We start from the raw sequence: 59,860 nt of genomic DNA, 5'->3' as shown, positions 1-59,860 counted from the left end.
AAATCAGCCTTACATCTTTTAAAATTAATGTACATAAAGTGAATCTTAGGGCGCACTCACACTAGGCAATCCAAACCTGTCCTAAGAACTCTTCAGCCAGTCTATAGGACAAACAGAGTTTGAACATTTTCTGTCAGTATTCTTACATATATTTTTTGTGAGTGTGACTTCTGTTTTGTTTTTTGTTTGTTTCATTTGTTTTGTTTTGAAATAAATTCTTGGAACAAATTTTTGTTCTGATATGTTTTGTTTTTTTATAACCAAACTAGTAGTGTCTTAAATAATATGATTTATAACAAGGGTAGGTGTAATAAGATAAAGCTTCAGCCTACACCTTCTCGGTCACAATGTTTTTTTAGTAGTAGAAATAAATTACTACTTCTCCTACTATATATTTCCCTATACTGACTTCTGAACCCTAAACACTAAATATTCTGAAATTTATGAACAAAAACAAGGGATAAATGGGATAAATGTTGTACTTTTAACCTTGAATTGTGAAAAAAGAAAGACAGATTTGAGCCATAGCACGTTGTTAAAAGTATTACTTTGTTTCACAATATACAAAAAAAAAACAAGCGTAATAATATTGACAAAACCCCATACAGTAAGTAGTACATCAGTACAGTGTAGTGCAACATGTTTCACAGTCAGCAGGTACATTAATCAGCCACAAGGGGGAAGCAACAGCTCGGATGATTCTATACAGTCCAAAATTCATCGACATCCACTGAATGTATTTACAGATTAACAGAGAGAGAGAGAGAGAGAGAGAGAGAGAGAGAAACACTCAGAGCTTTTAGAAGTGTGTCAGTTCATTCAGTTGGATTTCAATAATGTTGATGTGAAATGTGTGTGTGTGTGTGTGTGTGTGTGCTTGAAGTGGTTTACTGCATATTAGTGACTCAAACATGTTTAACTGTTTATGAAGAGTTTACTTCTGATTTCTTGTTTAAGAATTGTACTCATTTCCAGTCAACTCCAGAAAAGCTTTAATTATGTTTTTTTCAGTTTATCAGTTTATCTTTCTTGAATTAAAGGTCACATATACTCCTCCTCTTCTTCAGTGTAAAGAAGTGTCAGAGCTCCCCAAAACATGTGTGTCAAGTTTCTTGTTCTAAATCCACTCTGATCCTGTATTTGATCATGTCTATAAACCCCTCTATTTCAGCCCTGCTCAGAACAGGCTGTTTCTGTGTCTGTACCTTTAAATATGTAAATGAGCTGTGTCTGACCACACCCCCTCTCTGGAAGGGCTTGGGTGTACTCGGTGCTTTCTCGCTCTGTCCTATTTTTTACGGTGAGAAGGCGGACTCAGAGGGCAGAACAAACACCTAGCTGTGGGAGTGTCACCCACCTGGGGGAGGGGCTACTGCCCTTTGTGATGTCACGACGGGAAAATCTCCAAACGGCCTGTTTGAGCACATATTTTCTGAAAAGTGGAGCGGGCAGAAGACAGAGAGGATGGACTTTTCTCATCATTGGGGGGGTTTGTAGACGGACTAGAGACACATGTTAGAGTTAGAGGAACATGGTGAAGTGGATTTTGAATCATATGTGACCTTTAAAGAAAAAAGATTTCATATTTTTTTTAAATGCCCAGTGAGAAGCTGCTAGATGCTGACATTTACAAAACTTTAAAAAAAAACAACAACAAAGAAAATGATGCCACTTTCCCCAAACTAATGCCCATCTAGTTTGATTAATAAATATCCTCAAATAATCACATTTCCCCCTTCAGATAATTCATATTAATGTCTGATGTAAGCATGTATTATGATAGACTGAAGAAAAGCCTGTCTGTGTGAATAAAACATTAACAGCAGTTACTTTGATTTCATCCTCCATTAAATCATCACATTAAAACAACAAAGCCCCAAAACACACACGTGGCTCTTTGTTTAAACGGTATAATATTTTCATTTTGACTACATGAGGTCTTTGAGATGTTTTGACTTCTTTGTGGTTACATTTTGATCACAGACTGATCCAATGAATCATTTTATAAATCCATCAAATCAGATTTTTATTTTCAGATTCACCCGTTAAAGGAACAGTTCAACATTTCTGTCTTCATCTCAAATCTCCTTCCTTTTTATATTTATCTTCTCTCTGCAAACATTCAACCTACCGTCCTCAGTTTGTAAAAGTGAAGAAGAAGAAATCATAGAATCGAGTTCTCTTTGACGCCGGGAAGCTCATAAAAAATGGTTAATCCAATATGGCGTTAACGTGGAGATTTATTTTTTGCATCTTCTGTTTTATTCTCTCTTTACTCAAATTGGTTTTGTTCCCTCTCTTACCATTTTTCATGAATTTATGATGATTTTTTTGTTCTGTTCTTCTCCACAATGACGCCGTGTTGGCCTTTTCTTTTCATTACCCCAACACTCTCACCTTCCTTTCCTTCCTTCCTTCCTTCATCCACACTTGTCTTTCTCCCTCACTCTGTCTCTTATGTCATGCTGGATATGGGGTCGCTGATTTTCAGACACCTCCAGTAGAGGGTTCTTGCAAAGGTGAAGAGAAGGAGCAGGATCAGAAGCACCCAGGAAACGTAGATCCCTTTGGACTGCTGCGCGTGACTCCATGTTCCAAACTGAAGGACGCAAAGAGACACACGTGTGAGATGCAGAGAAATCTGGGGGGGAGGGGTCACTTGTCTCGTGGTTCTCTATCATGACCGTCTTGTATTTCTAGCGTATATCGTTCATTACTTTGTATCACATGACCTGTCAGGTGACGTCAGGACTTAATGAGACATCAGCTGAAAGACTTCAGCAGGTAGACCCAGCTGTAAAGGTGACGCTAACTCTATGCTCAACTGACGCCGAGCACACAGCCTATCATTGTAAACACTGACATCCGCTCTGACACGAGGCGGCAGATTCAGTGAGTGTGCAGGACCGCCTGGCTTAAAAGTCAGAGCAGAAACAAGCAGGAGACCTGGATTCATGTCGTTTGTTACTTTTACTTACCCACCACAGGGGTCTGCTAGGTTGAGCATACTCACCCACCACCGCAAAAAAAATAAAAATAACCCACCCATATTTGGCTAAATTTCCCAACCCTGCTTCCCACACACTCAAAGACACTCACTATGAGTCCTGCAGTGGAGGCCGCAAGGACGATGAACAGCATGAAGCACAGCAGGCTCCTCCTCCTCGGGTACCGCCGACCAATAGAGGAGCTGGAAATGAAACCAGAAAATGTTACGGATGGCAAAAAAAAGAAAAAGAAAGACGCACAAAAACATAAAACAGCTGTTTCTGTTCTTACACTTTTCGGCAGTGTGGACACCGGGCCAAGGTTCGGTCTGAAAACTCTGTCCACTGAAAGACAGAGAGTGAAGCGTTAATGTGTGTGTGTGTCGGGTTGGAGACTGAGTGTGTGTGTGTGTGTGTGTGTGTGTGTGTGTGTGTGTGACCTACCAGGAATGTGTTGGTGCAGTGCCCACAGATGATCCTGACGCCGACGGGCTGACGCTGCGGTTCAGGACTGTCCCTGCCGATGTGGACCGGTCCCAGGTTGATGACGCGTTTACTGACACAAAAGCAGAGATGTTGTTTGTTTTAATTTTTTTAAACTGATTGTTGTTTCACTTCAATGTCACGTAGATTTCTGGTCACAAACAACCTGACCACTTCCACATCAGCTTTTTCTGATCCTAGAGAAGTGAGAGACACCACTAGCTCCTGACATGTCTTCATCTCATAAATGGATCAAATGACTGCAGTGAACATTTCTACTGACTCTACCTTTAAATATTTTGCATTTTATAAACAGAAGAAAAATAATCTAATCAATCTCAAATCTTTTGAAACCTCTGCTGAATGTTTTGGAGTCTTTGAGTTCAGACGAATCTCCTCTGCTTTCTTTTCAACAGAAATTGTAAATATTTGAGTCTTTTAAGGCCAAGATAATCAAGAACAAGAGCTCTGCTGATATTCACTGAATTAAGGACCAGAGATGATGAGACAGGGTCCAACTGAATCAGATCTCTGTGCGTACACGATTACATTTGTCACTTCAAAGCAGAGTCCCAAAATCGACACAAGATTGTTTAACTCAAAAAGTGAGCGTGGATACTAAAATAAAAATCCCTCTAGATGATTTTATTGTAGGAGAACTCTTCTCTTATGGAGCGTTTAAATTCAAAGCACCGTGATAAACATCTTTTGGCCGGCTGCAACAGGCAGATTTGAAAACAACACTTTCTCATCTGTGAATGTGAATGAGAACAGATGGAGCGATTAAGAGCCAAAAAAGCTGAGACATGAGGGGGGGGAAAATAAGCCCGCTCTGTTTCCTCCGTCTCACCAGTACGGTCTGGGACAGGCGATCCTCTGCGACGTGACTTTGCAGATCAGCAGACAGTTACACGGACAGCGGACGTACTTCTTCCCGACGGGGGCGTTCTTTATGGGCTGCAGAGACACAAAAGAAGGAAAGGATAAGAAACCCAAAAAGACTGAAGTTTTAGCTTTAGAGTTTCATCAGGAGGGGGGGATGGGAAGACTTCCTGAGACAGGAAACTGTCCGGATGGTGAAATGTGTCTTTCAGCTTAAAATAAATGCTGATTTAGCGTTTCTGACTGAGATGCACTGATGCATGTTCAACATTGTTAGCAGCACCAGTAGCAGCTGATTCAGAGAAAAGGTTTTTGATTGGGCAGATGATGATGTCACTATGGATAAAATGCAACATCATCAAACGCAGGTTGAGACATTTTTGATGTTTTTAGGGGCCCAGAGACTGATGTAGTTTCTGCCTGAACCCCCCCCCCCCCCCCCCCCCCTCTACAGTGCATGACTCACCGTGGCTTCGTTACAGATGCTGCACTTCACCACGTGTTGGTGCGTCTTGCCCTCCACAGAGATGGCGCTCTGACAGACCCGGCAGCTGATGACCGGAGCGCTGCTGCTGTCCGGGCTGCCCTGCGGCGAGTACGGGGGCGGAGGCTCGCCGGGTACTAATGCGCTGGGGAACGGCGCCAAACCTGGTGGGAAAGAGGAAACATGAAGAATGAATAAATGTGAAAAGGTTACGGTGATAATAACATGATTTCAATGAAGGTTGTATCACAATATGTGTGTTTGTTGTTCTTGGGGAGTTTTTCTATAAAGCGTGCTCACAGAGGAGAGTGTGCAGGATCAGATTACAACTTGAATGTGTAGTAGAGCAGTTTTATAGAGGCACACAGCGTACAGACAGCCAGTCGTCGAGTAGCTTTAACGCTCATACAGTGAGTGAAACTTGTTGTTCCTCCCTGTGGTTATCTGATTGCGAGACTCGTATCTGTGCTACGTTGAAATCCCCTTCACGCAAATGATCGACCTACAGTGAGTCATGTGCTGATAATCAAATACTGTGGAAAGACTTGATCAGTTACAACATGATGCTTATCTGTTAGCAACACACCAGCAGGTCTTAATCGATGAGATGAAGCAGTTAAAAAGAAACTATTTGCAACTAAAAATATATAAGATAAGATAATCCTTTATTTATCCCACAATGGGGAAATTTACAGTGTTACAGCAGCAAAGAGCAAAGATTGCAGACAAAAAGTGAACACAGTACAATTTAAATTAAAAAAAAGAAAAATTAAGAATGTACAAAAAAAAAATAGATTTAAAAAATAAAATGAGAGGAAAGAGAAAATATGAAATAGAAATGTTTTGACTAATATAAACAGGAAATGTCGATTATGAAAGTAAAGCAGAGTGTGGTTTTAAAACTACAACAACGATGCAAACCACCTACAAACCGGTGTTGCGGTATAAAGCGTGACCGTGTTAACTGGTGACCTCTAGTAAGCTCAGTGGTTTACCCAGCGAATGCCTATTTGTTTATTTACTACTATAAAGTCAGAAATAGTAACAAGATATCCACTGAATAAACAAAAAAAAACAGGCACTCTGTAGGACACTTTCCACTTTCTAAATCTGGTGTAACTACGACAACGACACCAGTTAGCACGGTCACAATTTTCATCGTAACACCACTCCCATTAATAAGTTATAATCGTTCGTTTTTGCATCGTAACTTCAGTTTCTATGCTACTGACATGACTGTAAAATGCGTGATATCACTCTGACTACATTGCGGACGCCTACACACCTTGATAACCTTAATTTAATCGTGTTTAAACTTAATTTTCACTCACACAAACGAGGCTAAATACGTTAGCTAACGGCTAGCTACGCTAAGTGACGCTTGGTGTGCGTGTGTGTGTGTGCGTGTGTGTGTGTGTGTAGGGGACAGGTGACAGGTGACAGGTGACATACTCTGCGGTTTTGACAGATATCCGTGCGAGCCGCCTCCGGGAGAGAAGCCGTTGGTCCCGTCGTGCTGCTCGGATAGCAGCGGCGACCGTTCCCCGTCCGACATCACTCCCAACGGACCCCGGGCCTGTTTCTGTGTTTTAAACCTCAGAAGGAGACTTTGCTGCGGCGGCTGGAAGAGATTCCTGTGAAGAGTCACGCAGCGGATTTTAATCCCGAAAGCTGTTCGTTTGAGTCCCACATGACACTGCGAGAACAGAAGGCGGAAGCGAAAAAACAAAAACATCGGTCACATGACGGGGATCTGAGTCACGGCTATGACGGACAGGCCCCTCGACCAATGGGCGAGCTCGGAGGGGATGGGTGGGTTCGATGACGGTAAATGAGCCGTTGGTCCGTTTGACAGTTCGGGCCGCGTTCAAATACTGATACACAGCGACCTTATCTGAGTTTGTAAATAGGCTACTTTCAAATAAGGAACCAATGTTTTGATTTATTTACTTCCTTCCTTTTTATTATGTTATTATATCATATGTTATATTGTTCCTTCCTCATTATATCCCAGTTATCTCAAAGAGGACTTTATGTATGTTCTTTAAAGTATTAAGGGAGTTTACATTTTTCTCTGGAGCATGTCATAATATCCCAGTTATCTCAAGAAAACAACAAGATTTCTCAGCTGGATAAACAACAAATCAGAATGAGCTTTATTGGCTATGTTTGTGTAAACATATAAGGGATTTGACTTTGGTTAACTTTGCTGTCTATGTACGAGCATTACAAATGAAATGTTGAACTATCAAGCTCATAAAGCATACATAGAACAATAGTTCAGTGGTGAGGAGTGAAAGTATGCTGTAATCATAGACTGTAAATATTAAAGGATGAAGCCTGAGTGACGTCAGACATCTGTTCCTGCAGGAGGCTCTGGAGGCTCATTGGCAGCAGCCGCCACGTTGGAAATGCTGTCTCAGTCTAACTTTCAGTCAAACTAACGACAGGCTGAGAGCTGGAGCTAGGGTTGCCACCCGTCCCGTAAAATACAGAATCGTCCCGTATTTTTCACTTTGATATTGCGTCCCGTTTTCAATCAGTACGGGACGCGGTTTGTCCCGTATTTCCAAGATGCCTTGAACTCAGCATCATTCAGCCGGCTAGTTCCCGCCTCCTCGGAGCGTCCGTTGGTTTGTTTGGTTCTTTTTTGGCATGAGCAATGAGAGCTCGTCAGTGATTGGGTGAGAGAAAGTCAGAAGGAAAGATGTCTGCAGCTGCCTCTCATATCCGCACTGTGCACCATTGAAATGTAAACGGATGCAGAAATACAGACGAGAGTAGAAAGTAATGACTGGCTTAACAGTGTCAGTGAAAATGAATATAATGTAAAGGAAACTATTGTAGGCCTACTTGTTTATAGATAGGTTATTCCAGTATAGTTTGGATAGTGTGAATATTTTTCGTTACGTAAAACAAAAAGATGACATTTATTTTAGCCAAATCTGTATTCACAGTTTGGCCTGGGCGAGATATCATCAATACAACATCAATATATCGACAGTAGACACTTAATTAATACAATAAGAAAATAGTTCAAAACCATATTAATAGTATCATTCATCATGAGAAAACAACAAAAACGAAAGACAGGAGGACAGAATAAATGAATAAAAATACTATTAAATTTGTACTGTTTATTTAATTAAAAACCTGTCATCTTACTGCTCCCCTCTATGTTACAGTAGTGTCAAAAGCACTTCAATAACACTCTGTTAATGAATTAATGTTAAGTTAATAACTTTATTTGAAGTTTAAGTTAAGTTGTAAATGAAATAGGCCTAACTAGCAGTAATCATCGGCTGAAGTCGTGTTAGGTGCATTTCATTGTGCATACATTACTGTATCTGCCTTTACACTGAAGTTTTGTGTTTTTGTAAATTATTTCATGTTTCATGTTCATAAAGCACTTAAAACTTTAAGTATGACTTCATTAAAACCACGTTTTAAATCATGATTCTCCACAACTGGTGCCCCACCTCACCGTTGGGCCAGTGGTGGCCAGGCCCCTACTGAGTTGCACCTCACTGCGGGGTATCCTTTATTTTTCTGCTTGGAAGGTGGCAACCCTAGCTGGAGCTGAGGCGGGTTTTAAGACTCTTGACAAACCGTTACATGGCGCCCACCTGTCAATCATGTCAGCTACGCGCCTTACTATCAATAACACACTAAACTGGTGGGTTGGGACCCTAGAATGGGACGAGTAGCTATTTTCGACGGGTCGCTAATGTGTGCTAGGACAAAAAACTTGAGTCAAAAAGTAGGCCTAAATCAAGGACATGTTTATCTTCTGCAACATGTTTTGTACCGTCTCAGGTCCAATTAACTGCACTGTTCCTCGTCAAATAATAATTTTATTTAGATTATGTTGAATTGTTGGTTTTATCAAGGCACAAAAGTCTCCTTGGTGGAAGTCCAAGATCCATTCATCACAACAGAACACCACTCAAAGCCCCACGTCATCAGCCATCGTCATGCTGTGTTACCTGTCTTCCAAAAGTGTGTCATGTTGCAAGCACAGTTTGTACAAATACAATCGTCTGAAGTCCAGGATTAGAGTCACAAATCGAACAAACAAGTCTATAGATGAGATCCATGTTGTGAATAGGACAAACTTTAATTAAGAACTTGACAGTCTGCGTCTCGGATTTGCTCTCAGACAGTGACGAGCTTACGTAGGTGTTGAGTGTTTTCAGACATCCAACATTCATTGAAGATTGTTGGTGCAAAAGTTCCAGAACAACTCATTGTATCGTAGGCTCCATTTACCATATCGATCTCATAGTGCACACGTTGTCAAAATAAAATTTCAACAACGCCCTTCCTCTCTCTTTATCCGCAGTCTTTGGAGTCAAAGAGTAACCAATTATGTTTTTTAATGTTTTTTTCTTTCTATAATAAAGAGATGCAACCAGAAGCCGTGAAAGCTTATCGCTCATCAGTTTAATCATAGAGATAACAGAGGCAGAGATCTAGGCTAGCTACAGTGAATAATTTAGCGTCAGATATTTCCCTCAGGCGTTGGTGGAAACCAAAAACAGAGCTAAAAGGGAACAAATATTGGACCTATACATCAAGTGGCAACAAAATAAATGTCAAATAACTGCTATATATGCAGTGTTTCTTATGTTAACATAATAAGCAGTATATCAATTTTAATTTTTTTAAATGTTCATTTTAAGATTTTCTTCTACTGCCCCCCAGTGGCCAAAACCTAACCTACATTAAAGAACATTGGCAAGGCCATTACACAGACTTGTAAAGGGTAAATTATATTACATTTATATAAAGTTATTTTTACTTTTTACTTTTATTTTGGCTGATTTTGACCGCACAATAAAAACTCTGTTAATTGAGAGCGAGCTTTTTGTGTAGGAGAGCGAGAAGGAAAATACATTCGCTTCTTTTTCCATTCATTTGAGAGCTGATACGTTGTTTTGAAAGCATTCAGAAAAGTATAAAAGAAGCATATCATGTTCACAAAATCCTGTCTCTTTTTCAGGGAATTGTTAGTTATCGTACAAATAAGAAATCTGATAGTTCAAAAAGACCAAACACAAGAACATGACCACAAACTGTTGGTAATAATCACTATTTTGTCAGACTAGTTCCTCATACCACACTGTTTCCTTGTTTAATGTTTGAAATGAATAGATAATTTTCTTAGTGGGAGGGAGGTAGTTAAAAGGAATCCCTGTGAAATTTGAATCACGCGTCAATGTCAGTTCACTTGTCTTTGCACGGGGAGGCTCACGCATTCACAATGCTTTGCTCTCTGCTGTTGTTACTGCTGGTCTGCAGCACCCAGGCGACTCACTTTTACGGGACTGTGATGACCTACTACCCAAAAACCCCTCACACAAACGGATCTATTGAGGTATGTGAAGATTTCTATCTGGTAGAAGTTGCAACCTTTAGAAAAGGTCTTTACATTATTGCTTCGATTAAGGTGAGAAAGTAAGTAAGAATCTCCAAGAACAGCACAAAAAGAGGACTTTATGTATGTTCTTAAAGTATTAAGGGAGTTTACATTTTTCTCTGGAGCATGTCATAATATCCCAGTTATCTCAAGAAAACAACAAGATTTCTCAGCTGGATAAACAACAAATCAGAATGAGCTTTATTGGCTATGTTTGTGTAAACATATAAGGGATTTGACTTTGGTTAACTTTGCTGTCAGCATGACGAGCATTACAAATGAAATGTTGAACTATCAAGCTCATAAAGCATACACAGAACAATAGTTCAGTGGTGAGGAGTAAAAAATGCTGTACTCATAGACTGCAAATATTAAAGGATGAAGCTTGAGTGACGTCAGACACCTGTTCCTGCAGGGGGCGCTGGAGGCTCATCTGCAGCAGCCCCCATGCTGGAAATGCTGTCTCAGTCTAACTTTCAGTCAACCTAATGACAGGCTGAGAGCTGGAGCTGAGGCGGGTTTTAAGCTTCTTGACAAACCATTACATGGCGCCCACCTGTCAATCATGTCAGCTACACGCCTAACTATGGATAACAAGTATCGTTTTCAAAATCAAAACAGAGCCGTTATTTGTACCAGGCTTTAAACATGTCAATTTATAATGCGAAAAAGTATTTTTTGCCTGTTGTGTGTATGTGACTTCCTGTGTTCCTGGTGTCAGCCTCTAGTGATGAACTGCAGGATTTTGCACTTCCGCATTGGCTTCATTTTTCAACACTGGATGTGGCTGCTTTACTGTAATAAACAACAAAAATGTAGCAGCTTTCCCCATGTACGCATTCAAATAAACGACCCATTTCTAATATCGTTGTGTAAGCTAAAACAGGTTTTCGTTGTAATTTAACACCACAGGTGGTTCTTCGCTACAAGCTGAACTTCCTCTCTTGCGATGATTCAGACTCGTGGACCTGCTTCTTAGGGGACTGTGGGACTCAGAGCGTAGAGCTACACAAGGTGGAGGAGAGCAGCGGAGAGTGGTGTCAGAGAGAGGGGGTCATGACCCGACAGGTTCCCAGCAACGCTCCTTTTTACCTGGAGTGAGTGATCAGTCAGAGTATTACACTACTTTACACTTTTATAACCTAAGATAGAGAATGTCAATAGTATAACACTCCAAAATCTCAATGAATTCACAGATTTATTCTCCAACATTTTCTGAACATTGCAAAGATTTAGTAACAGATTTCACATAAGGAGTTGAAAAGTAAAAGGTTTACACATCTTCAGTACTTATCTACACCTTCCCCATGGGTTTCCACAACAGGTTAAGTGGGGGTAACTGGATAAATGACGTCGTAAATGACATCTCGTCATGGGAAGCTCTGACTCTGGTGGAGCTGAGGAACAGGTCTGACACCAACGAGGCCAACAGATCACCCCAGACCACCATCCTGCCCGCTTTGAGGTAAGAAAACACACCCATTGTGTTTCTACTTCTAGTTCTTTTTACTTCTCAATTCGGAGCCACACTGTGGATTCAATACATTACCAGCAATTTCAGTGCCTTATAAATCTGACAGGACTGAAAACTCTGCGTATACACATGAAAAGGAGGATATCAGGTGCTTGTTTTCTGTGAAAAAAAGTCAGATTTCTGACTGTAATGTCTTTGCCTGGAGTGGACAAATCTGAATTATCTTTTTCTCAGAGTTCCTTCAAACTGTCAGAGAGATTTCAACCTGTTGGCGTTCGACCCCGATGGAGACAAGGTTAAATGCAGATATGGAAACACATCACAGTCAGAGTGTAACCCCTGCACACCACCATCTGTTCTCAAACTCTCACCTGTGAGTAGCAATGGTCCACAGAAACTTTTAATTAAGTTTAATTTAGCATTTTAGTTTCAGTGTGAACATAAAAACCAAGAGAACAAGCCAAGAAGCCAATATGAAACTATGATTGTGTCTGTCATAAACTGGATTAATGGAAAAGAAAGAGTGGGGTTGTTTTTCTAAAATACCTAATATCCAAAATTCCAATCCAAGTTATTTAACTTTCTGACAGACACCTTGTGTCTCCTTTGTAGTCCTGCACTCTGTCGTTCAGCCCCACAGACAGCAGCGATGAAGGTCCTTACGTCGTCCAGCTGGTGTTGGAGGACATTCCCCAACAGAATATCATCCTGACTCACACAAACGGCTCTAAGGAGTTGAAAACTAGCAACGACCCGATCAGTAAACTACCACTACAGTTTGTTTTAAGAGGTAAGACTTGATGTTCTGACATCACAAAGATATTAAGCTACAGTGGAGTTCAAGTTCCACTGATCTTCAGTGAGGGATTTGGTTTTTCAGGAATGTTATCGAAGCTATTCTGCAAAGTAATCAACATGACAATTAACATTTTTGTGGAATAACACTCACAACGTTTATAACATTGGAAGGCACCAAACTGGTGCCACTACTTGGTCTACTAAGGTGAGGGTTATGAATTTGAACAGGAAATATCTAATGTAAGTATATGAAAAGAAGTGTTTCACACTGAACAGACATTTGATACTAGACTCAAGTCAAAACTGGTGCCAATACTCATTGGGGCTCTGGAATAACTCAGTTGGTAGACTAACGATCCCAATATACGGAGTTGAATTCCTCACCATGTATAACCCAAGTTAGAATCAACTACATCGATTTCCCTGTTTCCCTTCAATTGCTCTATCAAGGAGATGCCAGAAAACTCATCTTCAACAAATGACTTTCATGATGTCATGAATCTTGTTGGGACCACTGGTGACAAAAACATTAAATGTGGATCTCCGCAGAGTTTACAAGTCATTGTCTTGAACCATGAATGTTTGTACCAAACTTTGGTCTAATCTAAAAAGTACATGTCAAGAGGTAAAGAGGCAAAGTGGCCAGACTGGAAAAACCGACTGGAATTGTCATATTTAGAAAACTTCAGCTTGACACCCACCATACCGCGCCCCTGTTGGTGTAGTAATGGAGAACAATACAATGAGTTGTTCTGGAATTATTGCCCAGACAATGTTCAATGAATGTCTGATGTCTGACACTTAACACCTGCGTGAACTCATCATGGTCTGAGAGGAAATCTGACAAGCAGACTTCTGATTAGCTGGCTCTGCAATTGCGAAACCCCAGACTCACTTGAGGTTACCCTCGAGGACCAAACTAAAAAAGTTTCTGATCTTTGAAGGCGATCCTTTGCACAGTGTTTTTAATGGACAGCTCCTTCAGTGAGCGAAGTCTGGTGATGCCTCTGTGGTATACTGAACGACTTAGAAGGTTCTTTGTTCCAGAAAAAGTCAGATATTTTAATTTTAAGTTGTGGCCCTGATTCATGGATGAAAAGACTGGTTGATGGTTTCAATGGTTTTTTTTATTTAATAACTTGACCAGGTGGCAAATGAGATTCTCCATTGGGGATTCAAGAAAATTTCTAATCTAATCTAAATTAGTACTTTTCATTTTGTTCCAGTGGATGGTATGGTGCCGTTCTGCACCGAGGGACTCTATCTGCCTAAATTTCTGCCTCCCACTCCAGCAAATAGAGCTCGGCTGAACACCCCCGTCAATCAAACGATTCACATCCCCATCAGTGCAGAGGCAAACACTTCCAAGTATGTCAAAAAATGAAGACATTTATAAGAGAAAATAAATCAAAATAATTGCAAAACTTTCTCTGATTGGATAAGAAAGTTTTATCCACATAAATATAAACTTAAATACTTTTCGGTTGCACAAGGAATGTTGTTTTGTGTAGCTTAAGACATGTTGCCTATGACATGTTTGACAAGACTGCAACAAGAACATAACCAACTGTATAGTGCTGTTGGCAGATTTGCACTTAAAGATGAAGTAAGATAACACTGTATTGTTAGTTCACACGGAAAACTACAATAATCATCAGAATAACTAGTACAGGAACATCCAGAACATGAACACTATCAAAAAAGTAAGTTGTAGACTACCTTTGTACCTTTAATTTCTAAAAAATATGAAAACTTCCCAAACTCCTACCTGTTCTATGTTATAACCTGTTGACAAATTGTTGCAGAAATGAAAGAGTTTTTTGAGGCTGGTACTAGTTTGACCAGTATTACCAACGACAACCAAAGGAATTATAGGCACATTTGACTCACCCATTTCCAGCTAACTCACAACAACCAAAGTTCCAGCTAACTCACAACAACCACAATCAAGGAAACAGCATTAATCAGATATCAGGTTGAAATTCCAACCATGTTCACAACAACAAAAATATTTTTGCTCCATTTTTGGACAAAACATTTTCAAATACTTATCTGACAGCTTGTCAAACCTTTCCTTTTTCTGTTGTGCTGAAGGATTTCTGAGCTGCTGTTCAGCGGGCCATACGACATTGACAATATCACAATAGAAGTGGGACAGTTCATCCTGAAATGGACACCGTCTGAGAGAGAGGATGGAGAAAGCCACCCCATCTGCTTTGTAGTGCAGGCAAATTCTGGGTGGGTCACTCTGACATACATGATTTACCGTTAGCAAAATACAAGGTAAACTGTAGATATATCTTTTACTTAGTACTGTAAATAAAATAACTTGTGAAATCATTTTCTAAACAAGCTTCCACATTCAATTCCACAGTTCAAGGAAGTATCACTCAGATCTAAGATGTGTCATTGTTACTGTTGGAAACTGTAAGTAGAAACCTGCCTTGTTCTTTTGTGTGTTTAAATTTTTGATTTCCGCCATTCCAAAGTTCAGATAAAATCTATTTTCATGTTCACTTGTGTTTACAGACCAAGCAATCGTAACTTCAACTCCAACAGTCGCTAAAACAACCACAGAGAATACAACCAACATTCCCTCAGCAACTACCACTCCAACCACAACCACAACCACACCAGCTGTAACCAACTCTACGAATGCATCAATACAAAATGCAACATCACCACTAAATCTCACCACTACTACACCAACAACCATGCAGAGTACAACTTCTTTGACTACTTCCACAGCGACAAATACAACACTCAGTCCAAATACTGTTCCTTCAACAATAACCACTCAAACTACAGCTAGCACTACACCGTCTACAACACAAGCTACAAACAATACTCCGTCCACAGCAATACAAGATACCACATCACAGCTTCATTCTACCACTGCTGCACCAACAACAACCATGCAGAATACCACTACTACAACCACAGCTACCAGTACAACATTCAGTCCAACTACTGTTCCTTCAACAATAACCACTCAAACTACAGCTAGCACTACACCGTCTACAACACAAGCTACAACCAATACTCCGTCCACAGCAATACAAGATACCACATCACAGCTTCATTCTACCACTGCTGCACCAACAACAACCATGCAGAATACCACTACTACAACCACAGCTACCAGTACAACATTCAGTCCAACTACTGTTCCTTCAACAATAACCACTCAAACTACAGCTAGCACTACACCGTCTACAACACAAGCTACAACCAATACTCCGTCCACAGCAATACAAGATACCACATCACAGCTTCATTCTACCACTGCTGCACCAACAACAACCATGCAGAATACCACTACTACAACCACAGCTACCAGTACAACATTCAGTCCAACTACTGTTCCTTCAACAATAACCACTCAAACTACAGCTAGCACTACACCGTCTACAACACAAGCTACAACCAATACTGCGTCCACAGCAATACAAGATACCACATCACAGCTTCATTCCACCACTGCTGCACTAACAACAACCATGCAGAATACCACAGCTACCAGTACAACACTCAGTCCAACTACTGTTCCTTCAACAATAACCACTCAAACTACAGCTAGCACTACACCGTCTACAACACAAGCTACAACCAATACTCCGTCCACAGCAATACAAGATACCACATCACAGCTTCATTCCACCACTGCTGCACCAACAACAACCATGCAGAATACCACTACTATTACCACAGCTACCAGTACAACACTCAGTCCAACTACTGTTCCTTCAACAATAACCACTCGAACTACAGCTAGCACTACACCGTCTACAACACAAGCTACAACCAATACTCCGTCCACAGCAATACAAGATACCACATCACAGCTTCATTCTACCACTGCTGCACCAACAACAACCATGCAGAATACCACAGCTACCAGTACAACACTCAGTCCAACTACTGTTCCTTCAACAATAACCACTCGAACTACAGCTAGCACTACACCGTCTACAACACAAGCTACAACCAATACTCCGTCCACAGCAATACAAGATACCACATCACAGCTTCATTCCACCACTGCTGCACCAACAACAACCATGCAGAATACCACAGCTACCAGTACAACACTCAGTCCAACTACTGTTCCTTCAACAATAACCACTCAAACTACAGCTAGCACTACACCATCTACAACACAAGCTACAACCAATACTCCGTCCACAGCAATACAAGATACCACATCACAGCTTCATTCCACCACTGCTGCACCAACAACAACCATGCAGAATACCACAGCTACCAGTACAACACTCAGTCCAACTACTGTTCCTTCAACAATAACCACTCAAACTACAGCTAGCACTACACCGTCTACAACACAAGCTACAACCAATACTCCGTCCACAGCAATACAAGATACCACATCACAGCTTCATTCCACCACTGCTGCACCAACAACAACCATGCAGAATACCACTACTATTACCACAGCTACCAGTACAACACTCAGTCCAACTACTGTTCCTTCAACAATAACCACTCAAACTACAGCTAGCACTACACCGTCTACAACACAAGCTACAACCAATACTCCGTCCACAGCAATACAAGATACCACATCACAGCTTCATTCTACCACTGCTGCACCAACAACAACCATGCAGAATACCACTACTATTACCACAGCTACCAGTACAACACTCAGTCCAACTACTGTTCCTTCAACAATAACCACTCAAACTACAGCTAGTACTACACCGTCTACAACACAAGCTACAACCAATACTCTGTCCACAGCAATACAAGATACCACATCACAGCTTCATTCTACCACTGCTGCAACAACCATGCAGAATACCACTACTACAACCACAGCTACCAGTACAACACTCAGTCCAACTACTGTTCCTTCAACAATAACCACTCAAACTACAGCTAGCACTACACCGTCTACAACACAAGCTACAACCAATTCTCCGTCCACAGCAATACAAGATACCACATCACAGCTTCATTCTACCACTGCTGCACCAACAACAACCATGCAGAATACCACAGCTACCAGTACAACACTCAGTCCAACTACTGTTCCTTCAATAATAACCACTCGAACTACAGCTAGCACTACACCGTCTACAACACAAGCTACAACCAATACTCCGTCCACAGCAATACAAGATACCACATCACAGCTTCATTCCACCACTGCTGCACCAACAACAACCATGCAGAATACCACTACTATTACCACAGCTACCAGTACAACACTCAGTCCAACTACTGTTCCTTCAACAATAACCACTCAAACTACAGCTAGCACTACACCGTCTACAACACAAGCTACAAACAATACTCCGTCCACAGCAATACAAGATACCACATCACAACTTCATTCCACCACTGCTGCACCAACAACAACCATGCAGAATACCACAGCTACCAGTACAACACTCAGTCCAACTACTGTTCCTTCAACAATAACCACTCGAACTACAGCTAGCACTACACCGTCTACAACACAAGCTACAACCAATACTCCGTCCACAGCAATACAAGATACCACATCACAGCTTCATTCCACCACTGCTGCACCAACAACAACCATGCAGAATACCACAGCTACCAGTACAACACTCAGTCCAACTACTGTTCCTTCAACAATAACCACTCAAACTACAGCTAGCACTACACCATCTACAACACAAGCTACAACCAATACTCCGTCCACAGCAATACAAGATACCACATCACAGCTTCATTCCACCACTGCTGCACCAACAACAACCATGCAGAATACCACTACTACTACCACAGCTACCAGTACAACACTCAGTCCAACTACTGTTCCTTCATCAACCAGTAAAATTGCAAGTCCACCACCAGATACTACAACTGAGGGAATAACAACCTTGCCGACAAGCACAACCAAAGACTCAAACCAAAGTGAGTATTATCTACGTTAAAAGTTTTCCCCAATATGATCATGTTTTTGGAAATAAACAAAGCAGTTCGGTCTCACAGAAGTACATGAAATGATCAAGACTGCGTCATACCAAATTATGGTGTTGTCATTTGTTAAAGTATGCATCAGTACTACAGAAACAACTGCAATGGTAGGTATACAAGGATCTTATGTCTTCATCAACACAGTGTTTTAGAAGTAGTAGTTAGGCTGTGCAGAGAGTAAAAATGTCAGCTTGGGTGGGTTGTTGAGGAGAATGGATAGGTCGAACACAAAAGACTTTCAGCCAGGAGACCAGGGTACAATCCCTTAGTGGACTTAAAGTCAACTTTGGCTCATATATTCCCAACATGCACTTTATAAAGTTATGTACCTCACAAATGTGTGTTACTGTCCTGATTTAAGAAGTCATTTTTACTCAAACATCAATCCTTAACTGCGTTGTAATGTTGCTTCTCTTCACCACTAGTTGTTGCAGTTTGGAGAATGAAGATTTCCTCATCATCTCCACTGTCTGATGAACACATCAGGAACACTGTCATCCAACAGGTCAGCGTCCTCTTAAGCAATATCTAATCAAATGGGTACACAATTTGTTTTTGTTGAAAAAATTATCAAAGTTTGTACTTCATTTTGCCATTATGGAATACTGCTTTGAATAATACATCCCTTAACATGCTACTTTTACAACGATTACAGATGAGTCAGAATCCCAACGCTAACAGCTGGGTTTGCACTGAGGCATAAAGAGCAGATAAATGTTGCTACTGTACATGTGCTTCGGAATAACATGTCGGAATACCACTGATTCTTTTTCATCTACAGATCAAAGATGAACTGGTGAGTCGAGGGATGCCATCAGACATCACTTTACGTCTTTTGAGCAGTGTGAGACTGGAGCCTACATCAGCGCCCCCTGCTGACATAACCTGAAAAATGTATTTTCTGCCACCTTTCAAATTGAAAACTGAAGGATAAATACTTTTTTTTTCAAACCAAGGGGAAATTTTACTTTTATCACTCATTTGTTGAGACACTTACAGGCCAAAATACACACTCATAAACAAACAGGATCATATGGACATGTATTGATGGAGATATGTCAGATTGAGGAGTTGCACACAAAAGGGTGTTCAAGGAGTTAGTGATGCCTTGCTCAGTGGTACTTTTAGCAGTGCCCAGCTAGTCAACTTGCATATCTCCAGCTACCAGCCCAATTTCCGCAATGGGTCCCAGGTCCTTTCAAACTGAGCCACTGCCGCCCTCAAGGTATCCACTGACAGGATTCTTTCACTGGCAGAAACTGTGAACGAATTTTCCAAATTGCTCCATTATTTTAAACATTTAAACACGTTTAACGTTTGAAGTCTGTGTGCACAGTATGAGTGTGGTTCTAAGGATGTGTTAAGTTAAGACTGTTTTGATGTAAAACCATGCAGGTCCATGTTTTACAAAATCAAATTAAAAGTGTTTTTGTTGTATTTGGTTTTATGGCTTATATACTGTATGTAATGGTTCTGATGGTATGTTGCACTTCCTGTCAGCACCTGTGTTGGATTGTTAAAGCTGTTCATTTGCATTTGCTGAGGCAGCTTCCTCCTCTCTAGATCATTGCTTGTGTTCTTACTTTCTGATGTTCATAGCTTTGGATCAAATCTACTTCTTAATGAATTGTCGAATTGTAGTTGAATTGTATTTGTAATATACTTTAGACACTGTGACCTTCTTTTAGCAGAGACGCATCATTCAAGAACTACAACATTTTTTATGGGGCCTGATGCCAACAAACAAGTGCAAGTGACGAGTTGACTTAAAACGCATTTCTAATAGAAATAGAAAATGACCTTCGGAGAAGACTTTGGCATAAGCAACAGTGTTATTTGGATTCAACAATTTAAAGGCGGAAAAATCAATGTGTGTGGCGATTATATTTTTATTTATTTTGTATTTAAATGCTGTATTTTAGCTAAAAAAATGTGAAGAAAGGGTAATGATGGAGTTCTTTAAATGAAATGGCACTCTGTAAATAAACTTGCCTTGCCTTTAATCATGGTGTTAACACTTGGGAACTCAGGGAAACTTGAGATACCATCAGACTCCAGTCTCTGAGTTTTGTAAGAAGAGTGTGTGACTGGAAGCTGCAACCACAGTGACCCCCTCTGGTTCAACAAGCCACTAGGTCCATTTAGAGGAACTTCTTATCTTCATCAACATATGGGGTTAGTGTGGGCAATGTGGATTTTTTTAATGTTTAAATTTCCAAAGTTTGATTTCATACCACATATGAACCTTTACTGTGGTTACTATTATCTTCAGGCTTGGAATTAGAAAGTTAGAGTTATTTCTCATTTTATTATCAGATTTCTAAATGTGAAATAAAATAATTTTTTAATGCACTTAATTTACCAAAAGTTGCATTAAGTCAACACATGTGGTACCTCGTTAAATTTTCTTGAGTGGATATTTTGTTCACTGTACAAGTCTGTAATTATGGGCCTCATTCACCAACCAGCATGAAGTAAAACCGTAAAATCCTGAGGCTGTGATGGACCGATTTTTTTGTGGAAAGACTCGAGATTGTTCAGATATTAAAGAGGAAAGATAATAATATGTTTGGGTGTTAATCAAGCACAGAACATAATCTTTGAAAAAAAGACAAAAGGAACCAGCGCAGATTAAAAGACATCTGTTTTTACTTCCAGTTGAACGAGCAGCGCAGCATGTCATTAGGAATAATACACAGGTCACGGTTTCAAGATAGTAACAATAAATTGAAACATCAGTCAGTTGTAAACTTGTTCATCATGATGCAACATGATATTGAACTCTTTATTGGTTTTGCTTTAAAGGGCGTGAAGCCAACTCTTTTTTAACCGACCAGCCAACAAATACATGGTTTTACCAGCTGAATCCATTTCTCGGGCATGGACGAGTAACTCTTTTAAATACTAACTTTTCAACAGTAAAGAGTAATAAGTTACCTCTTTGGAACATCAATACTTATTCTTTGTTTGCCCATTTTTGACGTCAATCAAATGTACAGTTTTTGGATTGCAGAACTGAATTGTTTGGCTGGTGGCTAAGTGTTAATTTCAGGCCCCCTTTTTATTCTACACACAATCCTTCCCGCTGTCAAGTAAAACAGCAAATGGGATGCACTTCCTTTGTTTCAGTCAACAAGAGTCATTTTTGTTGGATTTTACCAAATTAGTCCGACAAATCAATATGGATGAACCAAAACAAGAGCACCCAGATGTTCAACATTGATACAGAAAAAACAAAACAAAACAACAGATGAACTGCATTTTCAGCAGAGTCAAACAAGCAAGCCAGTACCCTGAATAGTTAACACAAATCTGGAAAAAATATTTACAGTTCCAAATGTTTTCAGGTGCTCAACAAGGTACAGGTGCACTTTATTTGGAGCCGATCGGAGTGATGATGGAAGTTTTTCAGATTCGACAGACGAGGCGAGAGAACCAAATCGTCTCTTTCTTTGTTGAACTTTGACCAGTCTAATTCAAGGTGACAAAGAATCTTTTGCACCATACGATTCAGAAAAAAACATTTCAAACCTTGTTTTTGTTTTTACCCAGATCTTCATAGAAAACACACAAAAAATGCTCTGAGTTTCAGTAACGTTCCCTTCATTAGAACTGCACGTAGTTGTTATAAAAGTTGAACCGTCCTATAAACAGCTAACAACATCAAACCTGGGCAAGGATTCTTTGTAAATTGTACCTGCCTGAAAAAATAGTGTCTGGATACAAATTAGCGTTGATTATGAGAACACACTGATCACGCTTTCGAGCTTCCATCCCCTTTCATAGTTTCAAACACTGAAACAGAAATAAGGCAGCTACTACTTTGGAGGATGGTTCCTTCATTGTCATGATGTTTTTTTACACACCCAAGGATTAAATGTAATCACACCATGAGCTTTACCATTTGTAAAATAACCAGATGACCCATGAGCAAGCGATTAACTATGCTGCTTGTTACCTGTCCAAACAAAATCGTCAATGCTTCCTGGGGCCCGTTTTCAGAAAGAAGGTTCAACAAACTCTCAGTGTAACACCGAGCTCTGAGTCGATTTAACCTAAGGTGGGAAACTCTGAGTTTCTGGTACCAGAACAGCTGATTTAAGTTTATTAAATCAAATCTGAGGAGGTTCACTCCAGCGTGCATCATGACTATGAAAAGCCAACATTAATGGAGCCCCGATACTAAGATTCACCTTGGCTTGAGTGACCTCTCTTTCTGAAACAGGAAACCCAGAGTTTCCCTCAATTCAGGGTTAACAGACTCAGTGTTTGCACTACACCTGCTGTGTGAAACTGCCGTTGGTCCCGTCGTGCTGCTCGGATAGCAGCGGCGACCGTTCCCCGTCCGACATCACTCCCAACGGACCCCGGGCCTTTTTCTGTATTTTAAACCTCAGAAGGAGACTTTGCTGCGGCGGCTGGAAGAGATTCCTGTGAAGAGTCACGCAGCGGATTTTAATCCCAAAAGCTGTTAGTTTGAGTCCCACATGACACTGCGAGAACAGAAGGCGGAAGCGAAAAAACAAAAACATCGGTCACATGACGGGGATCTGAGTCACGGCTATGACGGACAGGTCCCTTGACCAATGAGCGAGCTCGGAGGGGATGGGTGGGTTCGATGATGGTAAATGAGCCGTTGGTCCGTTTGACAGTTCGGGCCGCGTTCAAATACTGATACACAGCGACCTTATCTGAGTTTGTAAATAGGCTACTTTCAAATAAGGAACCAATGTTTTGATTTATTTACTTACTTCCTTTTTGATTAACATTCATATTCTTAATTTTCCCTGATCTGTTATAGGCCTATCAGTGGTTCTAAACTGGTGGGTTGGAACCCTAGAATGGGACGAGTAGCTATTTTCGACGGGTCGCTAGGTGAAAAGGACAAAAAACTTGAGTCAAAAAGTAGGCCTAAATCAAGGACATGTTTATCTTCTGCAACATGTTTTGTACCGTCTCAGGTCCAATTAACTGCACTGTTCCTCGTCAAATAATAATTTTATTTAGATTATGTTGAATTGTTGGTTTTATCAGGGCACAAAAGTCTCCTTGGTGGAAGTCCAAGATCCATTCATCACAACAGAACACCACTCAAAGCCCCACGTCATCAGCCATCGTCATGCTGCGTTACCTGTCTTCCAAAAGTGTGTCATGTTGCAAGCACAGTTTGTACAAATACAATCGTCTGAAGTCCAGGATTAGAGTCACAAATCTAACAAACAAGTCTATAGATGAGATCCATGTCGTGAATAGGACAAACTTTAATTAAGAACTCGACAGTCTGCGTCTCGGATTTCCTCTCAGACAGTGACGAGCTTACGTAGGTGTTGAGTGTTGACATCAAACATTCATTATTCATTGTTAGCGCAAAAGTTCCAGAACAACTCATTGTATCGTAGGCTCCATTTACCATATCGATCTCATAGTGCACACGTTGTCAAAATCAAATTTCAACAACGCCCTTCCTCTCTCTTTATCCGCAATCTTTGGAGTCAAAGAGTAACCAATTATGTTTTTTAATGTTTTTTTCTTTCTATAATAAAGAGATGCAACCAGAAGCTGTGAAAGCTTATCGTTCATCAGTTTAATCATAGAGATTACACAGGCAGAGATCTAGGCTAGTTACAGTGACTAATTCAGCTTCAGATATTTCCCTCATGCGTTGGTGGAAACCAAAAACAGAGCTAAAAGGGAACAAATATTGGACCTATACATCAAGTGGCAACAAAATAAATGTCAAATAACTGCTATATATGCAGTGTTTCTTATGTTAATATAATAAGCAGTATATCAATTTAAATTTTTTTAAATGTTCATTTTAAGATTTTCTTCTACTGCCCCCCAGTGGCCAAAACCTAACCTACATTAAAGAACATTGGCAAGGCCATTACACAGACTTGTAAAGGGTAAATTATATTACATTTATATGAAGTTTTTTTTTACTTTTTACTTTTATTTTGGCTGATTTTGACCGCACAATAAAAACTCTGTTAATTGAGAGCGAGCTTTTTGTGTAGGAGAGCGAGAAGGAAAATACATTCGCTTCTTTTTCCATTCATTTGAGAGCTGATACGTTGTTTTGAAAGCATTCAGAAAAGTATAAAAGAAGCATATCATGTTCACAAAATCCTGTCTCTGTTTCAGGGAATTGTTAGTTATGGTACAAATAAGAAATCTGATAGTTCAAAAAGACCAAACACAAGAACATGACCACAAACTGTCGGTAATAATCATTATTTTGTCAGACTAGTTCCTCATACCACATTGTTTCCTTGTTTAATGTTTGAAATGAATAGATGATTTTCTTAGTGGGAGGGAGGTACTTAAAAGGAGCCCCTCTGAAGTTTGAATCACGCGTCAATGTCAGTTCACTTGTCTTTGCACGGGGAGGCTCACGCATTCACAATGCTTTGCTCTCTGCTGTTGTTACTGCTGGTCTGCAGCACCCGGGCGACTCACTTTTACGGGACTGTGATGACCTACTACCCAAAAACCCCTCACACAAACGGATCTATTGAGGTATGTGAAGATTTCTATCTGGTAGAAGTTGCAACCTTTAGAAAAGGTCTTTACATTATTGCTTCGATTAAGGTGAGAAAGTAAGTAAGAATCTCCAAGAACAGCACAAAAAGAGGACTTTATGTATGTTCTTAAAGTATTAAGGGAGTTTACATTTTTCTCTGGAGCATGTCATAATATCCCAGTTATCTCAAGAAAACAACAAGATTTCTCAGCTGGATAAACAACAAATCAGAATGAGCTTTATTGGCTATGTTTGTGTAAACATATAAGGGATTTGACTTTGGTTAACTTTGCTTTCTATGTACGAGCATTACAAATGAAATGTTGAACTATCAAGCTCATAAAGCATACATAGAACAATAGTTCAGTGGTGAGGAGTGAAAATATGCTGTAATCACAGACAGTAAACATTAATGGACATGGCCTAAGTGACGTCAGACACCTGTTCCTGCAGGAGGCTCTGGAAGCTCATCGGCAGCAGCCATCATGTTGGAAATGCTGTCTCAGTCTAACTTTCAGTCAACCTAACGACAGGCTGAGAGCTGGAGCTGAGGCGGGTTTTAAGCCTCTTGACAAACTGTTACATGGCACCCACCTGTCAATCATGTCAGCTACACGCCTAACTATGGATAACAAGTATCGTTTTCAAAATCAAAACAGAGCCGTTATTTGTACCAGGCTTTAAACATGTCAATTTATGCTGTGAACATTTTTTTTTGCCTGTTGTGTGTATGTGACTTCCTGTGTTCCTGGAGTCAGCCTCTAGTGATGAACTGCAGGATTATGCACTTCCGCATTGGCTTCATTTTTCAACACTGGCTTACTGCTTCTCTGTAATAAACAACAAAAATGTGTTTAAAAGTAGCAGCTTTCCCCATGTACGCATTCAAATAAACGACCCATTTCTAATATCGTTGTGTAAGCTAAAACAGGTTTTCATTGTAATTTAACACCACAGGTGGTTCTTCGCTACAAGCTGAACTTCCTCTCTTGCGATGATTCAGACTCGTGGACCTGCTTCTTAGGGGACTGTGGGACTCAGAGCGTAGAGCTACACAAGGTGGAGGAGAGCAGCGGAGAGTGGTGTCAGAGAGAGGGGGTCATGACCCGACAGGTTCCCAGCAACGCTCCTTTTTACCTGGAGTGAGTGATCAGTCAGAGTATTACACTACTTTACACTTTTATAACCTAAGATAGAGAATGTCAATAGTATAACACTCCAAAATCTCAATGAATTCACAGATTTATTCTCCAACATTTTCTGAACATTGCAAAGATTTAGTAACAGATTTCACATAAGGAGTTGAAAAGTAAAAGGTTTACACATCTTCAGTACTTATCTACACCTTCCCCATGGGTTTCCACAACAGGTTAAGTGGGGGTAACTGGATAAATGACGTCGTAAATGACATCTCGTCATGGGAAGCTCTGACTCTGGTGGAGCTGAGGAACAGGTCTGACACCAACGAGGCCAACAGATCACCCCAGACCACCATCCTGCCCGCTTTGAGGTAAGAAAACACACCCATTGTGTTTCTACTTCTAGTTCTTTTTACTTCTCAATTCGGAGCCACACTGTGGATTCAATACATTACCAGCAATTTCAGTGCCTTATAAATCTGACAGGACTGAAAACTCTGCGTATACACATGAAAAGGAGGATATCAGGTGCTTGTTTTCTGTGAAAAAAAGTCAGATTTCTGACTGTAATGTCTTTGCCTGGAGTGGACAAATCTGAATTATCTTTTTCTCAGAGTTCCTTCAAACTGTCAGAGAGATTTCAACCTGTTGGCGTTCGACCCCGATGGAGACAAGGTTAAATGCAGATATGGAAACACATCACAGTCAGAGTGTAACCCCTGCACACCACCATCTGTTCTCAAACTCTCACCTGTGAGTAGCAATGGTCCACAGAAACTTTTAATTAAGTTTAATTTAGCATTTTAGTTTCAGTGTGAACATAAAAACCAAGAGAACAAGCCAAGAAGCCAATATGAAACTATGATTGTGTCTGTCATAAACTGAATTAATGGAAAAGAAAGAGTGGGGTTGTTTTTCTAAAATACCTAATATCCAAAATTCCAATCCAAGTTATTTAACTTTCTGACAGACACCTTGTGTCTCCTTTGTAGTCCTGCACTCTGTCGTTCAGCCCCACAGACAGCAGCGATGAAGGTCCTTACGTCGTCCAGCTGGTGTTGGAGGACATTCCCCAACAGAATATCATCCTGACTCACACAAACGGCTCTAAGGAGTTGAAAACTAGCAACGACCCGATCAGTAAACTACCACTACAGTTTGTTTTAAGAGGTAAGACTTGATGTTCTGGCATCACAAAGATATTAAGCTACAGTGGAGTTCAAGTTCCACTGATCTTCAGTGAGGGATTTGGTTTTTCAGGAATGTTATCGAAGCTATTCTGCAAAGTAATCAACATGACAATTAACATTTTTGTGGAATAACACTCACAACGTTTATAACATTGGAAGGCACCAAACTGGTGCCACTACTTGGTCTACTAAGGTGAGGGTTATGAATTTGAACAGGAAATATCTAATGTAAGTATATGAAAAGAAGTGTTTCACACTGAACAGACATTTGATACTAGACTCAAGTCAAAACTGGTGCCAATACTCATTGGGGCTCTGGAATAACTCAGTTGGTAGACTAACGATCCCAATATACGGAGTTGAATTCCTCACCATGTATAACCCAAGTTAGAATCAACTACATCAATTTCCCTGTTTCCCTTCAATTGCTCTATCAAGGAAATGCCAGAAAACTAATCTTTAACAAATGACTTTCATGATGTCATGAATAGTGTTGGGAGCACTGGTGACAAAAACACTAAATGTGGATCTCCACAGTGTTTACAAGTCATTGTCTTGAACCATGAATGTTTGTACCAAACTTTGGTCTAATCTAAGTACATGTCAAGAGGTAAAGAGGCAAAGTGGCCAGACTGGAAAAAACAACTAGAATTGTCATCTTTAGAAAACTTCAGCTTGACACCCACCATACCGCGCCCCTGTTAGTGTAGTAATGGAGAACAATACAATGAGTTGTTCTGGAATTATTGCCCAGACAATGTTCAATGAATGTCTGATGTCTGACACTTAACACCTGCGTGAACTCATCACGGTCTGAGAGGAAATCTGACAAGCAGACTTCTGATTAGCTGGCTCTGCAGTTGCGAAACCCCAGACTCACTTGAGGTTACCCTCGAGGACCAAACGAAAAAAGTTTCTGATCTTTGAAGGCGATCCTTTGCACAGTGTTTTTAATGGACAGCTCCTTCAGTGAGCGACGTCTGGTGATGCCTCTGTGGTATACTGAACGACTTAGAAGGTTCTTTGTTCCAGCAGAAGTCAGATATTTTAATTTTAAGTTGTGGTTTTAATTCATGGCTGTAAATTAAGCCTCTGATGGTTTCAGTGGTGTTTGTTATTTAATAACTTGACCAGGTGGCAAATGAGTTTCTCCACTGGGGAAGAAATGTTCTAATCTAATCTAAATTTGTGCTTTTCATCTTGTTCCAGTGGATGGTAAGGTGTTGTCCTGCACCGAGGGACTCTTTCTGCCTAAATTTCTGCCTCCCACTCCAGCAAATAGAGCTTGGCTGAACACCCCCGTCAATCAGACGATTTGCATCCCAATCAATGCAGAGGCAAAGGCTTCCAAGTATGTCAAAAAATTAAGACATTTATAAGATAAAATGAATCAAAATAGAACTTTCTCTGATTGGATAAGAAAGTTTTATCCACATAAATATGTACTTAAATGCTTTTCGGTTGCACAAGGAATGTTGTTTTGTGTCGCTCAAGACATGTTGCCTATGACATGTTTGACAAGACTGCAACAAGAACATAACCAAGTGTATAGTGCTGTTGGCAGATTTGCACATAAAGATGAAGTAAGATAACACTGTATTGTTAGTTCAAAACTACAACAATCATCAGAATAACTAGTACAATGTACAGGAACATCCAGAACATGAACACAATCAATAAGGTAGACTACCTTTGTACCTTTAATGTCTAAAAAATATGAAAACTTCCCACACTCCTACCTGTTCTATGTTATAACCTGTTGACAAATTGTTGCAGAAACTTAGAGTTTTTTGACGCTGGTACTAGTTTGACCACTAATACTAACAACAACCAAAGGATTAATAATCTGCATATTTGACTCACACATTTCCAACTTACTCACAACAACCACAATCAAGGAAACAGCATTAACAAATAGCTGAGTCAGATATCAGGTTACGGTGAAATTCCAACCATGTCTTCATAACAACAAAACATTTTTGCTTCATTTTTGAAAAAAAACATTTTCAAATACTTATCTGACAGCTTGTCAAACCTTTCCTTTTTCTGTTGTGTTGAAGGATTTCTGAGCTGCTGTTCAGCGGGCCATATGACATTGACAAGATCACAACAGAAGTGGGACAGTTCATCCTGAAATGGACGCCGTCTGAGAGAGAGGATGGAGAAAGCCACCCCATCTGCTTTGTAGTGCAGGCAAATTTTGGGTGGGCCACTTCTTAAATAAATGATTTACCATTAGCAAAGTACAGTATATGGTAAACTGTAGCTATATCTTTTACATAGTACTGTAACTGCAATAACTTGTGAAATCATTTTCTAAACAAGCTTCCACATTCAATTCCACAGTTCAAGGAAGTATCACTCAGATCTAAGATGTGTCATTGTTACTGTTGGAAACTGTAAGTAGAAACCTTCCTTGTTCTTTCATGTTTTCAAATTCCATTTTTAATTTCCTCCATTCTAAAGTTCGGAAAATATCTATTTTCATGTTCACTTGTGTTTACAGACCAAGAAATCGTAACTTCAACTCCAACAGTTGCTAAAACAACCACAGAGAATACAACCAACATTCCCTCAGCAACTACCACTCCAACCACAACCACAACCACACCAGCTATAACCAACTCTACGCATGCAACAATACAAAATGCAACATCACCACTAAATCTCACCACTACTACACCAACAACCATGCAGAGTACAACTTCTTTGACTACTTCCACAGCGACAAATACAACACTCAGTCCAACTACTGTTCCTTCAACAATAACCACTCAAACTACAGCTAGCACTACACCGTCTACAACACAAGCTACAACCAATACTCCGTCCACAGCAATACAAGATACCACATCACAGCTTCATTCCACCGCTGCTGCACCAACAACAACCATGCAGAATACCACTACTACTATCACAGCTACCAGAACAACACTCAGTCCAACTACTGTTCCTTCAACAATAACCACTCAAACTACAGCTAGCACTACACCGTCTACAACACAAGCTACAACCAATACTCCGTCCACAGCAATACAAGATACCACATCACAGCTTCATTCCACCGCTGCTGCACCAACAACAACCATGCAGAATACCACTACTACTATCACAGCTACCAGAACAACACTCAGTCCAACTACTGTTCCTTCAACAATAACCACTCAAACTACAGCTAGCACTACACCGTCTACAACACAAGCTACAAACAATACTCCATCCACAGCAATACAAGATACCACATCACAGCTTCATTCTACCACTGCTGCACCAACAACAACCATGCAGAATACCACTACTACAACCACAGCTACCAGTACAACATTCAGTCCAACTACTGTTCCTTCAACAATAACCACTCAAACTACAGCTAGCACTACACCGTCTACAACACAAGCTACAACCAATACTCTGTCCACAGCAATACAAGATACCACATCACAGCTTCATTCCACCACTGCTGCACCAACAACAACCATGCAGAATACCACTACTACAACCACAGCTACCAGTACAACATTCAGTCCAACTACTGTTCCTTCAACAATAACCACTCAAACTACAGCTAGCACTACACCGTCTACAACACAAGCTACAACCAATACTCTGTCCACAGCAATACAAGATACCACATCACAGCTTCATTCCACCACTGCTGCACCAACAACAACCATGCAGAATACCACTACTATAACCACAGCTACCAGTACAACACTCAGTCCAACTACTGTTCCTTCAACAATAACCACTCAAACTACAGCTAGCACTACACCGTCTACAACACAAGCTACAACCAATACTCCGTCCACAGCAATACAAGATACCACATCACAGCTTCATTCCACCACTGCTGCACCAACAACAACCATGCAGAATACCACAGCTACCAGTACAACATTCAGTCCAACTACTGTTCCTTCAACAATAACCACTCAAACTACAGCTAGCACTACACCGTCTACAACACAAGCTACAACCAATTCTCCGTCCACAGCAATACAAGATACCACATCACAGCTTCATTCCACCACTGCTGCACCAACAACAACCATGCAGAATACCACAGCTACCAGTACAACACTCAGTCCAACTACTGTTCCTACAACAATAACCACTCAAACTACAGCTAGCACTACACCGTCTACAACACAAGCTACAACCAATTCTCCGTCCACAGCAATACAAGATACCACATCACAGTTTCATTCTACCACTGCTGCACCAACAACAACCATGCAGAATACCACAGCTACCAGTACAACACTCAGTCCAACTACTGTTCCTTCAACAATAACCACTCAAACTACAGCTAGCACTACACCGTCTACAACACAAGCTACAAACAATACTCCGTCCACAGCAATACAAGATACCGCATCACAGCTTCATTCCACCACTGCTGCACCAACAACAACCATGCAGAATACCACTACTACTACCACAGCTACCAGTACAACACTCAGTCCAACTACTGTTCCTTCAACAATAACCACTCAAACTACAGCTAGCACTACACCGTCTACAACACAAGCTACAACCAATACTCCGTCCACAGCAATACAAGATACCACATCACAGCTTCATTCCACCACTGCTGCACCAACAACAACCATGCAGAATACCACAGCTACCAGTACAACACTCAGTCCAACTACTGTTCCTACAACAATAACCACTCAAACTACAGCTAGCACTACACCGTCTACAACACAAGCTACAACCAATACTCCGTCCACAGCAATACAAGATACCACATCACAGCTTCATTCCACCACTGCTGCACCAACAACAACCATGCAGAATACCACTACTACTACCACAGCTACCAGTACAACACTCAGTCCAACTACTGTTCCTTCAACAATAACCACTCAAACTACAGCTAGAACTACACCGTCTACAACACAAACTACAACCAATTCTCCGTCCACAGCAATACAAGATACCACATCACAGCTTCATTCTACCACTGCTGCACAAACAACAACCATGCAGAATACCACTACTACTACCACAGCTACCAGTACAACACTCAGTCCAACTACTGTTCCTTCATCAACCAGTAAAATTGCAAGTCCACCACCAGATACTACAACTGAGGGAATAACAACCTTGCCGACAAGTACAACCAAAGACTCAAACCAAAGTGAGTATTATCTAAGTTAAAGGTTTTCCCCAATATGATCATGTTTTTGGAAATAAACAAAGCAATTCGGTCTCACAGAAGTACATGAAATGATCAAGACTGCGTCTTACCAAATTATGGTGTTGTCATTTGTTAAAGTATGCATCAGTACTACAGAAACAACTGCAATGGTAGGTATACAAGGATCTTATGTCTTCATCAACACAGTGTTTTAGAAGTAGTAGTTAGGCTGTGCAGAGAGTAAAAATGTCAGCTTGGGTGGGTTGTTGAGGAGAATGGATAGGTCGAACACAAAAGACTTTCAGCCAGGAGACCAGGGTACAATCCCTTAGTGGACTTAAAGTCAACTTTGGCTCATATATTCCCAACATGCACTTTATAAAGTTATGTACCTCACAAATGTGTGTTACTGTCCTGATTTAAGAAGTCATTTTTACTCAAACATCAATCCTTAACTGCGTTGTAATGTTGCTTCTCTTCACCACTAGTTGTTGCAGTTTGGAGAATGAAGATTTCCTCATCATCCCCACTGTCTGATGAACACATCAGGAACACTGTCATCCAACAGGTCAGTGTCCTCTTAAGCAATATCTAATCAAATGGGTACACAATTTGTTTTTGTTGAAAAAATTATCAAAGTTTGTACTTCATTTTGCCATTATGGAATACTGCTTTGAATAATACATCCCTTAACATGCTACTTTTACAACGATTACAGATGAGTCAGAATCCCAACGCTAACAGCTGGGTTTGCACTGAGGCATAAAGAGCAGATAAATGTTGCTACTGTACATGTGCCCCGGAACAACATGTCAGAATACCACTGATTCTTTTTCATCTACAGATCAAAGATGAACTGGTGAGTCGAGGGATGCCATCAGACATTACTTTACGCCTTTTGAGCAGTGTGAGACTGGAGCCTACATCAGCGCCCCCTGCTGACATAACCTGAAAAATTTATTTTCTGCCACCTTTCAAATTGAAAACTGAAGGAGAAATACCTTTTTTTTCAAACCAAGGGGAAATTTTACTTTTATCACTCATTTGTTGAGATACTTACAGGCCAAAATACACACTCATAAACAAACAGGATCATATGGACATGTATTGATGGAGATATGTCAGATTGAGGAGTTGCACACAAAAGAGTGTCCAAGGAGTTAGGGGTTTGATGCCTTGCTCAGTGGTACTTTTAGCAGTGCCCAGATAGTCAATTTGCATATCTCCAGCTACCAGCCCAATTTCCGCAATGGGTCCCAGGTCCTTTCAAACTGAGCCACTGCCACCCTCAAGGTATCCACTGACAGGATTCTTTCACTGGCAGAAACTGTGAACGAATTTTCCAAATTGCTCTATTATTTTAAACATTTAAACACGTTTAACGTTTGAAGTCTGTGTGCACAGTATGAGTGTGGTTCTAAGGATGTGTTAAGTTAAGACTGTTTTGATGTAAAACCATGCAGGTCCATGTTTTACAAAATCAAATTAAAAGTGTTTTTGTTGTATTTGGTTTTATGGCTTATATACTGTATGTAATGGTTCTGATGGTATGTTGCACTTCCTGTCAGCACCTGTGTTGGATTGTTAAAGCTGTTCATTTGCATTTGCTGAGGCAGCTTCCTCCTCTCTAGATCATTGCTTGTGTTCTTACTTTCTGATGTTCATAGCTTTGGATCAAATCTACTTCTTAATGAATTGTCGAATTGTAGTTGAATTGTATTTGTAATATACTTTAGACACTGTGACCTTCTTTTAGCAGAGACGCATCATTCAAGAACTACAACATTTTTTATGGGGCCTGATGCCAACAAACAAGTGCAAGTGACGAGTTGACTTAAAACGCATTTCTAATAGAAATAGAAAATGACCTTCGGAGAAGACTTTGGCATAAGCAACAGTGTTATTTGGATTCAACAATTTAAAGGTGGAAAAATCAATGTGTGTGGCGATTATATTTTTATTTATTTTGTATTTAAATGCTGTATTTTAGCTAAAAAAATGTGAAGAAAGGGTAATGATGGAGTTCTTTATATGAATGGCACTCTGTAAATAAACTTGCCTTGCCTTTAATCATGGTGTTAACACTTGGGAACTCAGGGAAACTTGAGATACCATCAGACTCCAGTCTCTGAGTTTTGTAAGAAGCGTGTGTGACTGGAAGCTGCAAGCACAGTGACCCCCTCTGGTTCAACAAGCCACTAGGTCCATTTAGAGGAACTTCTTATCTTCATCAACATATGGGGTTAGTGTGGGCAATGTGGATTTTTTTAATGTTTAAATTTCCAAAGTTTGATTTCATACCACATATGAACCTTTACTGTGGTTACTATTATCTTCAGGCTTGGAATTAGAAAGTTTGAGTTATTTCTCATTTTATTATCAGATTTCTAAATGTGAAATAAAATATTTTTTTAATGCACTTAATTTACCAAAAGCTGCATTAAGTCAACACATGTGGTACCTTGTTAAATTTTCTTGAGTGGATATTTTGTTAACAGTACAAGTCTGTAATTACGGGCCTCATTCACCAACCAGCATGAAGTAAAACCGTAAAATCCTGAGGCTGTGATGGACCGATTTCTTTGGTGGAAAGACTCGAGATTGTTCAGATATTGAAGAGGAAAGATAATAATATGTTTGGGTGTTAATCAAGCACAGAACATAATCTTTGAAAAAAAGACAAAAGGAACCAGCGCAGATTAAAAGACATCTGTTTTTACTTCCAGTTGAACGAGCAGCGCAGCATGTCATTAGGAATAATACACAGGTCACGGTTTCAAGATAGTAACAATAAATTGAAACATCAGTCAGTTGTAAACTTGTTCATCATGATGCAACATGATATTGAACTCTTTATTGGTTTTGCTTTAAAGGGCGTGAAGCCAACTCTTTTTTAACCGACCAGCCAACAAATACATGGTTTTACCAGCTAAATCCATTTCTCGGGCACGGACGAGTAACTCTTTTAAATACTAACTTTTCAACAGTAAAGAGTAATAAGTTACCTCTTTGGAACATCAATACTTATTCTTTGTTTGCCCATTTTTGACGTCAATCAAATGTACAGTTTTTGGATTGCAGAACTGAATTGTTTGGCTGGTGGCTAAGTGTTAATTTCAGGCCCCCTTTCTTTTCTCCACACAATCCTTCCCGCTGTCAAGTAAAACAGCAAATGGGGTGCGCTTGCTTTGTTTCAGTCAACAAGAGTCATTTTTGTTGGATTTTACCAAATTAGTCCGACAAATCAATATGGATGAACCAAAACAAGAGCACCCAGATGTTCAACATTGGTACATTGAAAAAAACAAAACAAAACAACAGATCAACTGCATTTTCAACAGAGTCAAACAAGCAAGCCAGTACCCTGAATAGTTAACACAAATCTGAAAAAATATTTACAGTTTCAAATGTTTTCAGGTGCTCAACAAGGTACAGGTGCACTTTATTTGGAGCCGATCGGAGTGATGATGGAAGTTTTTCAGATTCGACAGACGAGGCGAGAGAACCAAATCGTCTCTTTCTTTGTTGAACTTTGACCAATAAAAGTCTAATTCAAGGTGACAAAGAATCTTTTGCACCATACGATTCAGAAAAAAACATTTCAAACCTTGTTTTTGTTTTTAACCAGATCTTCATAGAAAACACACAAAAAATGCTCTGAGTTTCAGTAACGTTCCCTTCATTAGAACTGCACGTAGTTGTTATAAAAGTTGAACCGTCCTATAAACAGCTAACAACATCAAACCTGGGCAAGGATTCTTTGTAAATTGTACCTGCCTGAAAAAATAGTGTCTGGATACAAATTAGCGTTGATTATGAGAACACACTGATCACGCTTTCGAGCTTCCATCCCCTTTCATAGTTTCAAACACTGAAACAGAAATAAGGCAGCTACTACTTTGGAGGATGGTTCCTTCATTGTCATGATGTTTTTTACACACCCAAGGATTAAATGTAATCACACCATGAGCTTTACCATTTGTAAAATAACCAGATGACCCATGAGCAAGCGATTAACTATGCTGCTTGTTACCTGTCCAAACAAAATCGTCAATGCTTCCTGGGGCCCGTTTTCAGAAAGAAGGTTCAACAAACTTTCAGCGTAACACCGAGCTCTGAGTCGATTTAACCTAAGGTGGGAAACTCTGAGTTTCTGGTACCAGAACAGGTGATTTAAGTTTATTAAATCAAATCTGAGGAGGTTCACTCCAGCGTGCATCATGACTATGAAAAGCCAACATTAATGGAGCCCCGATACTAAGATTCACCTTGGCTTGAGTGACCTCTCTTTCTGAAACAGGAAACCCAGAGTTTCCCTCAATTCAGGGTTAACAGACTCAGTGTTTGCACTACACCTGCTTTCTGAAACTGGCCCATGGTGTCCCTGCTTGTAAACTCAGAATTCTTTACAAATTTTAGAATTTCAGAAATCAGCATCTGAAAAATGTAATTTCGGTTGCATGTCTTACATGGCATGACCGTCACCCATTTGTAAGTGGACCACCATTTTAGGAAGCTAGAATTTTGCATTTTGGCCGTTTTCTGTTTCTTTATTTGGGGCTAAAAGTGACCATATTTGGACGAGAAGGTAAAGAGGCAATGCTAGTCCACTATCCTGATAGAGAGTTTGCGGTGGTAGCCACAGGTCAAACAGAGTAGCCACGCCTCAATGCTGTATTGAGGAAGACTTGAATCCAGCAATGGAGAACATTCTTAAAATATATGAAACGAAATATCAGCCTCAAAGCTCATAGTGTGAATACAAATTACAAACCGTTGCATGCCTTTCATGGCCACTGCCAACACACTCCAAGGTTTTCATTGTCTTTGTTAAAAGACTAGAAGATACATTTAACTTTGCTGTTCAACAGGATTTAAATAAGAATTTCATAAATAATTGTTCAGTAATGTCAGTAACTTGATTTTAATTGTAACATAGAATAAAAAGGCAAACCACTTCATGTGATTTAAGTCACTTAATTCAAGAAACAGGTCTTTCCAGAGGAAACAAGTGAAATAATCTCTCAACTGGTCGTTGTTCTCAGTTTGAAACATCAGAGGATTGCTGTTAATACTTTACTGTTAGAATCAGTTAGAATCAGTTCCCTAAATAAACTGAAGCACTTGTTAGTATGTTCCCTTCTGTATCTGAAACTCACGTGTGGCCGAGGTCAAACACGCAATTAAAATTCATAATAACTATATATACAAACATAAAAACACAAGTAAGGGTGAAGTTGCCTTAGTGTCAGTGGTTTATCTGCGACTTTTCAATTCATAGTGAGATGTCAACCATGAAGTAACAATTTAGTTCGGTGTTTCATCGCACACTTTTCCTGTTGCTGCTTGACCTGACGAACCTGTGTGACCTGATGTACCCCAATCTTGTGACTTTTTGATTGGATTTGAGCTACTTCCAGTTAAGAATGTTTTTTTTAAAAGATTTATTTTTCCTATATTGGAGGGACTGGACAGTGCAAAGAGTCGGAAACTGGGGAGAGAAAGGAGCCACAGGTCGGATTTGAACCCGGACCGTGTGCTTTCGAGGACTACAGCCTCTGTACATGAGGCATGGGAATTAACCACTAGGCTACCGGCGCCCCAGGTTAAGCTCTACCATTTTCCATGAATGCTTGTCCAACTACAGGAAAGCAAAAAAAATGTAGTGCAATCTAAGCGTCTTTAAGTTTTTGTTCTGGGAATTTGAGGTAGTAAATGGTAAGCTTACTTTGGGTGATTTAACCAAACAAGAGAAGAGGGGTTGGTATAAGTAGGTAGGTTAAGTTTAAACCTTATGTAACTTCATCTGTTAATTTCTCCACTTTATTTTTTTCCACCTACGCCAGAAGTAAATTGAAACTCAAAACAGTATGGATAGGCAGCCTCACCCCTCACATAAAAATACAGTTTTTTGGTAGAGTTAACTCTACGGAATAGTTAGAAAACGATAAATAAGTTAGGAATCGTCCCTTCACTGAGATTAAGCAGAATACTGAGATCTACTATTTCGGTGTGTGTGTGTGTGTGTGTGTGTGTGTGTGTGATTTCATGAGGAATAAATGAACATATTTATTACTTCAGAAAATAAATAAATATAAAAGAATGACAGAAAAAAAAAAATTGTGTTGTTTTTCTCCCATTGTCCCCGTGTTGTATGTACCGTGTGCATGTGTTTCTGATAAAGCCTCCTTATGGGGACACGTCAGACTGCAGCTTAACGGGGACTCTAGCTGTTACTTCAAATGAAGAAGTAATTTATTGGGTCAGTAGTAAAGGTTAGTGAAAACCAAGAAGATGGTTGATGTTTAGGATTAGAGTAAGAGACCAGGAAATTAAAGTAAGTATTTACTGTCCCCATAAACAACGTAAACGTGTATGTGTGTGTGTGTGGTAACAGTTTAAATCTAAAAGTGTAATGCCGTAAATTTAGGTAACTTGTCAAGTATTTTTGTAGTTCAAGATACACACAGGATAAAACACAAAAAAAAAGAATCTCTTTGTGGACAATCTCCATTTTTGTTTGCTTTTCAACCCCAAGGCATTTTATCAAACCTAGAAAAATTAATTTGTTCCTCTTTCATAATATTATTCTCATTTGGTTGTTTGAAATCACAGGATGCTAACTTCTAATTTTGGAAAAGATAAATTAAATTAAATGCTGTGATTTTGTGATTTGGAATATTAAAAAAAAAAGTTGAGGCTGAACTTTTCATGACCTTGGGACTAAAGCCGCACAAACAGAGCATCATTCATTCATTTATGCATTCATGTAGTAGTACACACTCACACACTCTTCATTCATCCCAGTAGTCGCCTTTATCGCCTTTACTCTTCACCTCTCAGGTCCAAAGATAAGACATCAAAGTTAGGCAGAAAATGTGCCCTCTCTCGCTCACACACACAAACACACAAAAAAAAACCTGACTCTCCAAAACAGGTCAGACATCGTAGTCCGGCAGGGCCGAGTAGATGATGCCGCCTACTGACGGAGGGCTGGAGTGGAGAGGAAGGAGCCAACAAAAGACCGACCCTGGAAAGAAAAAAACAAATTTAAACAGCTTCTTATTCTGGAACTGAAATGATGAGTGAAGATGATGAACATGAAACCCACCTCTTCCAAAAACCTCCCGCAGCAGAGCCAGCTTCGGCTTGCGGGTGTGTGGGGGATGGTGAGGCAGCTGAGAGGTGGAGGAGGAGGAGGCCAAGGAGGAAGATGAAGAGCCTCTGTCCTTGATCATCAGCCTGTTTCTCATCTGCTCTATGGGCGTCTCGTCTGTGATGATGGAGACCAACTGAAGGGAGAGAGCGAGAGAAAGTGTTGGAGGTTGACCGAGACAGTCGGTCTTTTTGATGATAAATATTTGCCATTGGCCTCGTCTACTTCTAGCTCAGCTTTGGTTCTTACTTTTCCCCGAGTGAAGTAAACTTTATATATCCCTACCCCAACATCATATATTTCCAACAAATGCTCAGATTTATGTCCAGTTTATTTGCTGCCTAAAATGAGAGCCTCGTCAAAACACACACATACCCGTTTATGTGAATTGTGGGGACTTTAACTCTTAAAAAAGACGCTTTGTGGGGACTCATCATAAATATTCAAATTTGAGGTATAAACTGTAGTTTATGGTAAAGATTAGGGTTTGAATTCGTCATCATATAAGTAAATGTATGTGTGTGAGTACCTGATCGTAGAAGATGACCATGACAAACACGCCAAACAACACCGACTCCACCAGCAGGATGATGTAGTGAGCACTAAGAAAGAAGAAGAGGAAAATGGACTGATTTGCACAGGAACTGAATCATTGATTGGACTAGACAGCTAGTTAAAAACATTCAGACTTTCTACACCGAAACGGAGGACTCACACTATCAGGTGTTTGCTGGGCGTCTCCTCTCCTTCTTTCTCCGCTTCTCCTTCTCTCTCGCTTCTTATCCTCCACACCCAGGCCGACACCACCAACACCAACGAGTACAGACTGGCCATCCCTGCAAAAAAACAAAAACAAAGAGTATCGTTCCTTTCATTCATCCAACAAAGTTTAAACTGATTACCTAACCGGTGTTGAAAAAAGCAGCCAATGCTAAAGTGCAAAAAACTGCAGTACCCCAGGTGTCCACATGAGGTCACAGACACATCCCATGTTAAAATGTCCATTTTTACAGCAGAAATAGACATGATTACAGCCTGTTAAAAAAATATACAGTAAGCCTATGACTTCATCAGCAAACACTTTATGGGTGGTGATTGTTTTTACAACAGAGGATAAGAGTTATTCATAATAAGGGGCGTGGCTTATCTGACCGATGGTCGGGCCTGTTAAAGCTGTTTTGTCAGGAGGCTTAAGGCCCACCTCAGCTCCACCTCTTTGCTTTGTACTAGGTTGACCGAGAGTTAATTTGGGAGAGCATTTCAAACATGGTGAACGCCATCGATTGGCTTCAGAAACCAACGGGTGACATCTCTGAGTATACGTCGTTGTTTTGTACTCACCGGTGTAGAAGAGAAACTGGATGAAATACTTCTGGTTCAACTCTCCGACACAGTTGTTGATCCTAAACACAAACATTCAGAAATTAATGACATTACTTCAGTCAAGTCAAGAAACGAGGACGGATGTTGTTGTTTTCTCTCACCAGGGACAGTGATGGTCCATGCGGCGTATACACCTCTGACAGACGCGGCAGTGATGCGCTCTGGGAGGTCTGTAGGTCTCGCATCGACTGCACACGGTCCAACCTTCACAGCCCTGAGAGGAGCAGTTCAAGATAAAGTCTGTTAGATATACATGACGATGGAGTAGCAGAGAGAACTCCCATGATTCCCCGCCGGCCTTGACGTAATCTTTTCGTTATTGTTTTGATTGAGAGCCCCCTGGTGGAGGAATTTACATACTGTGCGTTTAACATTGTTATACTTATCATTACTCTCCTATATATTTAGTGATACTTTTACAAACAAGCATTCATTTCCTTAAAGGGGACATGTTATGAAAACTTCTACAGTGTTTTTGAACATATATTTGGGTAACCAAATAGCGTCTACTGACCCACAACATGTGAAATAAATCCATCCAGTCCTATGTTTGTGGTCTGCATAAGTCTTACAGAACAGAGAAAAATGCTCTGTTTCAAATGTGCTCTCCTTGTGATGTCACAGTGGGATTCTGGGGAAAGAAATCCCCTCCCCTCCCCTCCCCTGATATCTCCCCCCATAGTCTCCACCCCCAGACTAGAGCAAAACTTTTGCGCAGGTCTGCCATTTTTTTTCTCACTACAGAGGAGTGATGTCTACGGGGAAAACTCAGAGGGGAGCTCATTACATTTAAAGAGACACACACCAAAACGGAGCATTCTGAGAGAACTGGTTTATACAGGGTCACAAACCTCCTCTGGTGCTTGATTCATGTTATATTTTGACCAAAGCACAGCACAGATGTTTCATTTAGAGCACAGGGGGACTGTTTGAAAAGGTGGAGGAGGGGAATAATATGTCCTCTTTAAAGGTCACATATTATTCCCCATGTTTCTCTAACACTAATATGTGTCTCTAGTCTGTCTTCAAACCCCCCAATTATGAGAAAAGTCCATCCTCTCCGTCTTCTGCCTGCTCCACTTTTCAGTAGATGTGTGCTCCATCAGGCCGTTTGGAGATTCAACACCAAAACAAAAGTGGAGCTAGAGGCTTAGAGGTAACACTTCACAGACGTCTGTCATTGAGCTCGTAAGAACTTAATTACAAGCCCAGAGGTCGACATAAGTACAGCTTCTTACATGTAAACGCAGAGTCAACAGCAGATAAATATATACTTGTTAACAATACAGTAATCATCAGACAGTCAGACAGAAGCTACAATCTCTCTTAAATCCCCTCTCTCAGGTGTCCTTTATCTCCACACATACTTTGTTAAACTCATGTCAAAGAGAAACACAAATGCAAGGTGGAAGATGTCACTTTAAAACTTTTAATTTGTGGTGGGAAAACTCAGATTTCTACCTGATGTGTGCTCTCAAATACGGCTGCACGATACTGCTAAAAACGTACATTGTGATATATTTTCTGTCTGCGAGAAAAGAGAAAATCTAAGCAGATAAGTGCAGTCTGCCTTTTATGCACATATTAGGTTAAAGACTGCGTATTATCTCTAACCGTTTTGATGTCGACCTGCTGTTCATCGTGTTTTATACATGTTTTTTTGTTTTGTTTATTTGTGTTGGCAACACGTCCCCCAAAAATCTGTTTTTTAACCGCTAATTTGGCACCAATTAATCCGAGGGTGGCTTCATCCGTCTGCATCAAAATGTTGATGAAGCATTCTGATTAAACAGGTAAACAGAGATCCTTCTGGCAGGTAAAATGTGAACATACCGAGAGAGAAGACTTTTACAATGAGTTTATTACAGAAGGTCACGCTCAGTCCTGCTCTCAAACCAGCAGAAAATGCTCTAAAAGTTTATTTTAAATATTTCCAGATATCTAAAAAACTTGACTTAGCAGCACATGTATGGGCTTAATTCCCGGAAATCATTAAAAAGAAAGATTTTTGGATTAAGAAGAAAGACAGTTGTGTGATTTCATTGTGTGACTTACTCGCTCGTTCATCCGAGACGACTGCGATCGAAGTTCTGAGAAGTCTATAGCTGTGTCGGGAAGAGGCACCATGCCTGCAAATCAACAACACGCGTTAAAAACAAAGTTTAAAATGCTTACTTTTTGGGGCGTTTCAAAAGAAACATGGGTCATCACAGATACTTACCGGGGTCTGAGAAGACGGCTTTAGCGTGACAGGCCAGCAGCAGCAGCAGAATCAGGTTAAACACCGACCCGTGGAGAGTACACCACACACTGTGACAGAGAGAGAGCAACATTTATACAACAATTAAACCCTTTATTAAAAATAGATCTGGCTTTTCTTTCAAAGAGACTCAACTGACAATTATTTTAGTTTAAACTTTGTTGATCAATCAAACAACATGTCCTGTTTTATGGAGGTCACAGTCCTCCAAGCAGGCGGTCGGGTTCAGCTTCTGCCCCGTGAATAATATCCTCAACTCTCTCTCCAAAAAAAGTGGTAAACTAAAACCCCCATGATTCCCCCGCCAGCCTCGACGTCATCTTTTGTAATTGTATTGATTGAGATCCCAACAGGGTCCTAAGACGCTGACTAGACTCTTCTCCTCTGTCGCCCCCCGGTGGTGGAATAAACTTCCAAACTCCTCTGCACCTTTAAGAAAAAGCTAAAGACCCAGCTCTTTCATGAATACCTACTAACTTAATGATGATGGTCTCCATATTATTGATGATGATGATGGTAATGATGATGGTTTTTGTTTGATAACGATGACTTATAAGATGGTTTCTATACTGATTAGAGCTCTCAAGAACTGCCCTCAATGTTGTGCTTTGCCTCTGGTCACTTCCTGTCAGCACCTGTGTGTCCAATCAGACTCAAAGCTGATCGTTTGCTCTTACTCACATTGTTCCCTTTTTTCTAGATCCTTGCTTGTGTTGAACTGACTCTCTGATGTACGTCGCTTTGGATAAAAGCGTCTGCTAAGTGAATTGTAGAATTGTAGACTCCCCCTGGTGGCGGAATTTACACACTGTACCTTTAACATCTTGCGCGTGCAAAAAAACTATTTATTTTTTTTACTTTTTGGGACGTCAGCGGAGCACAGCACTTAACAACATTCAGCAAATTAAAAAGTGGCAAAGACAAACTTCCTTTAAAGATGAAGAAACCTCGAGAAGCCATCTGACGAAACTTTGAAAATTATAAAAACAAAAGAATAAATCAAATTAAAAAAAACATGCATGCAAATATGGATAAAATGTAAAATAATAAAAATCAAAAAGCTGTATTCTGTTTACTCTATCAGCTGTGTTTCTGTTGTTCTTGTGTCAGTGGGCTAACAGGACCCTCCTCCTCCTCCTGCAGACAAACAGCTGACTGACACAAACCCCAGCTGGTAAACAAACGGGGGAAAACCACGTTATCTGACTTTCCCTCAACACAACCCCGTAACAAACACCTGTCCCAGTTTAAATCAATGCCTGTTCCTGTCAGAAAAACAAGTTTTGCGCGGATACAGCGGCGTGAGGATGCTGTCAAACCTGTCAAATGAATGGAGGCAGTGCAGAGAGGCAGCCGCCATGTCGGGTTTTTACCGGTTTTAACGACATAAAAACACAAAGTACCGACCTGTCCGAGTAGGCGGGGAGGAGGACATACTGTATGACCACGTAGTCCGCGTAAAACACGCTGAAATAAGTTAAAATGAGACAGATAACGCCGCAGGGGTCTCGCCTACAGCGGAGAGGCGCCATCTTCTGCCGGGCTCCGCCCCCTGTCCCCCCCCCTGCTTCCGGGTGACATCACGCTGAAACACGATGCTGCGTTCCATGACCGTAGGAAATAACGACAGGTTTTTAAAGGGACAGTTCACCTAAATAATTTTCTTTCCACACAAATTAATAAGTGTAAAAAAAAAAAAAAAAATCCTTTTTGCATTATTGTGTGTGATGTGTTAACGTCTCTGTTATGAGTTATATTTTAGCAATTTATAAAAAAATATCTTAACAAAACATATTTTGCCCCTCATTTGATGACGATTCTGATGTCAAGTTGGGAAGTCGGGCGCCTAATTTTTTCCAGAGTTTCCTATTTGTTGTCACGACTCGAGCAGGTGTTCATCATTTGCATTTAAAACCTCGATAAACTATTTTTTCCCGATGTGTCCGACGCCACATAGAATATAATAGAATTACTTTATTGATCCCAAACTGGGAAATTGTGGCGTTACAGCAGCAGGTTGTCCAAACACACAATATAAGCAAATTTAAACACAATATAATATTAAATACAAAGTAAATAAGCACTAAAATGTGAATATATACAACCAGGATTTAACTTAGCATTACTAGTCTTAAATATGAAAGATTAAATGTAAATGTGCAAAAACAGAGTTGTAAATGGACAGTATTGACATAGGGAGCTGTGCAATCAGTGATACATGAAGGCACCATAAGACCCTGAAGGTGGGGACTCCAGCTCAATATAACTTTTAAAGGCTCCCATTACGAATTTGAGGTAATTTATATATTTTGTATTTGATTGGCCCGCTGATTAACAGGCGAACAGTCCAGGGTGTGACCCTGCCTCTCGCCCAATGACAGCTGTGAACGGCTCCAGCCCCCCCTGCGAACCCGTGCAGGAAATCACGTTTTTCTTATAACTTGTTAGGTGGGGGTTATTTCTGTATGAGATGGACAATTATGAAATGGTGAAACAGACTGTGGATCATCTCAGATTTATTCAGCCATGGTCAGACAACACAGAAACACAACACACATGGCTGACAAGTGCAGACCATCGCTGACCCATGCTGACCAAGATCTCACAATCATTGACAATCATTGGCAAAGTGGCCATCATGGGCAAAATGGCAAAATGGCAAAATGGCCAAGTGGCAAAGTCTTCATCACACAATGTGGCTTATATTCTGCTAGAAGGTACAGCCCACAAATTCCTTTCCATTTGGGTACATCACTATAAAACAATAAAGATGACATGACACTGATTTGTATACGTATCAGATGTAGACTCTCTGTCTAGCAAACAGTTGTTGACAACATATAGTTGGCTCCTCTCCAAACATAGATCTGCTACAATTTACATGTTTCATCATATAAGGTTAACGCTTCACAGACCCAAAAGTAGAATTACTGTGAGATGGTTGACACAATTTAAAGATATGTCCACAAAATTATCAAGATGAATGAATCCATGAAAATACGTACTAACATAACTTCTTGAGTTTTTTTACACAACCTAAACAGAAACCCAAAAAAAAACAAGAAACCTGCAATAAAATAGAAAACATTTGATCTATCTTTATCATTTATCTTTCGTACCGAAGGCCATAACTCTGTACAACAGCTCACCTCATGCGAGCAGAGAACTGTCATCATGATAATATCTGTTTCTCCATACTGTCATCTGTTCTGCACATGATAACATGTCTACACTCATGCACTTTAACTTATGTCAATACTGTCCATTTATGACTCTGTTTTTACACATTTACATTTAATCTTCATATTTAAGACTAGCAATGTTTAGTTAAATCCTGGTTGTATATATTCCCATTCTTAGTTTTGATATCTTTTAGTACTTATTTACTTTGTAGTTAATATTATATTGTGTTTAAATTTGCTAATATTGTGTTTTTTACTCATATTGTGTGTTTGGACAACCTGCTGCTGTAACAACACAATTTCCCAGTTTGGGATCAATAAAGTAATTCTATTCTCTTCTATTCTAAGTACAGCTTACAACCACAAGGTGGCGGTAGACATTTTCCTGCGTGAAGCTGACATTTACACACTTTGTCGCTCCTCCCCTGAAGTAGGCAGCAACCAGCTCGTCACCCTCCTCGTTTTTTTTTTTTTTTTTTGCTCAACACTTTTTTTTTGGTTGCTGCACATTCACAGGACGTGTGTGTCGGGTTTTGTGTGTGTGTGAGTGTGTGTGTGTTTTGTAGTTTGTCCGTGCTGCTCTGTGCACACAAACGTCCCTTTTTTTGTTTTTCATTATCGGATATATAATCAACTTTTTCCTCGACTTCGAAGTTCTTGTTTGGGAGTTTATTCATTGAAGAGGAAGAGGAGATTAAAAAAGACACAAAAAAGAAAGCAGAGAAGAAGAAAGAGAGAAACCTGGAGGTGGAGAAGAAGGGCGTTCATACTAAGAAGTAACCATGGAAGTTCCTGGTATGCAGGTAAGAGGAAAGGTGGACGCCGTGCTGCGTTTGAGGCTCGCTCGGCGTGTGTTGTTTTTTGTCTTTCTTTGATACTTTGTGAGCAAACTAAACGACTTTATCGACATGTGAGGAAGCATTGAGCAACTTCACGCCATTTCCCATATGTTTAAAAAAGTATCAAACCTGCTGTTAATGATGCAGCCTGCATTTCACCTCCATGTTTTTATGATTCCGTCTTCACACTCCGCAAACGAGGAAGGAACACCTTTAGTTGAATTTGACCATAAATGGACTTTTTAAATGCTTCGTTTACACTTTAAAAACAAAGTCTTTGAATCCATCACAACATGAATATTCTCCACAGTCACTAATATGTGACTTTAAGACGCCATGTTGATTTTTAAGGCGTTATTATCTTGTAAAATAAACATCTTTAAAGCTACTGTAGTTCTTTAAAACGCCACTTAAGTGCTCTAAAATTAAAAAGTCTGATATTTAATTCATTTGAATGTAAAACAGACACTCCACACTGTTTTAGTCACACATATTGTGTTTGTGTCTTTTAATATGTCCCAATAATGTGAGTTATTGTGTCACCTAAATAACGTTTGTTTCTCTCTTACTGTGTTTAAATATCTCCAAAATATTTTAAATCAAATCTTTGACAACCAATAGTCTGTCAAGTTCTTAAAACTTGAGTTTAAAGCAACTTTTACATTTACTTTCTGTACGATTCGGTGTTTAAAATGTCCCTAAAATACAGATAAATATGTTTCTACAGTCTAATAGTTTACGATATCTATTTAACATGTTTGAGATTTATATTCCTGTGGCTTCAAATACGTTCAGTGTTTTAAAGTGAGCTGAATATTTTTTGTGACTTACAATTCTTGCCTTTTTGTTGCGTTTGAAGCAGAAGTATCGGCTAATATCGGCTGACCGATGAATCAGTTTCGCTCTAGTTTAAATGTCCACATGATAAACCTGAAGTGAGTCATTTTACAGGTCTAAACTAGTTTGTTTTCGAGCTGCATGATTAATTGTAAATTTTAAAAAATCACCATCTCGATTCATTCACGCATACATGGATTCACTTCGTCGCTATCGCTTTGTATTAGCTAGCAAAACAAAGCTACCACTGGAGGCGTCCATGTTGCTTTTCGGACTTTTTGCCAACTCGCAACTGAAACGCGGTCAACTTGGGTATGACGTCATTTCACAGCTCAGAGATCTGAGTTTGAAGGCACCACGAGTTGGCTTAAAATCGATTCCGAGACATGTACCGATACTGATTCTGATCATTTATTAATCGTGTTGTTAATTGTTGTTGTTGTTGTTGGTCGTATGTGTACGGCTTTGGAGACGATTTGTTGACACTTCTTTACAGTTCAGTCTGAACGTCTTCAAAGTGAGACTGAGCGAGGCTGAGGAAGTTTAAAGAGCCAGACCATCTTTCTTGATCAGTGACGAGGATCGGCGCCGTCAGTCCGATATCCGATAAAAATAACGTCAACATTGGACCCAATACTGATATAAGAACGGAGCAATCCCATCTGTAGTTCTTTTTGTTTTTTTGGTGTTTAAACAGTCCAACAATGTTCTTTTTTTTAAACTTTCTGTATAATCTCAGGCTCTTAATGTTTCATTTAAAGCGCCTTCATGGTTTCTATAAGTGTAAACACGTCCTTATAGTATTAGGACAGTTGTGATGTTGGTTTTCTCCCGACTTTACAAACGCTTAATATCATAAACTCCTCTCTGTAGTGTTCATAAAGTCACTTATAAGTAGTAGTTTGTTGATCTTGAGGTGTTTATGTCTCTATAACGTTCATATGTGAAAGCTGCTGAATCCATACTGTAAATATCCCGTACAGTGACTCCCTTATGGTCCTTTATTATATCTATTTAGAGATCATCTCTGTGTGGTTGCATAACTGTAATCTTGATGTGCTGATCCCACACTGACTCACTGTGTCTGCGAGCTCATTTTAGCATTATTTATAGCAGCGATTGTGCTTAATGGGGGGTGTATAACTGCAATCACAAGTCACTAGGTGTGTCTGAGGCTCCTATAGTGACCTGTTTGTGTTTGTGTTGCTCAACGGTGACTTTTGATGCCGCCGTTGGACTTCCTGCCGTGTCACTGTGGGATATTTGCGTCGGGTATACGTTGTTATTGTCAGGTATTGAAGCTAACCGAGCACACAGCGCGTTTCTTCCGCTCCACAAGGCGGGTAGGGCCTCCTCGTTCGGCCTCCTCGTTCGGCCTCCTGCTCGGCTGGCTCTCTCTCTCTCTCAGGTGTGTCTACCTGTGGGACTGGCTGTCAGCTCGCTCACTCGCTCTGCCTGCTCTGTGCATCCCCAGGTGGGCGGGGCCAATGAGTGTCACAGGCTGTTTGAATCAACACAAACACACCTGACACCCGGCAGCAGCTGCTGAAGGGGCGTTGACATTTTGAATTCTTTTTTTTTTGTCTACCTGTGTCGGAGTCCGATGGTTGTCTGGGATGTGTTGTGTAATACTTGATTGACAGTTACGCAAGATAAATCGCTGTTTTGACATTTGATTCTGCATCTCTACAGCAGAAATATCAACATATTTTTAATGAAGCATGAACAGAATTTGAATAATTAAACGGGAAGTTGTCCAAAATAAAAATAATTATCAACCATGTCCTTTTCATTTGAGCGGTTTGAGCTTTTCTTTAGAAGAAAAATGTCAAAAATGAGCCTTAAATGTGAATATTTTGTAGTTTTCTTTCCTCCTCTATGACAACAAATAATTTTTCCACCAACTTCTGTCATTTCTTTAGATCAGTATGACTGATCCATGGAGAAAAAATAGACAGATAGTTCTTTGAGGTTTCTTTCTGTGACTAGTAGCGTAGTAACTTTAAACTTGTAAAATCAGGATGAATACCAACTTTTCTTTAGACTTTCCCCTCCAATATTAAGATGTTTTAGCCTCTTTTAGCTCTTTGTTTTGGTTTTTACGCCACACAACTTCCCTATTTTATTACAGTCTCCTGGTTTTCATCAGTTGGAAGATGATTTAATAGAGAACGCTCTGATTATCTTTGTCAGCATCATAAAGAAGACAAGACACAGTTAGCCATTAGCTGGCTAACCTAGCATAGCATTTGTAAGACAGACTTGTTATTGAGAGACCAAAACTTTGCTAAAATGAGAACATATATTGGCCCTTTGTTCATCAGATACCTGGAAACCCAAACCCAGTTCTCTCGTTGATTGAAGGAATTGGAATTGGATGTATTAACTAGCTATGTAGCCTAGCAGCCTTATGCTACATCAAACATTTCCTTAATCTGGCTTGTTGTAGACTACTGTTCTGTTTTGGTTTGGACCCATTGAAGGAGCCAAATGTTTTTCTTGAGAGCAAAATGAGAGCAAACACTGGACTTAAATTAATCAAATGTCCAGAAATAAAGCTCCAAATGGATGCTAATGCTGCTGTGTGTTAGCTACATGTGTAAATACTATAAAGCCGGTCATTGACGTCAGGGCTGGCGGGGAATCATGGGAGTGATTCTCTCTGCTTTACACAATAATAGTGTTAGTGAATGTCTCTGACTTGAAGTTGTAATTGTTGACCATTACAACTTGGTAATTTAGCTAAATTACAAGACAGAAAACATCAGATAGAGATTTGTACGTCATTTGTACTTTGGAGCCGTGAATCACCAGGACGACGCCTCCGGTTTTTTTCTGTCTCTTATCAATGAATGACACCGTGCTGTTGTGAAATCTCAGCACATGAGGGAATGTTTCAAAGAGAGCAGACCACCAAACTCCCAACAGCTGACGACTCGTGTTTGTTACTGTCCCATCACACATGCTAATCTCTGGATTTCACATCTTCTTCCAATAAAATATTACATAACAGAGAAGAATGAGCTCTATGTAATCTTGAAAATGTGTTGGTATTAAGTTTCCCAGCCTGTTTTATGGATAAATATGTTTGTTGTTCGGCTGTAACACATGCGGCCTCAGGCACTCCTGTCTTTGTAAGAAGTCTTTTCAGAGTTTTCCACTGCTAAATATATCGGCTCTGACTCGCCTCGGCTGAAACAAAGAACACCTTCACCAGTCTCATAAGAGTTTGAAACACTTTTCACCCATTCTTAAGAACTTGGACGAGTCATATCCCACCAGCAGGACACTTTATTATCACTCATTAACACACTTATTCCATTTGTTATTGATTGTCAGTGACATCATGGTCGGCTACAGGAAACCAATTTAAAGGTTTGTATTTGTGGGGGGACTTTTAATGCTTTTATCCAGAGATAAGACAGTGGATAGAGTCAGAAATCAGGGAGAGAGAGAAGGGCGAATGACATGCAGGAAAGGAGCCATAGGTCGGATTCGAACCTTGGCCGCCCGCTTGGAGGACTAGACTTTGTACATGGGGTGCACGCACTAATCACTAGGCTACCGGCACCCCAAGGAAACCAATTTGATTGATGCTTCTCTGATGTTACTTTTGGTTGGTTGAATTGGAGCGCGACCGATTTATCGGCCAGACGATTTATCGGCCGATATTAGCATATCCAGTGACCATCGATATCGGCTAACTTCCTACTTTTCTAACATTTTCTAGTTCCAGCCTCTTAAACGTGAGGATTTGTGTCTTTTATTATGAGCTTATTTTGGTTCTGAAATGTGGGTTAGGGTTAGACTCTAGGAAATCATTTATATCAAAGACTAAATGACGACTATATGGATGGTAAACACTCCCTTGTTGGATACATGATAAAAGCCCTTTTCAGACTGATATATTCACCAAAGTGCCGTAACTAGGCTCAGCAGTTATCACGTCTTTCTACATCCATATGGACGACGGTAAATGTTGGTGTCCCAGCCTGTGAATTCACGTTGTATTTCAGCGTTAATGAAGCACAGCCCAGTGAGAGCTCCACATACGGCACAGCGAGGGGATCCCTTCATCCCCCCCCCCATTACACCTTTTGTGAAACTCAGATCGAAGGTGAATCGTCACAGGGGCGTAAAAATATTTCGGCTTGAAACGGGCTAATCAGAAATCAGAAAGACTTTATTAATCCCAGAGAGAAATTCGGTCTTTACAGTTGGTCCAAAATATACAAAATATAGCAATAAAATAATGGTTAGTTCCAGCCCTGGTTTTAGGCTCTCCTTCCTGGTGATGAACACGTTCTTAGAGTTTTTGAATCGGTCTGAAAAAACTGTGAATAACTTAAAACTGCTGCAGCAAATGTTTTTCAAACTGGCAAAACTTCTTACTTACTTTCCCAAGTCTATCTTTGCAAGCGTAGCAGGCTAAGAAGGACAAATCATGAAGGAGTAAACAAAAGTTCATAATCATGTTCAAATGAGACATTTCAGCATTTATATGTGAAGGTTTGTCAGTTAGAGATTCTTCAAAAAGGCTCAAATATCCTCCAGCAGAGTCAAAGTTTGATGGTGAACTTGAGTTAAAGGCAGACAAAGAACAACTTTCCGTGACAGTTTGGGCTTTAAAAACGTTTTTTAATTGCAAGCAGAGGATCTCCATTTTTAAAATGTCCAATCCCACCGGTCCTTAGAGATGATTAAACTGACCTCTGACCCCCTCTTGAGGAATCAAAACAGAAAAGAGGGGGACTTCCTGTTTTTTCTGATAAACTCCTGCTGAGGAATCCGTCTCTTGGCTTTAGCTTAAAACGTTCCCGCGCTCATCCGTCATATTTCTGTCTCTGGTGTGAACAGGTACAGTGAGTAAAAGCAGGTTGGTCCTAAATGGCCGAAATTACGGGGAAGCCTTCTGCAGGCGTGTCGACAGATTGTCCTGATCAAACAACCAGGCGGGGAGTGTCCTCTTCTTCTTCTTCTTCTTCTTCTTCATTCTCTTTGTACCATTTTTACGGCTGCACCTTTTCAGAGCTGCAGGATTCCCGTCATAACATAATCACAGCTGACTGAAACTTTACGATGACGTCACCTCTGAGTGTGTTTCTGGGTGAGGAATTATCCGCAGCTGCTTTTTAAGTGTTGGCCGTCAAAGATGAGTCGGTTTGTTGTGCGGCCTGACTCACAGTACATGATGGCTCCTGTTCAATTTCTGTTTTCTTGTTCGGTTTTGTTTACGTTCATGTTTTCTATACCCGGAGCTTTTGAATCATGACTTCTCAAAAACCTGAACTGGCAACCTTTTTGACAACATGTTGTCACACCTCAGATCTATATCAGGTCCGATTGGGCAACAGTTAAAGATCAGGCAAGAGATATACGAGTCATCAAAGTCCCGAGTTTTACTCATGATTTACATGACGTCACAAATGTCTAAATATCCAAGAAGCATTGTTGACTCTTTGACATGACAGAAGTGACACAGTAAATCTGCCCAGGCTCTTGATGTGATAGCTGCTGTTTTTCTGTGTTTCAGTCATATGATAGTGGATTCATCATTTTGGGGGTTTTCACAGTTTTTTAAATATTTATTCTTGGGCTTTTTTATGTCTTCATTTTAGAGACAGGACAGTAGATAGATAGAGAGTGGGGGATGGTAAACCAGGCTGCCTGCTCCCGAGGATCACAGCTTCTGTACATGGCGCCCGCACCAACCATAAGGCTATGGGCCCCGCCCCAAGGGGAGGGGCTTGACTGTTGATGAGACCAGACTTTTTAAATCTGGCATTATCTACTGCGGTTTTTAAAAAATCAGGTTCTGTTCAAATCAACTGAATTTCAAGCCCATTTTTCTTTTTCTTTTTTGAACCCTGGCCCAGTGTAGCACAACATTACAGTCACAGATATGAATATTTTTTATGCACTTTCCAAAACAAGCTAACTAGCTTGAGATGGTGAGCGAGGAAAGGAGAGAGTACATTTTCCTGTTGGACCATCCGAATGTTTGTCGACCTCTGTTCCTTTTCGTCCATGTCTACGCGAGTGACAGTCAGGAAAATAGAAAACGTATCGGGGTAAAAAAATGGCGCCTCGCATTGTGTTGTTTCATGATCTCTCATTCAAATGGGAACCAATGGAATCGAGGTGATTTTGTCGCTGATGCTCGCTCGGTCACGTTCTGTTAGGACGCACTGTAAGGATGTCAACATACTTATCATACCAGCAGAGGCGCTGCATGTCAACAGGCAAGGCAGGCAACTGTTTGGGGCCCCAGGCCAGTAAGGGCCCCCCCGAGGGCTGACAAACTTTAAACCAAAGCAGCGGCTAAAAGTGTGCAAAGTTTGCAACGACAGTAGGACACCTCCCTAAGGGGGCCCCCATCTGAGAGCACTCACTCTGGTTGCACTAAAAAGCATCTCTTGTATCAGAAAACTTGTAAGTGGAAGTACCTGAAGGCTACTGAAGAGGAGTCATGTGATTATGTAAAGTAGAGATGAATGCTGGTTAGAGCGCCCCCGCCCCCCCCCTCTCCCCCCCCCCCGTGTGAATTTTTGCCTCTAGAATCGCCACTGGGTACCCTGACTTTTAAACAATACAGACAGAAAAGAAATGGACTTGAATGAGCAGTGAGAACAGTTGTATGACTCGACACATCTTGCCGTGTTTCTGAGCTCGGCTTAAAGCAAACAGGAAACGTTAAAGAGCGGGGAGAGATTCTCACATGACGCGCCTCTGCAAAGGTCATTTTTTCAGAAAGCTGTGTTTGTACTTCCTCCTGCTGCAGCTGTGACGTTTGACCTCTAGCACACACACACACACACACACACACACACACACACACACACACACACACACACACACACACACACACACACACACACACACACACATAGAGCTTCTCTTGTTTGGATATTTGGACTCCACTTGTTAGTAAAAACATGGATCCCTCTGCCTCTCTCACTTTCTCACTCGCTCACAGAGTTTCCAAGGCCTCGTCCAAGTTTTCCCGAGAGGCTGAGTGTTTGCATGGACGAGACTTCACTGACCTCTCAGACTCTCTCTTCCCCCCCTCTCTCTCTCTCTCCCTCTATCTCTCACTCTCTCTGACCTGAATACTCTCCTTATCACCATTTAACCTCCAGCTGTAAAACTCAGGTGTTTGTCTGTGTCTCCTCACCAACACTCCCTTTAAAAACATCAGCCTAATGTAACACTGAATGTTACTAACATGGAAAGTCTATAAATAAACCTAGATCCTTCAACGGAAGGAGCGCTGACCTGAGAATGACTGAATGGAATAACTGACCGAACCGGTGAGAGTCAAAGGAGTTTTTGTTACATAAATCTGGAAAATCTGACCGTGTTTGTGAATCAAGGTGCGGAACAAGGAGTGAAGTACGTGCATTTAAACATGCAAGTTATATGTGTGGCATGTTCCACATGAATACATCAGAGATCAAGTCTCTCCTGTGTCAATGTGTCTCTGAGTCCTGACTGTCTACAATGAGGGAGAAGCTCGAGTCCCGCTGGCTGTGTTGTTGTCAGAGCCGTGTTTACATGGACGGGACGGCCGGCTCCTCCCCTTGTGTATAAAAGCTGTTTTAGTCAAGAACTAGAGAGAAGAAGAAGAACATACTCACTGATTATTTGTAACATTAAAATTCCCAGACTGTGTCTACACTCGCCCTGCTGTCAAACATTAACTATTCCTGTTAATTCAAATGAGAAATGTTGGATTTTTTTAACAGTTTCTGTGTCCTCAAGTCGGACAAACAGACCAACCTGTTGAATGTTTAACTTCCTTCACTCCCTAAACGGTTATTTTTTTCACCAGGCTGAGACAGAAAGGTCAAAGTGTGACCTCTGTGGTTTATGTTATCCCACTCTGGTTAGTGTTGAACTCTAAACAAAGAAGGTTACTTAATCATTGTTCAAGTTAAAGTTTAGTTTCATCTCAGTATAATCACACACATTGTTTTTGACTTATCTGTACTAACGTGAAGCCTTTAATACATTACATTCTCCATTTTGTCTAAATGCACATGTAGGACCGTCTGTTTCTCCTGCCGTCCCATTCTTGTGAAAACGATAACTCAGTAACACATCGAGGGAATTACTCAAAATTTGGTACAACCATTCATTTTGATGTAAAGATAAAGTGATGAGAATCGTGGAGTCAGAGGAAGAGCGGATCATTGGCAAGTTTCTGGTGTCTTCAACGTTGATCTTTGAAAAACAAAAGTCAAAGGTAATGGTTAATGTGACCTCAGAGATCATGTTTCTGCCTATCACTCCAGACTTAATACAATAATTTAGACAAAATTGAGTACTTTCCTCAAACAGAATTCAAGAAATCTTGACGTTATATAACCAAAAGGTCAAAACAGAAGGTCTCCATTAATTAGGACTAATTTGGATGATACTAAATTGGGGAAACTAGGCTTCTGTACTCGCCTTAAAAACTGTGGTGATTTTTTTGTTCTGCTGGGTTGAAGCTCAATCAATTTTTAAGAAATGTTATCTCAAGACACTTTACGAAAGAGCAGGTAAAAGACCTTACTCATTGCTATATTACAAAAAATGTTAATCCATCATGAGCACAGCACTATGCAACACTGCTGTGACAAGAAACAACGTAAATTGAGCTGCTTCATCCGCTCAGGTGGTCCTGCACGCTCTCAGAGCCCCGCCTCCTCCTCATGTCTGTATTCTCTTTAATAGATTTTACTTGAATACTGTAAGCCTTGAGTATGATTTATTACATTAAAAGTTGTAGGTAAAAAAATGAGCGACTGGTAGGTTATTGAATCCACAAGTCACAGTGGCCTGGTTTCGGCAGCACCCCCCTTTCAGTTACATTTTGGCTCAGCTTATTTTGTTATTGTAATACATTTTTTTACTTCTTTGTTAATGATTAACTTTTCTTCTACCAAAAAACCAAATGTTGTTTCCCTCCCTTGGCGGGCCGGGTCAAAGAGAACCAATGAGTCACGTAGACTTTACATCAAAGTATCATTGTGATGGATAACCAACGCTATTTTTAGAGCTCAAACAACTGTAGGCTAAACATGCTATGAGAGTCCAGAGTCTGGTCCCTCAGACCTTCTGGGGGACTCCCCCTAAGTGCCCTTATCATGGTATGACATCATAAATGATAACTTGACACTCAATCACTGAACTTCCTTATTGACTCTGTTTCCTTGGACTGCTCACACAAATAAGAACTTAAAGGATATTCATCAAGAATATCAAGAACGTCTCTGTGCAGAATTCAACGTTTAAGATGATCTGACAATGTTGAGAAAAAGGATGTCACTAAACTGAGCCACTTCCTGGAAAGATAAGGATGTTCAGAAGGTTTTTCCTGTAATAGGGAGTCATAAAAAAGCTATCAGGAGATTAAGAGAGCTCAACCAAAGAGATAATGTATACGCACACTCATACTCATAAAACAAGTCTAATCGTATTTTGGTAGCGCAAGATTTCATACATTGAAGTCTGTTTGTGGTAACGTCCTATTCTTGTGAAAATGATAACTCAATGACATCTCGAGGGAATTTCTCAAAATTTGGTACATCCATTAATTTGGATATAAAGATAAACTGATGAGAATCTTGGACTCATAGGCTGAGGGGATTATTGGCAAGTCATTAAAAATCATACGTAAAGGTCAATGCAACTTCAGATAACGCGTAACTTTTCCTGTATCTCCAGAATTCATACTCAAACGTTGACCCCTATATGAGTAGATACCTGGTCATCAGTTTGACTCGCTCATCTAATCGTGTCTGACAGTTGTGCTAATTTTAAACCCGATGCAGAATCTTTTTTTCCCCTGATTCATTAGTTAATATGTCGGCAAATGAACTAAAGAACAGGTTGGAAGGAAAGCAGATGTTTTCTATGTGGATTGTGAGCCAATTATGCGCCGTAATGGCCGTGCAAAGCTGCTGTCTTGAAGGAATAACCCCACTGAAGAACATTCTGGACGGAGCAAAACCTATCTTTAAAGACTATGTGGAAAGTGTCAGTCAACCACAAATGTCAGCTTTGCTTTGCTCCCTAAAAGTCACTTTGTTTGTCCTAAATTTGTCCTCGAGCATAAAAACATCGGCCCAAGCTGTGTGCAGTTTGGGAGATCTAGAAGTAGAGGTTTGACAGGCTGATGTTGGTATTCCAACAGCAGAGCTGCTAGTGTTGCTAAAAATAACTCAGATCCTCAGATCCTGATGTGAGGGAGCGTTAAACCAGAAGTCACATACCTGCATGTGCACGGATGTGTTCAGGCACATTAGCTGCTCTGGCAGGTCTTTTCAATGGAATCTACTCCATTTGGGTTAGAAGTTAAGATTTGTTTTCCTGATACAGAGATTTTATGATGGACTTTTTTGAGATGTTTGTTTAAAAAACGGGGTTTCATTTTGCTTCCTGGAAGATTAGGAAAAGTTTATTTTGCAAGTTCTAAGAAAAGTGAATCTGTTCCACTGCAGCTGTAATTCTGCTAACTTTTTATAAACCAGGACAATAACGCACGACAGCCGACTGAAATAGATGCATGATGTTGCTTTGTACGAGAATAGACCAGTCGGGGTGTGGCGGTTCACAGGGGGTCACGGCTCGGATAGGACCCTAGTTTTGGGGTCAGGGTTCAGTATGAATTCAGTTCAACATGCAAAAGGCAACAAACAGTCCTGGATGCATATTTCTAATTTCCACTCATTTATTTTGAAACGGCCGTAAAGCATGCGGGCGGGTCTTGTAGCTCCGTCATGTTGTTGTTGTTCTTCTTGGGTTTTGTTGTTTCCATTTATTCTTCTTCGTTTGTTGTTTACTAGCGGTAAGCAAACAGTTTCGAGCAGATTACAGACACCTCATCCCTAGATTTTGGTCTTTTTGTGCCTTTTTATTTAGAGAGAGAACAGTGGATAGAGTTTGAAATAGGACAGAGAGAGAGAGTGGGGAATGACATGGAGGAAAGGAGCCACAGGTCGGATTTGAATGTTTTGTGTAGAGGAATAAGGTCATTGTCACAGGAACGCTTTGATATCGATGTATTGTGAGTTACGCAGGATTCCCCAGGTTATTGTCCGATATTCTCTCTCTCTCTCTCTCTCTCTCTCTCTCTCGCCCTCTCTCTCTCTCTCTCTCTCTCTCTCTCTCGCTCCTCATCTTCAGCTCGCTCTCGTCTGTTTTCTCTGCGTCTCTCTGAACCAGACTCAGAGTATCATTAGACAGTAACCGCTGTATTTGCTGACAGGGTGGGGCAACAATGTGGGCACTGCGAGAGTGTGGTGTGTGTGTGTGTGTGTGTGTGTGTGTGTGTGTGTGGAGTGTGTGGAGTGTGTGAGTGTGTGTGTGTGTGTGTGTGTGTGTGTGTGTGTGTGTTGAGTGTTCTTTTTTTAGTTCAGGGAGGGAACTCAACCAGCATCAAATCATGCGCTTCTTTGGGTGTGTTTATTCAATGTTTCTTCAAATAACTGTTTAGTTTTTAAGAGCTGTGTGTGTGTGTGTGTGTGTGTGTGTGTGTGTGTGTGTGTGTGTGTGTGTGTGTGTGTGTGTGTGTGTGTGTGTGTGTGTGTGTGTGTGTGTGTGTGTGTGTGGTGTGTGTGTGTGTGTGTGTGTGTGTGTGTGTGTGTGTGTGTGTGTGTGTGTGTGTGTGTGTGTGTGTGTGTGTGTGTGTGTGTGTGTGTGTGGTGTGTGTGTGTGTGTGT

The 59,860-nt window shown here is 40.4% G+C and overlaps 5 protein-coding genes and 2 long non-coding RNA genes across 9 annotated transcripts in view; 5 read left to right on the top strand and 2 right to left on the bottom strand.

The window, feature by feature from the left end:
* Positions 1-528: 528 nt before the first annotated feature.
* LOC109998358 (type I phosphatidylinositol 4,5-bisphosphate 4-phosphatase-B) lies at positions 529-6,561 on the bottom strand. The gene is made up of 7 exons (XM_020653156.3): positions 6,289-6,561; positions 4,819-5,000; positions 4,321-4,427; positions 3,432-3,543; positions 3,280-3,332; positions 3,100-3,190; positions 529-2,599 (listed from the first exon to the last, which is right to left on the bottom strand). Exons 1-7 carry the CDS (start codon positions 6,389-6,391, stop codon positions 2,456-2,458), a joined length of 792 nt encoding a protein of 263 aa, XP_020508812.1. The 5' UTR covers positions 6,392-6,561; the 3' UTR covers positions 529-2,455.
* A 3,538-nt stretch (positions 6,562-10,099) lies between these two features.
* Positions 10,100-14,007, top strand: LOC136177499 (uncharacterized). Its single transcript, XM_065950896.1, has 6 exons — positions 10,100-10,213; positions 11,168-11,352; positions 11,580-11,720; positions 11,964-12,102; positions 12,342-12,519; positions 13,754-14,007. Exons 1-6 carry the CDS (start codon positions 10,100-10,102, stop codon positions 13,909-13,911), a joined length of 915 nt encoding a protein of 304 aa, XP_065806968.1. The 3' UTR covers positions 13,912-14,007.
* A 4,107-nt stretch (positions 14,008-18,114) lies between these two features.
* LOC114921264 (uncharacterized) lies at positions 18,115-20,483 on the top strand. The gene is made up of 3 exons (XR_010664989.1): positions 18,115-18,434; positions 18,923-19,002; positions 19,279-20,483. It is a non-coding gene; the product is annotated as an uncharacterized lncRNA (long non-coding RNA).
* A 4,386-nt stretch (positions 20,484-24,869) lies between these two features.
* On the top strand, positions 24,870-27,340 carry LOC136177498 (uncharacterized). Its single transcript, XM_065950895.1, has 5 exons — positions 24,870-25,016; positions 25,978-26,162; positions 26,390-26,530; positions 26,774-26,912; positions 27,152-27,340. The coding sequence occupies exons 1-5, from the start codon at positions 24,903-24,905 to the stop codon at positions 27,338-27,340; spliced, it is 768 nt and encodes a 255-aa protein (XP_065806967.1). The 5' UTR covers positions 24,870-24,902.
* Positions 27,341-28,565: 1,225 nt separating this feature from the next.
* LOC136177363 (uncharacterized) lies at positions 28,566-30,228 on the top strand. The gene is made up of 4 exons (XR_010664991.1): positions 28,566-28,700; positions 29,410-29,553; positions 29,696-29,748; positions 29,856-30,228. It is a non-coding gene; the product is annotated as an uncharacterized lncRNA (long non-coding RNA).
* Positions 30,229-35,190: 4,962 nt separating this feature from the next.
* On the bottom strand, positions 35,191-44,837 carry zgc:77880 (zf-DHHC domain-containing protein). Its single transcript, XM_065950744.1, has 9 exons — positions 44,702-44,837; positions 43,256-43,344; positions 43,090-43,163; positions 41,136-41,248; positions 40,993-41,054; positions 40,367-40,487; positions 40,181-40,253; positions 39,607-39,787; positions 35,191-39,525 (listed from the first exon to the last, which is right to left on the bottom strand). The coding sequence occupies exons 1-9, from the start codon at positions 44,824-44,826 to the stop codon at positions 39,434-39,436; spliced, it is 930 nt and encodes a 309-aa protein (XP_065806816.1). The 5' UTR covers positions 44,827-44,837; the 3' UTR covers positions 35,191-39,433.
* Positions 44,838-46,977: 2,140 nt separating this feature from the next.
* The window catches only part of LOC109998360 (serine/threonine protein kinase 26), a 25,943-nt gene continuing 13,060 nt past the window's right edge, over positions 46,978-59,860 (top strand). For 2 of the 3 annotated variants that reach the window (XM_065950320.1, XM_065950319.1), the window contains exon 1: positions 46,979-47,279. The gene's annotated coding sequence lies outside the window, so the exon portion shown is untranslated. Of the gene's footprint in view, positions 47,280-59,860 lie in introns of all 3 variants that reach the window. The other variant, XM_065950321.1, reaches the window with a different exon arrangement.

This window comes from Labrus bergylta, chromosome 22 (assembly GCF_963930695.1).
Source record: "Labrus bergylta chromosome 22, fLabBer1.1, whole genome shotgun sequence".
Lineage (NCBI taxonomy): Eukaryota > Metazoa > Chordata > Actinopteri > Labriformes > Labridae > Labrus > Labrus bergylta.
Note: the sequence above shows the minus strand (reverse complement) of the source record. Positions and strands in the feature narration are given on the sequence as shown.

What these genes read in the sequence shown, in the direction of transcription:
- LOC109998358 (XM_020653156.3), bottom strand. Translation starts at nt 6,391, where the DNA reads ATGTCGGACGGGGAACGGTCGCCGCTGCTATCCGAGCAGCACGACGGG. An exon ending in ATATCTGTCAAAACCGCAGA is followed by an intron (nt 5,001 to 6,288) that starts GTATGTCACCTG and finishes CTTTCCCACCAG; the next exon opens with GTTTGGCGCCGTTCCCCAGC. An exon ending in GCCTGTCCCAGACCGTACTG is followed by an intron (nt 3,544 to 4,320) that starts GTGAGACGGAGG and finishes CTTTTGTGTCAG; the next exon opens with TAAACGCGTCATCAACCTGG.
- LOC136177499 (XM_065950896.1), top strand. Translation starts at nt 10,100, where the DNA reads ATGCTTTGCTCTCTGCTGTTGTTACTGCTGGTCTGCAGCACCCAGGCG. An exon ending in AACGCTCCTTTTTACCTGGA is followed by an intron (nt 11,353 to 11,579) that starts GTGAGTGATCAG and finishes TTTCCACAACAG; the next exon opens with GTTAAGTGGGGGTAACTGGA. An exon ending in CTGTTCTCAAACTCTCACCT is followed by an intron (nt 12,103 to 12,341) that starts GTGAGTAGCAAT and finishes TCTCCTTTGTAG; the next exon opens with TCCTGCACTCTGTCGTTCAG.
- LOC136177498 (XM_065950895.1), top strand. Translation starts at nt 24,903, where the DNA reads ATGCTTTGCTCTCTGCTGTTGTTACTGCTGGTCTGCAGCACCCGGGCG. An exon ending in AACGCTCCTTTTTACCTGGA is followed by an intron (nt 26,163 to 26,389) that starts GTGAGTGATCAG and finishes TTTCCACAACAG; the next exon opens with GTTAAGTGGGGGTAACTGGA. An exon ending in CTGTTCTCAAACTCTCACCT is followed by an intron (nt 26,913 to 27,151) that starts GTGAGTAGCAAT and finishes TCTCCTTTGTAG; the next exon opens with TCCTGCACTCTGTCGTTCAG.
- zgc:77880 (XM_065950744.1), bottom strand. Translation starts at nt 44,826, where the DNA reads ATGGCGCCTCTCCGCTGTAGGCGAGACCCCTGCGGCGTTATCTGTCTC. An exon ending in AGCCGTCTTCTCAGACCCCG is followed by an intron (nt 43,164 to 43,255) that starts GTAAGTATCTGT and finishes GTTGATTTGCAG; the next exon opens with GCATGGTGCCTCTTCCCGAC. An exon ending in ATGGACCATCACTGTCCCTG is followed by an intron (nt 41,055 to 41,135) that starts GTGAGAGAAAAC and finishes GTTTGTGTTTAG; the next exon opens with GATCAACAACTGTGTCGGAG.